At 46.8% G+C, this 61,692-nt stretch overlaps 1 protein-coding gene across 1 annotated transcript; it reads left to right on the forward strand.

Moving 5' to 3' along the window:
* Window positions 1-18,639: 18,639 nt before the first annotated feature.
* LOC127566451 (NACHT, LRR and PYD domains-containing protein 3-like) lies at window positions 18,640-59,935 on the forward strand. Its single transcript, XM_052008883.1, has 20 exons — window positions 18,640-18,774; window positions 22,659-23,198; window positions 26,274-26,428; window positions 28,850-28,941; window positions 31,084-31,250; window positions 32,281-32,452; window positions 32,551-32,616; window positions 36,861-36,950; window positions 38,047-38,334; window positions 42,222-42,314; window positions 44,761-44,927; window positions 50,766-50,937; window positions 51,035-51,100; window positions 55,016-56,753; window positions 57,363-57,449; window positions 57,605-57,775; window positions 57,931-58,101; window positions 58,257-58,427; window positions 58,583-58,750; window positions 58,917-59,935. Exons 4-20 carry the CDS (start codon window positions 28,932-28,934, stop codon window positions 59,002-59,004), a joined length of 3,885 nt encoding a protein of 1,294 aa, XP_051864843.1. The 5' UTR covers window positions 18,640-18,774; window positions 22,659-23,198; window positions 26,274-26,428; window positions 28,850-28,931; the 3' UTR covers window positions 59,005-59,935.
* Window positions 59,936-61,692: the final 1,757 nt, after the last annotated feature.

Consider the following 61,692-nt stretch of genomic DNA (forward strand, 5'->3'; position numbering starts at 1 on the left):
ACCTTTTCCAACGCTTCCACATCCTTCCTATAATGAGGCGACCAGAACAGGACACTGTATTCTCAGTGTGACCTAACAAGAGATTTAGAGAGCTGCATCATGACCTCTCTGCTCTAAAACTCGATCCCTCGACTTATGAAAGCTAACACCCCATAAGTTTACCGACTAACCTGTCCACCTGTGAAACAACTTACAGGGATCTGTGGATATGGACCCCCAGATCCCGATGCTCCACCACACTAACCAGAATCCTGCCATTAACTTTGTACTCTGCCTTGGAGTTTGTCCTTCCAAAGTGTACCACCTCACACTTCTCCGGATTGACCTCCATGTGCCACTTCTCAGCCCAACTCTGCATCTTATTAAATGTCCCTCTGCAATCTTCGACAGTCCTCTACATTATGCACAACACCACCAACCTTTGTGTCGTCTGCAAATTCTACCCCAACATCAATGTCATTAATAAAAATCACGAAAAACAGAGGTCCCAGAACCTATCCTTGTGGGACAGAGCTGGTCTCAGCCCTCCAATCTGAATGCACTCCCTCCACCGCAACCCTCTGCTTTCTACAGGCAAGACAATTCTCTATCCACACGGCCAAGCTTCCCTGGATCCCATGCCCTCTGACCTTCTGAAGAAGCCTACCATGTGGAACATTATCAAATGCCTTACTAAAATCCATGCAGATCACATTTGCTGCACTACCCTCATCAATCTGTCTGGTCACCTCCTCAAAGAACTCTATCAGGTTTGTGATACATGATATGCCCTTCACAAAGCCATGCTGGCTATCCCTGCTCAAGCCATGGTTCTCTGAATGCCAATAGATCTTATCTCTAAGAATCCTTTCCAACAGATTACCCACCACAGACGTAAGGCTCACTGGTCTATAATTCCCTGGACTACCCCTACTACATTTTTTTGAATAAGGGGACAAAATTTACCAACCTAAAATCCTCCAGTACGATTCCTGTGGATATCGAGGACTCAAAGGATCCTAGCCAAAGGCTCGTGGAGCAGCCTGGGGAATATTCCGTCAGGCCCGGGGACTTATCTGTCCTAATATTTTCTAACAGCTCCAACACATCTTCTTTCTAGATATCCACATGCTCCAGAAAATTAACCTTACCAAAACTGTCCTCAGCGTCATAAAGGCCCCTATTTTTGGTGAATACTGAAGAAAATATTCATTTGAAGACCTTACCCACTTCCATAGCTTCCAGGCACATCTTCCCACGTTTGTCTCTAATCGGTCCAAGCTCTACTCTCGTCATCTTTCTGCTCTTCGCATGTGAAAAATCCTTGGGGTTTTTCCTTAACCCCACTCGCCAAAGCCTTTTCATGTCCCCTTATTGTTCTTCTCAGCCCCTTATTGCTACCCTGTATTCCTCAAGAGCACTGTCTGATCCTTGCTGCCAACACTTTATGTATGCTGCCTTCTTCCTCCTCAGTAGATGTTCCCCCTCTTTTGTCACCGATGGTTCCTTCATCCTACCATTCTTTCTTTGCCTCACTGGGATAAAATTATCCCTAACATCCTGCAAGAGACCCCTGAACAACGACCGCATCTCCATAGTACATTTCCCTTCAAAAATGTCATCCGAATTTCAAGTCGCAAATTCCTGCCTATAGCCTCATTATTTACCTTTCCCCAATTAAATATCTTCCCCCTCTCTTTGCTCCTATCCTTGTCCATGACAATGTTGAAGGTTAGAGGGAAATGGCCACTGTCCCCAAATGCTCATCCACTAAGAGATGTTTCCGAACCCGGTACATTACCTAATACTAGTTCTGATGCGGCATTGCCTCCATTCGGCCTGCCAACATACTGTGACAGGAATCCGTCCTGGACCCGCTTTACAAAGTCTTTCCCGTCTGAACTTTTGGTACTAAGCAGGTGGCAATCAATATTTGGGAAGATGACAGCATCTTTTTTTTGCATCTTTCCAAAATCTGCCTCCCAATCTGCTCCTCAGTATCTTTTCTGATACTAGGACGCCTGTAGAATACTCCCCGTAGAGTAACTGCTCCTTTGTTGTTCCTAACGTCCACCCATACTGACTCTAGAGAGGACACTGCTACATTATCCACCCTTTCTGCAGCTGTAACAGTGTCCCTGACCAATAACGCCATCCCTTCTCCTCTTCTCCACCCCTCATCCCTTTTAATACACTTAAATCCTGGAATATTTAGTATCCATTCCTTCCCTGGTGACAGTCAAGTCTCTGCAAGAGCCACCATATCATAGTTACATGTATTATCCAAGCTCTAAGTTCATCACTCTGATACCTGCTACTTCTTGCTTTTCACTAAATGCACTTTAGCCCATCCACTTGACTACTTTTATACCCTATACTCTGTTTCTCATTCCTCAAAGCCTCTCTATATGTTAGATCTGACTTTACTTCATGTACTCCTTCCACTGGCCTATCCCTCCAGTTTCCATCCCCCTTCTAAACTAGTTTAAACCCTCCCGAACCGCACTAGCAGACCTGCCTGCAAGGATATTGGTCTCCCTCGAGTTCAGGTGTAAGCCATCCACTCTGTACATGGCGCACCTTCCCCAGAAGCGATCCCAATGATTCAAAATCTAAAACCTTGCCACCTGTGCCAACTCCTCAGCCACACATTCATCTGCCATCTCCTCCTTACCTTCACATCATGCAGCACTGGCAGCAATCCTGAGATCGCTACCCTTGAGGTCGTGTTCCTCTGCCTAGCTCCCTAAGCTCACTTTTCAGTACGTCATCCCTCTTCCTACCTTTGGCTTTGGTACCAACATATACCAAGACTTCTGGCAGCTTTCCCACCTGCTCAAGAAAGATGTGGAACCGATCAGCGACATCCTGGACTCTGGCATCTGGGAAGCAACATACCACACGTGGTTCTCGCTCACGTCCACAGAATCGCCTTCTGACCCCCTAACTATAGAGTCCCCTATCACTACTACCGTACTCTCCCTTTCCCTACCCTTCTGAGCCACAGGGCCTGACTTTGTGTCAGAGGCACTGCCACTGTTTCTTCCCCCAGGTAGGCTGTCTCCTCCAGCAGTACTCAAGCAGGAGCACATTGTCAAGGGGTACAGCCACAGGGGTACTCTCTAGTATCTGACTATTCCCCTTCCTCCACCTGTTTGTGACCCACTTGCCTGTCTCCCTTGGGCCCGGTGTGACCACCTGCCTATAGCACTTTTCTATCACCTCCTCGTTCTCTTTGACCAGACGAAAGTCATCGAGCTGCTTCTCCAGTTCCCTAACGCGGTCGTTCAGGAGCTGCAGCTCGACACACCGGGTTCAGATGTGGCTGTCCGGGAGGCTGGGAGACTCCAGGACCTCTCACATCTGACACCGAGCACAGAAAACCGCACTCATACTATTTCCTTACCTCTACTAACACGTACCCCGCCTCAACCCGTTGCGCCAAAGCCCAATCACCCTGCTCTCACTCTAATGCCCAATCCAAACGCTGCCCACCAGATATGGCGGTCTTCTTTACATTGTGAGTCACGCGCCTGCGCAGTCTTGCCCCACTATTCTCGATTAGTGAAAATAAACACTTAGCCGCTCCAAAGTCCTCCGCCGATTTCTCGTTGAAACGAAAGGTACAGTGTGAGAGTGTGGTGTTCATTCTGTACCGTTAAGTGTCTGGCACAGTGCAAGAGTGTGGGGTTCATTCCGTACATGTCAGTCTCTGGTATAGTGTGAGAGTGTGGGGTTCATTCTGTACCTGTCAGTCTCTGGGACAGTATGTGCGTCTGAAGTTTATTCTATTTTCTTGTTTGTTATTCCTCAAATACGTCACTGACTAGCTTTATATGATTATCTACGCTTATTGTTCGAACAACATTTAAGACTATATTTAGTCACCGGCTGATATTTCAATTACACTATCTTCAGTGCAAGTTTGATTGTTGTTAGTTATAATGGAGCAGTACTCCGAGATACAGAGAGTCAGGCATCTCAGAATCACGTCATTTGGACCATCCTGCCTATGCAGACCAGCGATTATACACCTTCACTAATCTCATTGAAAAAAAAAACTTGGTCAATCTCCTCATATACCTTGGGCATTCTCCTTCTCGGTTGGATAATCGTTAAATGTTGTGTCCGCTTCAACCAGCTACTGAGGTGGTGCGTTCCAGATTCCAACTACTTTCTAGATGAAGAAAATAATCTTCCACAGATCCTCCAATCCTCCTACCCCCTGTCGTTGCTCCTGATTTTCATACACCTGAAAAGAGAATGATTTTCCTGCTAGCAATCCTATCACTGCTCCAATGTAGATCAGAACATAACTCTTTGATTGAACGGGGAGCTAATGATAAATAATGCAGCACAGCTTAGCGCTGTACGTGAGTGTTGGACTGGCCGGCAATATAATTCTGAGTACATTGTTTTTGATAACACTGCACCTCCTCCTCACTGACCAGCAACACAGACGCACCTCAGGGCTGGTTGTCCAATCCCTGCTCGACTCCCTCTGCAGATTCGACTGCGAGTCGTTGGAGCAGCGTGTCTCTCGCAGGTAGGGGTTGATTATTTAAAACAGAGTGTCGATGGGTTAATTAGAGGGAGTAAGTACTTGAGATCATCGACAGGGACAAATGTAAGGAGGGGTAACTGAAGAGGAGCGGCCAATGTGTGAGTGGCTCAGGGTAGAAGTGGAGCCCTGAGGCTTTGGCTCGAGAGGCTTCGGTGAGCAGAGTCTGAGGACAAGCTTGCACCGGGTAAGTTCCTTTAATTTATTTATCGTAGGAATGGGTAATGAAAGCAGCAGTTAGGGCAGTTGTGTGCTCCGTATGCAGTATGTGGGAAGTCAGGGACAGCACACTTGCATCCAGTTGCCCCTCCTGACAAACCGTGTTAGCGAACTGGAGCAGGAGCTGTATTAAATTCGGATAATTCGTGAGGCAGAGACAGACGTAGACAGGAGGTTCAGGGAGATACTCGCCCCTAAAAGTCATGAGGCAGGTAGCTGGGTGACTGTCAGGAAAGGGAAGGGGTACAGACAGAAAAAGCAGAACACCCCCGTGGCTGTTCCCATCAACAATATGTATACCGTTTTGGATACTACTGGTTGGAACAAGTTGCAGTGGTCACATCTCTGGCACCGAGGCGGGACCCTCGTCTCAGAAAGGAAGGAGGAAAAAGAGGAGAGCAGTAGTGATAAGGGATTCGATAGTTAGGGGGACATATAGGAGGTTCCGTGGGACAGATCGCAAATCCCGGATGGTCTGTTGCCTCTCTGGTGCCAGGGTCTGTGATATCTCGGATCGAGTCCTCAATATTCGCAGGAGGGAGGCTGAGCAGCCAGATGTTGTGGTCCATGTAGGGACCAATGACGTGGATAGGAAGGAGGAGGAGGTCCTGAAAAGTAAGTTTAGAGAATTAGGTGCAACATTGAAGGACAGGACCTCCAAGGTTGCAATCACAGGATTGCTACCCGTGCCACGAGCTAGTGAGGCTGGAAATAGGAGGATTATGCAGCTAAATATGTGGCTAAGGAGATGGAGCAGGAGGGAGGGCGTCATGTTTCTGGGCAATTGGTCTTTGTCGTAGGCAAGGTGGGTCCCGTTCAGAAGGGACCGTTTGCACCTGAACTGGATGGGGACTGACAAACTTGAGGGTAGGTTCGCTAATGCTGCTCCGGGGGGTTTAACTACATTTTCAAAGGGAGGGAAGCCAGAGTGTTAGAGCAGATAGTGAGGTGGAGGAGAGAAAAGGTCCTGCGAGGACAGCAGGTATTGACAGAAATCAAAGGTTTGTACGTGATAGAAATATTTTCAGGTGCATCTATTTCAATGCAAGAAGTATTGCAGTTTAGGGTGTGGATTGGCACGTGAGATTACGACATTATTGCTATTAGTGAGACTTGGTTGCAGGAGAGGCAGGCCTGGCAGCTTAATGTTCCGGGCTTCCGTTGTTTCAGAGGTGAAAGAGGGGGAGGGATGAAAGGAGGAGGAGTGGCATTACTAGTCAAGGAAAATAACACAGCTGTGCGTAGACAGGACAGCCTGGAGGGCTCATTTACAGAGGCTATATGGGTGGAGCTGAGGAACAGGAAAGCTGTGGCCACACTAATACGTTTGTGTTATAGACCGCCCAAGAGTCAGAGAATTGGAGGAACAAATCTGTAGTGAGATAGCAGACCGATGTAAGAAAAGGGAAGTTGTAATAGTTAGGGTTTTTTAAATTTCCACATATTGACTGGGACTCCCACACGGTGAAAGAGGTGGATAGCTTGGAATTTGCCAAATGTGTTCAGGAAAGTTTTCTAAATTAATATATAGAGTTACCAAGGAGAGAGAATGCAATACTTGATCTCCTATTAGGGAACCAGGATGGTCAGGTACCGAAGTATGTTTAGGTGAGCATTTTGGGTTCAGTGACCATAATGTTTCCAGTTAATTATGGATAAGGATATGCCTGGTCCTCGAGTTGACGTTCTACATTGGAGAAGGACCAACTTTATGGAAATGAGAGAGGAATCGAGGATTGGGATGTTTTCTGGCAAGGATGTGTTCAGTAAGTGGAAGACAGTCAAAGGCGAAATTTTGAGAGTGCAGAGTCTGCATGTTCCTGCCAGGATTAAAGGCAAAGTTAGCAAGCATAGGGAAACTTAGTTTAAGAGATATTGGTGTTCTGGTTAAGAAAGAGTTGTATAACAAGTGCATGCAACTAGGAATAAATGAGGTACTTGAAAAGTATAGAAAATGTAAGAAAATCTTAAAGGAAATAGGGAAGGCAAAAAGAAGACATGAGGTTACTTTGACAGACACTAGGTATCTATGGAAAGGTTGTAAACTGGATTCGAAATTGTCTGTGTGGGAGAAGACAGAGTGGTAGTAGATGATTGTTTCTCGGAATGGAGGCCGGTGATTAGTGGTGTGCCTCAGTGGTCTGATATGGGACAATTGTTGTTTGTTGTCTATATCAATGATCCAGATGATAATGTGGTAAATTGGATCAGCAAGTATACTGATGATACTAAGATTGGAGGCGTAGTGGACAGCGAGGAAGGATTTCTCGAGGGGTTTGTACAATTATATGAAGAGTAAAAGGATAGTAAGGGACAAAATTGGTCCCCTAGAATATCAGAGTGGACGTCTGCGTGGAACCTCAGGAGATGGTGGAGATCTCAAGCTGTTTTTTTTGTATCATTGTTTAGTCAGGAAACGGGCGTAGTGGATATGGAAGGAAGGGAAACAAGCAGTAGGGTCATGGAACATTTAGAGATTAAAGAGGAGTAGGTGCTTGTTGCTTTAAAACGAATAAAGGTAGATAAATCCCCCGGGCCTAACAAGATTTCCTCGGACCTTGAGAGACTAGTGTAGAAATTGCAGGGGCCTTGACAGATACATTTAAAATGTCCTTAGCCACAGGTGCGGTGCCGGAGGACTGTAGGGTAGCTCATGTTGTTCCGTTGTTTAAAAAAGGCTCTAAAATTAAACCAGTAGTACCTAAATTAATGGAAGGCGTTCTGAGAGATCTGATATACAAGTATTTGGACAGCCAACGGCTGATTAAGGATAGTCAAGCATGGCTTTGTGCGTGGTAGATCGTGTTTAACGAATCTTGTAGAGTTTTGACGTTACCACGAAAGTATATTAAGGAAGGGCTGTGGATGTTGTATACATGGACATCAGTAAGGCCTTTGACAAAGTCCCACATGGCAAGTTAGTTCAGAAGGTTCAGACACTAGGTATCTATGGAAAGGTTGTAAACTGGATTCGAAATTGTCTGTGTGGGAGAAGACAGAGTGGTAGTAGATGATTGTTTCTCGGAATGGAGGCCGGTGATTAGTGGTGTGCCTCAGTGGTCTGATATGGGACCATTGTTGTTTGTTGTCTATATCAATGATCCAGATGATAATGTGGTAAATTGGATCAGCAAGTATACTGATGATTCTAAGATTGGAGGCGTAGTGGACAGCGAGGAAGGATTTCAAAGCTTGAAGGATCTGAACCAACTGGAAAAATGGGCCAAAAAATGACAGATGGAATTTAATGCAAACAAGTGTGAGGTGTTGCATTTTGGAAGGCAAAATCAAGGTAGGACATCACAGTAAATGATAGGGCACTGAGGAGTGCGGACGAACTAAGGGATCTCGGAGTTCAGATAAATAATTCCCTGAAAGCGACGTCACAGATGGACAGGGTAAAATAAAGGCTTTTGGCATCCTGGTATTCATAAATTAAAGTATTGAGTACAGGAAGGCAAGTCTCCCTTCGTCTTCCGTAACTGATGATCGCCCGACATGTCCCACTGTCGTCCCGATTTTAATTTCTGTTACGGACTCAGTAAAAGTCCCTTTAAGATAGAGTGTGTGTGTGTATGTGTGTGTGGGGCCTGCTTACGTCAATAGAAGATAAAGGACGTAATGACGTTGTTGAAGAAGTCAGAAGAAGAAGGGAGAGAGACACCAGCCTGCTTGTTTTCTCTATCGATGGATGAGAAACAATAACTGTGTTTGCCATAGAAATCCATGTATGGAAGTTGGAAGTAATCCGGTGGAGTTCACTTTGTTGCTGACCTGTAGAAGGAAACAGGTATTTGTATGTGGACGACAACGGTTCGGATGCTTTTCGGGGTGAGGAAGTCACTACCGAGTAAACACTGAAGTGTCGTTTGGGTTCCATCGTGGAACATTTGTATTTCGTATGTACTCTCTCTATGTTTTTCTACATCTACATCTTATCTTCAGACAACGGTGGTTGTTGAAGAAGCCCTTGCTCATGTTTCACCTTATGGCTTGCGGAACTAAACTTTAAAAACCATTCAGGAACTGGGAGTTTTGGACTTTGTCACACACACACACGACGAGTTTAGTTTTGGGGTTAACGTTCGAGGTTTAACATTTTTGAATTCTAACATACTAACATTTTTACTTTTATTTTACGTATTATCATAAGTAGTGATTAATAAAATAGTTTTTAACACTGAATCATGCTCAGTGTGTTTCTTTTGTTGCTGGTTCGTGACATTTCCCACTCCTGTCCGCTGCAAAGTTACACAGTACCACCGGGTTGATTCAGTAAAAAGCGTTTATTAGCATTATACCGCTAGGGAAAATTCTCGTCAGCAGTCGTTGAGAGTAGCGACCCGAGGTCTCCTAGTAAAAAGAAGCAGACAGTAATTTATACAGACATTTTCATGCACACTTAATCAATGTGGCATCGCGAGCTTCGGTCAAGCCACAGAGATCCAAAGACAGACATCGCACTTATTGTTCAGTATAATTGATTTACAATCTAGAGATTCAAAGACAGTTATCACCCTCATTGTTTAGGACAAGCTTCCCACTCGCTGTTTTATGCACCCAGTACCCTTATTGTCTGGTATAATTGGCTTGCAACCAAGTTCCGGACACAGTAATTACCACCTCGTCCTGAGTCAGGGGTTTGTTTGCTCTTGCTTGCGAGGTATTTTTCCATCAGTTATATGTACAGTCACAGTTTCTTAACCCTTTACTTCCTCATTCCCTCCTGTTATTATATTCATGGTAATCTTGAGAGGTGCCAAGACGGGTCCGAGAGTTAATTAATAAGGACCTTGCAACAAGTATTTAAACAAGCCAGCACTACGCAGTATACTATAATAATAACGATTAACCCTACTGCTCCATGCAGCAGTTATGATGCCCATGACCCTCCTAGTAACCACTCCAACCAACCCTCCCCACCTGCAAGTACCTGCCTAAAGCTATCTACCTGCTTCTGTATCTCCTGAATGGCATGGGAAATGTTGTGGGACTCTTCTCTCACATTGGTGACACATTTGTCCCTTACTATGGCGCATACTCCTCCTTTCTGATCCAACTGGTAGTCCAGAGCATACCGGGTCTGCTGGGCATAAAGTCGAACCTCCGCCAGTTCCGGGTTCACTTCCTCCAGGCCATTTATGGTAATGTTGCCCTGCACGGCCAGTCCACAACTAAGGTAGTTCTGTTTTTTTTTTCTGCGGCAATAGTTCCTGCCGAACCCCCCAGAGAGAAAGTACTCAGAAATCTGTTTTGCCTAATGACGATAAGGGAGATCTCAACGTAATAGGATCCCTCAATTCCTGACAGAACTCCTCACTAACTGACTGCGCCACAAGACTTCGTCGGTCATGAGCCGCCTTGGGGCGGGGGCCGTGACGGGGCCGATCAGGCTGGAAGCATGTGGGTGGCGGTAGTGTAAGTACCATTAAAGAGGAACGCATACCCTTCGTTGGCCCGGTAAAAAGGTTACATTACCCGATTGCTGTGGACTGGGCATCTGAGAATACCAAGAGATTCCAACCACATTTCCCCCGTGATTTTTTAGGTAAATTTCCCTAGTCAGCCATTCCAAAGAGACATTAAACAATTTTACATGGGTTCATTCCCTTCCCCACAAACCCATCGCTCTCCTGCAAGTAATTTAAGACAATTCGTGGTGGCACACTCACACCTAAACCATACCCCCGTCCCCAAATCCACATGTACAAGTGGTGGTGGCACATGATATCTTGTGCAGTACGATCGCTATCCCACAACCCCATCCTTTACTGTTGAAGCAGCGGGAGAAGGACTGGTAGCTAGTTATTGTTCTTTGCAAGCATTTACCCTGCACCACCCTCCCGTAAGTTCCCATCTGCCCAATACATTATGTTTGTAAGTATTCACATTTTAAGAGAGACCTGGGTCTCCAACTTGGTGTGGCTACAAACAGACCTTGCACTGATTCTGCCAAGGGGTAGCAAACGGTGCTATTCCCATGTAGTTGCATATGTAGTTGTAAAATAAATTACCCTCGAATGCCCACGCAAGAGCACGGTAATGGTAAGGAGTCCAAATCTGAGAAATATCATTTTCCTTCTGGTGGCCATCGTTTACAGTCACTCAGACGAATCCAGCGTTCCTGACCCTGTGCTTACACAGCTGTAGGCGTTAGGAGTATTATCTGGAAGGGGCCTTTCCACCGAGCTCCCAGTTTAGGGCGCTCCCAACCTCCTATCAGTACCGAATCTCCGATTTCCAGGTCAGGTACCTTTGCATTCTGTCCTTCCAGTGGTTTAAAGGCACTCTCCACCTGTGAATGAAGCAACTTTAGAGATGACGTAAGTTGTCTGAAGCTGAAATACCTTTGTAATTTATTCCCCATGTTAAGGTCAACCTGGATGGGGGGCTGGGTGTCAGCGGCCCATGCGGTTCTTCCCGGACGTCCATAGACAATTTCGGCAGCCGACACCCCGGTGGCCGAGTGGGGGGGGTAATTCACATGTGGTATAATGCTAAAGGAAGAAACTTCATCAAATTTAGACCAGTCTCTGATACTAATCTAGTTGGTTTATTCTTCAGGGAGCCGTTAGCTCGTTCTACTACTAGTTCCGCTGATTGAGGGTGGTAGGTGCAGTGGAACTGCTGTTCGATATGCAGTGCCTCGCACAATTCCTTATTTATTTTCCCTATGAAGTGGGGATTTGATGTCTGAACTTATCTGTCGGGGTACCCTAAACCTTGGTATAACCTCTGTAAGCAATAACTTCACCACCGTTAAGGCTTTATTATTGGTGGTTGGAAAAGCTTCAATCCATCTACTAAATACATCAAAGATAACGAGACAGTATTAACCTGATTTTGAAGTCCCACTTCCGTCTGCTGTAAATCACACAGTGCCAAAGGTTAATTCAAACGGGTTTATTTAGCAATATATCGCTAGGAAGAAACCTTCTGACTCTCAGGCAGACTCCACGGCGGGGTTCTCCGAGGTACAAAGGGGGCAGACAGTATTTTATACAAAGATTTTCACGCACACTTTAATGAGTGAGGCGCCTTAGTTCTTGGTTGAGCAGGAAACGGACAAGGGCTACTGCAGATGGACAAAGAGCAGCCTCACACCCCAGGTTCAGCTAATCGTTTTGGAGTCGGGTGAGACAAAGGCAGGTGTCACTTTATTGTTTGAGACAGCCTTCCCATTTCCCGTTAAGATTGACCATCATCTCCATCGTCAAACATAATGGGAATCCAATTAAGTCTCAGACACAGCAATTACCACATAGCACCCAGCCCAAGAAAGCAGTGGTGTGGCTGTTCTGGCCTGAAGGACACTTTTTAAATCAGTATTTCGAGCAGCCATAATTCTCATCCGTCTTAAGATATGAATACAGTTATAGTTTATTAATCCGACACATCTTCATGGCACAGAATTCCACAAATTTATCATTGTTTACATGAGAAGTTTTTCCTTGTTTCTGGCCCAAATGTCCAGCTCATTATTCTGAGACCGACCTCTGAGTCTAGCCTCTGCGGCCAAAATCATAGCCTACTTGCATTCTGCCTTTTATTCCTGTAAGAATATTGTTTGTTTCTACAAGATATCTCATTCAAACCTTTGAGATGGCAGGTGCAGTCTTCTCAAACTCCTGATAATGCAAACCCACTGTCCCTGGAAGTTGCCTGATGCATCTTTGCTGCCTTTCCCCCACTTATTTTTAAGTAAGGAGACCAATGTCACACGCAATCCTCCAGGTGTGTTCTCTCAGCTTCTATAAAATTGCAGCAGGCCATCTTAACTCCGGTACTCAAATCATCTTGAAATAAATGCCAATATAGCACTTGGCTTCCTTGTGTACAAGTGCTCATGGGTTGCTCTTTATATCACATTATCAAGTCATACTATTTTAAAATCATGCACTGTTTTTCTGTTCTGTAACAATGTGGCTCTCTTCATATTTTTCTACATGATGTTCCATTTGCCTTACTTTGCCCCTTGCCCATCTCACTCAAAGCCTCTTTACACTCTCCTCCCTAAGCTCAGTCCCAGTTAGTTTTGTACAATCGGCAGGCATGGAAATATGACATCAGCTTAATCATTAATGTAGAATCTGAATGGCTGGGACCCTAACACCGATCCCTGCAGTACCCGTCAGTCACACAGTCAAAGGAGAGTATATTGTCACATGCACAACTGCATGAATGCACAAGTGCAATGAAAATCTAACTTGCAGCAGCAGCATCACAGGCGCAGCATTCACAAGAAAAAACACCAACATAAATTATCCACAAAATGCTGGAGGAGCTCAGCAGGTCTCTGGAGGGCAGCATCTATAGAGGGAAATAATCAGTCCACGTTTCTGGTCAAGATCCTGCATCAGCCCAGCATTTTGTGTGTTTGGCTCCAGCTTCCAGCATCTGCAGAATCCCTTGTGTCAACATGAATTATACACAATTTTTACAAGAAAGAACACAAATTAAAACAAAAACCTACATTTTAGTGCAAATTCATCATCGTGTTGCTAAACTGTAGTGATGAGGTTATGCCGGTTGGTTCAAGAGCCTGCCAGCCTGAAGTATCCTTTCGTTTTCAACTTTTGCGTTCTGTCCAGTGACCAATTTTGAGTCTATGTAAGGAGAGAGTTAATTTTTCCAGAAGTCATGTTTGATTCTTCTTAGTGTGTGCAACAGTGTATGAGGCAAAATGGTGTCAGCTCGGAATGTGGTGAATGTTTTGAGAACCTACCAGAGTCCTGATACCCAACCTTGGGATGTAAATAATGGTGATTGGTGAAAAGTATGTTGTTCTGCAAAACCTGATGTCTCGGTCTTTAAGTTTTGTGCCCAGAGATAAGAAGGTACCACCTGGTACCATGGAAAAGTACTCAGGTAAGGGGTTTTGGAGGGGATAAGAAAAGAAGCTGCTCCTTTTACTAAGCAGAATGTACTTTCGGCGGGGATGTGATCAGTGCTGAGATACTGACAACAGGCAGAGAGAGAGCACTGAAGAACAGGCTGTCAGATACTTCAGGTTCCCTCCTGCATTCTAACAGATAGATTCATTGACTGAATGGTTATAAGTATTCTTTCCTTCTGTATTTTAGTGAAATGGTCATTAAGTGGACTTTGTATAATCCCAAAAAAGTAGTTTTTTAAAATGTCCTTTAATGCGTGCACAGTGCCTCCTTTGTTTACGAACACCTCTTTCTGCTGAATCAGGAAATAACAAGAAAGGAATTTTAAAATGTTTTGTAACAAAATTGGCATAGTCCGTCGGATTCAGCAAAACGCTTTGTAAGCAGGACGTACCCGCTGGTGGGACAGAGTTTATGTACCGGGGTGGACGGACAATACCCATGGTTTTGAAGTAGTGGCCAACACATTGTCCGTGTGTTGCCTTCCCACGTGTTAGAGAGCACAGATGGAAAGCAGCAGTGGCTACATCCTGGGTACGGTAGTCACTCTGTTAAATAAGGCAGGGTTTCCCAAACAAAAGTGGAGTAATAGTACGGCCTTATGGATCTCGCTGTGAGCATGGAAAAAAAAAAACTGGTGTCAAGCCGCAGAGCAACGAGTGGCCACCCTTACCGAGAGGTATTAATCCTGGAACTGCAAAATGTCACTTTAACTGATTGGACTGTCGGTCCACGAACGGGCCGAAACCCAGAAAACCTCCCCAGCCCGTAAGCTCATTCAAGCATGCCAGGAAAGTTGGGAATGACTGAGGGATCAGGATCCGGATCCAGCCAGAGTAACCGCCAAGGGTTAGGTTCCCGCTAGCCGGGATGGCAATATATGGTATCATCCCGACGCTCCGTGTGTCGATGTTTCCAAGCGTCTCCCTCCGAAGTCTGTGCGGGGCACCACGGCTGAGAAGCTGACCGTACAGGCTTGTCCGATGACGATCAACAGTACTGAGACTGTGACCAGAGGGTGAACGCATGACGCAGGAAGAGAGACTTACCAGGGAGGTGGACAACTCAGGAAAAGGGACAATGTGGGGCAAATTTAAACAATAGACTCTTGTTTAAGTTTATGCCACATTGAGTCCCTTGCCTTATGGTTAAGTCAGTTATGGGATGTGGGCGCTAATGCGGTGTTTCTAACTGCAGAGGAGGCAAATAATTTCCCCCCTTTCTCTGTAGAAGGCAGTATTAATCACCAGATGCGATGATAACGATGACCCGACGGATCTGTTCGCACGGATTCAACGTGTGGTACTGAGGGTGTATCCATCTGCGGTAGATTGGGAGCTGCACAGCAGACCTTGGCATACCATAGATGAGGGAATTATCGTACTTCGGTCTATGGCTACGCAAACTGGGATTTATCGGAGACTAAGGTGAGATGGCCCAGGGACACATTGATGGATGAATTCAATATGCACCTGCTAACAAGAAGGGGGTCTTGCTGCCTGTCTTAGTACCACAAGTGGGACGGCCCTTGAGGGAGGCATGTGACAGGCATGTGACAGGGACTGAGACATTGATGATAGAAAAGTGAAAGTCAGAGCTCTGCGGTCAGAATGAAGTCTGGGAGACAATGAGGATGATGCAGTCAGTAACCCCGGGTAACTCGGAAAGAAATGTTTCTGGCCCTGTTGAAGGCAGGACTGGGAAAGTCAAAGATTGATGGTATTCCTCCGGGAAGCTTATTGAAGCATCACTGTGCCAGTGAGGGAGTTGAGTCTTGTGCCCCTCCCGTGGAAGAGCAATTCATGACGCGGGCTGAGGTAAAGAGAATGGTTGACAACAAGGTCGCAGGGACTCATTCAGTGTGGCCCAGCACTCCTCAACATCTCGCATCGGGGTGTGGCCATCAGAACGAAGGGGGCTCCAGACCTAATGTAGCCATCACTTAATCGTGGAGAGATGGAAATGAGCAAAGGGTTAACACTCTCTGAGGCATGGACGCTGAAGAAGTAGAAACCCTGACTAGCATCAGAGACCCCTGGTGCGGAGAGAGGGGTCGGGGGTGTTTATAATAAAAGGTACGAGATACGGCGGTTCCATCAGCTATTGGGCAGGGATCCCGATGGAAACCCGAGTACCGATCGCTGCTTTATCGGGAAACATAACTGAGCTGAATGTGCTGCAGGGACAAAGAGCGCAGCCCAGATTGGGAAAATCCGCATTTGCCATTCTGAAATCAACAATTTTAGTGGGATGTGCGAAGTGGGAGCCGCTCACGATACCGCCACCCAGCAGTCTGGTGTGCGTGAAGCAGTATCGGACACCGGGAGGACACCCAGAGATCTCGGACACCACAGCCGAGTTATTAAAACAAGCCGTGACCAGGCATGCAGCCTGAGAGTACAACAGTCCTGTGTGTCCAGTGAGTAAACCAGACGGCAGCTGAGGATGACGGTGGATTCTCGCCGGGTGAATAAACTTGCCCCTCCATGAAAAGCTGCAGTCCCGGACATGGTGACTTCAGTGGAAAGAATGTCACAGGGAGACAAGAAGTCACAGGCGACAATTGTGGCCAACGCATTCTTCTCCGTTCCCCTGTCGCCAGTGTCACTTTCACACGGAAAGGCAGGCGGTGACCCTTCACCAGGTTGCCCCAGGGGTATGTGCGCAGCCCGACCTTGTGTCAAGGACCGACAGCGCGGCACCATGATGCATGTGTACCTTCTCCTGATATACAGGTAGCCCACGATATCGACGACATCTCACTGAAAGGATCAGCCGACGAGGTGGGTAGCCGAAGCCCTGGATGTACTAGTGAGCCACATATTAAGGACAGAGTATGGGCAGTTAATCCACAGAAGGTAAAGGGACCGAGTGAGACGGTCCAGGTCCTGGGTATCCGGTGGGTCTCAGGGCATCAAGTGATCCCGGAGAAAGTACAAAACAATCGTTGAACTAGCTACCCCCACCAATAAGCAATGGACACCAAGGTTTGTGGGGCCCATTGGGCGACTGGAGGAGAAACAAACAACACCAAACTGTCCTGCTCCGACCTCTATACACAGCAACTCGAGAAAAGGCAGCTTTTGATTGGGGCCAGAGCAGCAACAAGGCGTCTGAGGCTTCCAAGGGGAGCAGTGGCTCATTGACAGAGGCTGCCGTTTGAGTTACAGCTATTCGTACATCAGTACACCGCTGTATGGAGTCTGTGTCAGCAACAGAATGGAGTGACCCCTCCCCTGGGGTTCTGGTCCCGTTCCCTGACGAGGCAGCTGAATGATACACACCCTTTGAAAGACGACTGCTAGTCTGCTCTTGTTCAGAAGCCTCCACAGATTGGAGCCGGGTCACTTTCAGACGCGACCTCCTCATTCTGCCATGGGTGCCTCCGGGGGGCTCCGCTAACAGGGTGGGGAGGGCCCAGCCAGCCTCTGCTGTGAAGTTGAAGTGCCACATTGCAGAGCGAGAAAGGAAGGGTCCGGAGCGTCAGCACGTTGGACAAGTGCACGGAGACCCTCGACCCTCGCATCCCGGTGCCTCCCTCTCCTGTAACGCGGGACGTGCCGCACGAACAGCCGCCCGAAGCAGACAGACACCGCGCCTGGTTTACGGACGGCTTCAGCCGCCGTAGAGCCGCTGTTCAGGGGTGGGGAGCTGCTGCTCTCAACTCAGTCACAGGGACAGTTCTCCAGCAGAGTACTGGTATTGGTTTATTATTGTCACTTGTACCGAGGTTCAGTGAAAAACTTGGCTTTCATCCCGTCCGTGCAGTTCAATTCATTACACAGTGCAGTTACATTGGGTTAGTACAGAGTACATTCATGTAGTACAGGAAAAAATAATAACAACACAGAGTGAACTGTCACAGCTACAGAGAAAGTGCAGTGCAATAAGGTGCAAGGTCACAACAAGGTAGGTCGTGAGGTCAGAGTCCTTATCATCGTATCAGGGAACCGTTAAATAGTCTTATCACAGTGGGGTAGAAGCTGTCCTTGAGCCTGGTGGTACATGCCCTCAGGCTCCTGTATCTGCTACCCGATGGGAGAGGAGAGAAGACGGTTTAACGGACGAGCGCACGCCCACCAACCGCCACCTGACCCTCCAACTGTCAACAGAGGAGGGTCGAGCAATTCTGTTTCCATTGGTGCGAGTGGACATCAATCACTGGTTATAACCAATAGCGGAGGTGGATCCGCCGAGGAGTCGTAACCCCCGCAGACCACCCCCCCCCCTCCGCTCCCTCCCCAAACTCCCGGTCAAACCCGGAAAAATCCTCAGAGAAAATGTGCCGCTTTTTTATTTTATCCCATTGCCCTCCGGGGAAAGTTGGGGCCGTTTGTGAACCGGCTTTCCCACGACGAGTGAAGCGGCTTCCTGTGGCCGTAGCCAGTGAGTAGACTGATTTATCGGACACAGGCAGGAGGATGTGCCCATCGGCTCCATACCGGCCCCCGATGGAGGGATTCCCGCAACCCTGGTCTTGAGAGAGTGAGGGGGACCGGTTGTCTCCGAGGGAGGGAGCCTTTCATTTCGTGTTTAGAAGACCGACAATGGCCAACTCCTGCTGTTTCTGACTGTAATCTTTTTAGTGTTGTTGTTCAGTGAGGCCAGGCGAATGCGAACAGAAATTAGGGTTCATCAATATCGAAGCGATTGGAATTAAATCAGTTTGTTTCCACCTCGGATATGAACTGTATGTCGGGCTGGGATGGGGATCGAGCCCGTCTCTCTGGGACTCGGGGTAGCGGGCTGGTGAAGGGGCAGATACGGACGTCGGAATAAAATGTAGCTGCTGTAGCCGTGAACCGAGCCAGAGGAGGCGGCCGGTGGGTCGGGCAGCAGGTGTAGGGCGAGGAGCAGAGTCACCGGGTCACGTGACAATGGCTCCCGTTTCACCTCAGGTTTCCAGCATCTGCGGGTTTGTTTACGAGGCTCCGCCCCCTGAACTGGTGACGCGGTGAGCACAGTGCGCATTCTCACAGTCACCGGATGAGCGGTGGTTTGAAGTGGGTCTGCGGCGGATCGTCTCCCGGACCGGGACTGGGAAAGCGCCCTCGCCTCCTGGTGTGGGGAGCCGGGAGAAGGCTCAGCTGCCTGCGGGGCGACGACCGCAAGTTCCCATGGGTGAGTATTTTCCGCCGGTGCCGGCTTGCTGCCGGCCCCGGGTGGGCGAGGTCTTATGTTGGGCAGTGACTCCGGTTCTATTCCCTGAACAGGAGGCTTTGACCCGCCTCCTGCTCCGAACCTGGCGGGATCTGTCCGGGTGGTGGGGCCTTCACACGGAGCCGCCTAAGATCAGCCGCCGCTGGGTCCCTGGTGTTCTGCTCCTGGGAGCGGGGTGAGGCTGGTGACGCCGGGGCTGCACTCATCAATTCAGTTGTATCTGGAGATTTTACTTCCATCACCCATCCGGTAATGGGATATGATCTTCGCCTGGATCGATGTCTGGGGTCTACCATAGTTTTACATGATTGCAGGACGCAGGAATCGCCATTCGGCCCATTGTGTCCGTGCAGAATGAGGAAGTTTAACCCAGTAATCGTACTTCGGGACACAGATTTACGTGTATGAGTATCTTCCTCTTTCGCCCGTTCAAGCAAGGCGTGAGATTCAGATCTGTTACATCCTCTCGTTATGCATGCCAGGGCCGCCAATTCAGTTTTTTAAAAATCTCCTCTCCATTCCTACCAACTGCCGAAGTACAACCTGTGATTCCTGGTATTGGACCCTATTACTTGGGTAAATTCGCTCTTTCGTCTGTATGGGTACCTTAAAAATATGTACACTTCAATTAACTGTACCTTCAGGAGTTCCAAAGCAAGCAACCCAGGCTGTGTAATCTTTACACATAAATATTTTTATCATTTGTTCTGGCTTTGTTGTTTTGGGAGCTTTTTATATAGTAGCTATGTACTGGTATTTCATCATGTGTATATTGCTGGAAGAATGTCAGTGATTCTCCCTGTGCTGGTTCTGTAAGCTGCCAATCATGTTGTTTAAGGAAGTAGATCACAACTCTGGTCCAAACCTGCTGAAGGAACACCAGTATGTCTGCATGGTGTGCGACCTGGAGAGAAATGTACAGGTGGTGACGTTCCATGTACCTGCTTCCATTGGCAGCCCTGTAAAGTTGCATCAAAACGTTTCTACTTTCATACGCCACATCCTTGTAATACTGTCCAATGTTAAATGAACCTTCCTAACTACATGCATGCCAGCTTTGTCTTTCAGTCACAGTGATCCTGGGCGGCATTACACTGCAACCTTATACTCTCACAGCGGGTCCAGCACTGATCTCAGATAGTTACTGTCAGGTAATCCAAACATGACTTGTTTATCCCATTGACTGATGGGCTGCCAGTCACGAGGGCTGCCTTGTCCTCGGCAGGTGTTGCACTTGGGGGCTGTTGGAGCTGCACTCAGGTGTGTTGTTGTATATCAGGTTCCTGGCTTGTGTCCTGGTGGAAACTGGGAAAGGTTTGGTGCGTTTGGGGTGCGTTCTCCATTGCAGGATGCCCAGCCCACGATCTGTTCTTGTAATCACAACAATATGTCTGGTTCAGTTCCTCTTCAATGCTGACCACTGGATGTTGATGGTGGGCAGGTTTGTGATGGCAGTGCCATTGAATGGCAAGTGTTGGTGTTTTGTCTCTTGTTGGAGATGGTCATTATCTGAAACGTGTGAATGTTGCTCACTGATACCTGTGCCTAAATGTTACCTTGGTCTGGGCTCATTGTTGAGGACTCCCATCGTTTCTCCCTCGTACCTCTCCAACACTGTGCTGCTTCTATTGAGAGAAACTGCAGATGCTGGAATCCTCATCATCAAGGAAAAATCGCTTACAAAATTCATCAGGTCAGGGAGCATCCGTGGAGGCAAAATGTGTAAGTTGACGAGTTAAGTTGTGGCCCTGCATCAGGACTGAGGGGGAAGAAGAAGATTTACCAGCACAGAGAAGTAGGAGGGTGTGGGATGGAGGCTGGTAGGTGATGGGTGGAACCCAATGGAGAGAGGATGATGGGTAGATGGAACCAGTCAGAGAAGGTAATGAAAAGGGAAACATCGAAATCTCCAGTTTCAGGTAACGTACGCCCGGTGTTCTCTTCCCGCTCTCACTCACCTGTTTACCTCGTTTTCTTCTACTTTTGTTCACATTTCCCAACCCCATCGCCCACCTGGTACCACCTTCCCATTCGCTGCCCATCCAGTTCCACCAATCATCTTCCAGCCTCTGCCTCACCACCCCAGTGCTATATATTGCCGATATCTCTTCTTCCCTTTGTGCTGATATGTTTTGACGTGAAATATTGAATTACGCCTTCTGCCTCCACAGATGTTTTTTGACTCACTGAGTTCTTTGGGGAATTTTTTTTTGTTACAGGACGAATGTGCTTGAGTTAAGTAGGCCAATTTAGTTCTTTGTTTTAAAAATATTTTGATAGCAATTTTAATGTTAGATGGATAAAGAAGGAAACTTCATGGGTTTCACCTCTGAACTCATTGTGTGATTGTTAAATATCCCCCAATGAACATTTGGAGCAGACAAGTCATTTCCAGCATGTCTTGATCTTCGATCTGCTTCTGTAGGTACCGCACTGCTGCATGTTCTTTGAAGCTGGAACGACCAGAGGATTTATTGAATGTACTGAGGCGTCGGGTAAATGCAACTACTGGAAGTTTAGTTCCACCGTCACAAAATGCCTGGATGTTCAGGGTTAATATTTGTCACAATGGAATTCGGAGCATGTTATATTGAGGTTGTTATTTCCGTTTTCAGTTATTTTTGGTGGGCCACTTCCTCCATTACCAGGGCAACAGCCCGCCAGAGCTGCAAAGAATGTTGCACATTTTTATCGCTCTGTCTCACTGCTTCTCAGCGGAGAGACAGTGGCCGCAGAAGCAGATGCAACAGAATTATGGTGGGAAGAAATGATGCTTTGAGCATTTGCTGTATGGAATGGACGATGCCTGTGTTGGTATGAAGTGAGAACTAATGAACGGGTGGGTGGAGGAATTTGGCATTTACGCAAATCCATTGATTATTTCAGAATGTCCCAAACATTTTGCAATCAATTAATATTTGTGCATGGAAGTTTAAAAGAAAAGTTGTTGCAGGACAGTTAAAATAAAGCAAAAATGCTGGAAATGCTCAGCAGGTCAGACATAATCTTGGACAGTCCCAGTTCTGATCCTGGTCCCCTGTCCACTTCTCTTTCGACAGATACAGCCCAATCTACAGAGTTTCCAGTGTTTACTTTGTTTTTAATTTAATATTAAATGCATGTTCCTGTTACACTGCAGTAAATATGTCAGCCAATGGTGCTTGGCAAGATCCCACTCAACAATAACATAATAATTAAATATACTCACTTCAGCTCTGCTGGAGACGAGTTGAAATGTATCTGCGCCCTCCAGTGACCCAGAGCTGAGTTTTCAGCCTGAGCCCCGGTCCAGTTTAAGGACCATTAGGTTACACTTCTGCCGGGGCGTGGTTTGGTGGCATTAGTTTTCAAACCAGGAATGGCGGGGACACTACAGCAGCTTGCCAGTAGCAAAGATTCTTGGCAATATTCGTGCTGGTGTATGATCCTGGGATGGAGACTTCGGGAATACGGAACTGTCACTGTTCGGGCTTCGGCGCGGGTCGGTGGTTCTACACTGGGACTGGATGTTCCTCCTTCTGCAATAAAACAGACGTCTAGGAGGTTGGACATTTGTTGTGGGGAAGTCACTGACTATACTGCACGGTGTGAGACATGGGGAGGATTGTGATTCTATCGGGGTGGGTGAGTGGCAGGGCAGACTGTGTGTCCCGCGGAAGATAGGTTCCAGGGTATCAGACAGTTTGAACCCGGGGAGGATGGGTCCTGGGGATCAGGCTGCCCGAGTTTATGCGTTGTTGAGCGAACATTTGTGTTATGGGCTCGGATGTTTGGGTCTGGCATTCCTTTAGAAGATGTCAGTGCTGTTCTGGGGAGATAATTAATTGCCATTGTATCCCTCACAGGGAGAGCCCGTGAATAAATGAGCGGTTCCGCATTTGCCACATGAGGAATGGACCTGTGGTTCAGTATTCGAACCGTGTTTGCAAATTCCCCCTCACTGTCACCTGTGAGCCTGAGGAAATCAAAGGAAATGTAAAGACGCTGGAGATCTGCAATGAAAACAGGAATTGTTTGAAGCTATTCTGACAAAGGGATCTGAAACATTAACTTTGTTCCTCGCTCCACAACTGATATTTACCTGCTGAGTGTTTCCAGCATTTCTCGCTTTTTGTTTAATATTGTCTACACCTTGGAATGGTTTAAGTCTCCTGGGAAGTGGATCTGTGCACACGCGTTCATTTTGTGTTGATTTCCAGTCAAGAAACCATAGCTTGTTCCATTAAATTACCCTGCCAACAAAATTTCATGTTGTTATTGGAAATGCGCTCATCAGTTGTTGCTTACAAGGTTCACAAGAATGATGAAGACTTTATACATGAGGAGCTTTTGGTGGCTCTGGTCCTGTACTCGATGGAGTTAAGAAAGATTGTGTACAAGATAAGGTAAGATAATTGGAGAAGGGATTTTCTTCGTAGAGTCTGGGAACTGAGGGTACAACCTCAGAATAAAACTGAATGAGGAATTTCTTCAGCCAAGGGGTGGTTGATCTGTGGAATTTGTTGTCAGAGAGGGGTAGATGCTGCCATTGTTGTACTTATGGCAGAGATTGATAGGTTCTTAACTGCTGAGGTGCTTAATGGTTACAAGGAGAATGCAGGAGAATGGACTTAGAAAAAATCAGCCATGATTGACTGGCAGAGCAGACTTATGGGCAGAATGGCCTAAATGTGATCCAATGAATTATTCTGAGCTTACTTATGACTCCTTCATATTCCATGTCGAGTGTTGTCAAGTGAGAGGGACAATTGTATATTTGTTCACTGAGATCATTATATTTGTATTCAACATTTAAATTTCAATGTGTTTTGTTTTAAGAGCACTGACAAGAAATGTTTTGTTCTCATAGAACATAGAAAACCTACAGCACAATTCAGGCCCTTCAGCCCTCAAAGCTCTGCCGAACATGTCCCTACCTTAGAAATTACTAGGCGTACCTATCCAAAAGTCTCTTAAAAGGCCCTATCGTATCCGCCTCCACCACCGTTGCTGGCAGCCCATTCCACTCACTCACCGCTGTCTGAGTTAAAAACTTACCCCTGACATCTCCTCTATACCTGCTCCCCAGCACCTTAAACCTATGTCCTCTGTGGCCACCATTTCAGCCCTGGGGAAAAGCCTCTGACTATCTACCCGATCAATGTCTCTCATCATCTTACATACCTGTATCAGGCAACCCCCCCCCCCCCATCCTCCGTCGCTTCAAGGAGAAAAGGCCGAGTTCCCTCAACCTGTTTTCATAAGGCATGCTCCGCATTCCAGGCAACATCCTTATAAATTTCCTCTGCACGCTTTCTATGGCTTCCACATCCTTCCTGTAGTGAGGTGCCCAGAACTGAGCACAGTACTCCAAATGGGGTCTTACCAGGGTCCTATATCGCTGCAGCATTACTTCTCGCTCCTAAATTCAACTCCACGATTGACAAAGGACAATACACCATATACCTTCTTACCACAGAATCAAAATGTGCAGCTGCTTTCAGCCTCCTATGGACTCGGACCTCAAGGTCCCTCTGATCCTCCACACTGTCAATAGTCCTACAATTAATACTATACTCTGCCTTCATATTTGACCTACCAAAATGAACCACTTCACACTTATCTGGGTTGAATTCCATCTGCCTCTTCTAAGGCCAGCATTGCATCCTACTATGTCCCGCTGTATCTACTACTCACAACACCTCCAAACTTCGTGTCATTCGCAAACTTACTAACCTATCCCTCCACTTTCTCATCCAGGTCGTTTATAAAAATCACAAACGGTAAGGGTCCCAGAACAGATTCCTGAGGTACACCACTGGTCACCGACCTCCATGCAGAATATGACCCTTCAACAACCACTCTTTGTCTTCTGTGAGCCAGCCAATTCTGGATCCACAATGCAATGTCCCCTTGGATCCCATGCCTCCTTACTTTCTCAACAAGCCTTGCATGGCTTACCTTATCAAATGCCTTCCTGAAATCCATATACACTACAACTACTGCTCTCCCTTCATCGATGTGTTTAGTCACATCCTCAAAAAAATTCAATCAGTCTCGTAAGGCAGGACCTGCCCTTGACAAAGCCATGCTGACTATTCCTGATCATATTATACCTCTCCAAATGTTCATAAATCCTGCCTATCAGGATCTTCTCCATCAGCTTACCAACCACTGATGTGAGAATCACTAGTCTATAATTCCCTGGGCTATCTCTACTCCCCTTCTTGAATAAGAGAACAACATCCAAAACCCTCCAATCCTCCGGAAACTCTCCCGTCCCCACTGATCATGCAGATATCATCGCCAGATGCTCCACAATCTCCTCCATCGCCTTCCACAGCAGCCTGGGGTACATCGCATCCGGTCCAGGCGACTTATCCAACTTGATGTTCTCTAAAAGTTCCAGCACCTCCTCTTTCTTACTCTTTACATGCTCAAGCTTTTCAGTCTGCTGCAAGTCCTCACTACAATCACCCATATCTTATTCCTTATTGAATACTGATGTAAAGTATTCATTAAGTACCTCTGCTATTTCTTCCTGATCCATAAACACTTCTCCACTGTTGCACTTGGTAGGTCCTATTCTTTTGTATCTTATCCTCTTGCTCTTCACATACTTGTAGAATGCCTTGGGGTTTTCCTTAATCCTGCCTGCCAAGTCCTTCTCATGTCCCCTTATGGCCCTCCTAATTCCTTTCTTGAGCTCCTTCTTGTTAGCCTTATACTCTTCCACATCTCTAACATTACCTAGCTCTCTGAACCATTTGTAAGTCTTTCTTTTCTTCTTGACGCGATTTATTGCCGCCTTTGTGCACCACGGTTCCTGTACCCTATCACGCATCCCTATCTCATTGGAACGTACCTGTGCAGAACTCTACCCAAATATCCCCCGAACATCTGCCACATTTCTTCCGTACTTTTCCCTGAGAACATTTGTTCCCAATTTAAGCTTCCTATTTCCTGCCTGAGAGCCTCATAATTCCCCTTACTGCAATTAAACTCTTTTCTAATTTGGCTGTGCCTATCTCTCTCCAATGCTGATTTAAAGGAGATAGAATTATGATCACTACCTCCAAAATGCTCTCCTACTGAGAGATATGACACCTGACCAGGTTCATTTCACAATACCAAATGAAGTACAGTCTCTGCTCTTGTAGGCTTATCGACACGTTGTGTCAAGAAACCTTCCTGAACACACCTAACAAACTCCACCCCATCTAAACCCCTTGCTCTAAGGAGATGCCAATCGATATTTGGGAAATTAAAATCTCCCATCACAACAACTCTGTTATTATCACACCTTTCTAGGATCTGCTTCCCTATCTGCTCCTCGATATCCCTGTTACTATTGGGCGGCCTATAAAAAAAACACCCAGTAAAGTTATTGACCCCTTCCTGTTCCTAACTTCCACCCACAGAGACTCTGTAGTCTCCCTTGTATTGCTAACCTGTTTCGTTATCTGTCCAATTAAAATTAGTCCTACAGTGAGAGACTGAAAAAAAGCTCACAACTGGAAGTGAACAGCAGATGAAGACTCGGGAAGAGCAACAAGTAAGCCAGCCCCAGAACTGAGGGAAGCAACTGGAGCCAACCCTTCTGATCCAGAGTTTCCATCAATTGGGAGAAAACATGGTGAGTCTCAATTACTCAAACACTGGTCCTTTGGATGTTACAGATCTGTGCAAATGAAGGCAGGGAATGGTTGGAGTGAGATTGAACGTTCCAGAAGTGCCAAATTACACCTTTTTTCAGTCGCTCCGGGTGTGGTAGTCGCCTAACTCTTGAAGACGCTCACATTCCCTCCAAAAGTGTTTCCTCACTTCCATGCCTTGCATCGTTTGGAGTAGTTCTTGGTCAATTGTTCTAAAATTTTCACGTGCGTCTGTGTTGTGTTGTGTTGTAACCACCTCAAAGTGCATTGAAAATTCTCACCATTTTGACAAGCCCCAAGTGCAGTCATACTGTAGTAATTGCAAAAATAAGGTATTGTCATGAAGGGCAACAACTTATCACTGATTCACTGGATACTGCAAGCTGCAAGTGTATGTTATGGCAATGTTAGATGTTTGATGTGGCAGTTTGTAATATATTCCATAGGAAGTACCTCCTGGTGCAGTATCATACATCCTTTCAACAAGGGTCCACTGACGTGACACTGAACTGTATTCTGTGAGAGACGGTTGGAAATAACCAGCCCTTGAAAGTGGAAGAAGGCAGAGTCTGTCACTTTACTTTCCCTTGTATGTCACGGACGGGTTCTGCTTTACCGCTGACCATGATGTTTTTTGGGCCTTTCAGTGAGGGGACGAGGGATAACTGAGGGGTAGAAACCCTGCCTGTGGTACAAACACTGGTGTAAGTGATTCGATGTAAGCCCATCTGTGCAGAGGTGGAGAAGGAGGATCCCAGTGTGTTAATGGAGGAAGGCTTGGTGACAAAACTGTGGCTGGATTCACATTGATCCACTTCCTTTTGAAGAGTTCTCAATGTTACTGGGCATTTCAAGTTAATGTTTTCCTGCCCAATCTTATACCCCCAAGTTGAGGAATGCTGAGCAGTAGAACATAGGGGATATATCAAGTTACTAGATCCCAGGTAAAATTGTTGGTTGGCTCAGAAACAGACAGTCTATGCACAGTCTGTCTCTGGGTAATGAACAGAATGCCATACGAAGAGTATCCACAATCTCCAGAGTGCACTGTCTGCTGATTTATCTCTCCCCTCAGACTATCTGTGGTTACTGTACAGAATTCTACAGGGAGAGTGCCCCAGTCCCAATAATACAGTATCTACTGACCTGTCTCTCCATTGACTATAGTGATTAATGGAGAGAAAACCACAGGGAAAGTACCTCCAACTGCAGTGTGGTGGACGAAAAAGCAGAGAGTGTCCTTGGCACGGCATACTTGTCAAGTGTATCAGTGTTGTATGTTGTGAAACATTGAGCAAACATCGCGCTCAGTGTGCGCTGAACCAGTAGACACGACGTTGAGCTGGGGCCAGCAGCCTGTTCGTAAAATGGAAAAGAGAGCATCGGCACCCAGCAATACTGCAGAGACTAACTATGCCTCATGGGGTGAGTTCAGAGACAGGTAGCAGAAGACTTACTGTGGGAGAAAAATCTGGCAAGCTAAAACTCCTGGTAAAATCGATTTGTAGTCTAGTGCCATGTTCTCCATATCGTTAACATTGATAGTATCTCCAGGAAGCACTGCCACAAGGAGGTAACATTAGTCATCAAAGGTACCCGACCATTCGGACTGTGCCATCTTCTCGCAGTTATTATCAGGAAGAAGCCTGAAGTTCCACACCTCCAGTTTCAAGAACAGCTACTTCTCTTCATCCATTCTGTTCTTGACTCAATCGGCACAACCCTAATCGCCATATGCACTAAAATGCTGTTTGTTTTCTGTTCTAATGTCCTTTCTTGTAAAAGTTGCGGATTATTTATGTTTAATTTTTGCTTTTCATCTGAATTCTGCTTACACAATGCCATATGCCTGTGCTGCTGCTGCAAGTAAGTTTTTCATTGCACCTGCTCATACATGTACTTGTGCATATTACAATGAACTCACCTCTGACTACTGCAGGGACTGCAATGTCTTTAATTGACTAATTTCATGAGTGTGGACGTGCTGGATATTCCCGTTTACGTTGGGGAACCATTTTAATCGCACAACACTGAATTCAGTGCTGAAAACTTGTTATTGATATGGTTGGACGTAGAAGGAAAGTAAAACCATGTTTATCCAACTCCTGAACAAAGAGGCCCTGCACTTACCAAAGCTGCCCCAGAACAGACCGTCCTGTAAAGTCCTCCCCGGAAACATATGTGGATCTGTGACCCAACCCGAGAAAAACACACGAGTGAACAGAATCTTCTGAATATCACAGGGTTCGATGGATCAGAATTAACTTGAAGAGTGAACAGTTGTCCTCGCGATATTCTCGGCTCTAATAGGTTGTACCATTGGACAAGGAGGAATTGATATCATGTCCTTTTCGGTTTATTATGCTCTGGTAATCTTCCCATGAATACTGTCTTTTCTACAGAGTGCCAGAACCGGCGATCGTTTTTAGCAACGAAGATTAAAGGTGTGAATAGCGGGACGACCCAACAATTTCAGGATTCAACATGGCCACAGGTATGTTCATTCATTTCTTTATATGTGATAAAATCCTGATTTAAGTTCAACAATTCTTCAAGAAACTACAATTCAGGTCGGAAGGTGCAGCAGAAAATAAACTGTAGCCATATCGGAGTAAAGGGCGGCCCAGAGGGTGTTCGCTGGACAGAGTACTGAAACCTCCAAATAACTCCCTTGGTTGAGGCAACGACAGTCAGCGGTTGGTCGTGCCTAGCTATGGTGAAATAGGTGGTCGTTCCGACGGGAAATCGCGCGAAAGGAACACCCTTTAATTGGAGATTACACAGCGCCGGAAACCCCGGCCTCTTGTGCAGAGAAAATGCCCTCTCAGTTGTCAGAAACACAGGAGACTGGAGCAAGTGTGCCAGCCTCTGGGAAGGGCAGAAAATAACACTGATCCTGACTGGTAACACCGAGAGATATTATATTCGGTGGGCTTTTCATTGTTGAGACCCACGACCAGAAATCGGTGCTTTACGAAGACAACCGTCTCATTGAGGTGCACCGCATAGCTTCAGGAGAAGGGACAGGTAGCAAAACAAGTTGCGGTTGCACATTCCTGGAGACGGCTCGGAGAGATCCGGTTCACCCTGTCAGAAAAAAACTAACTTACACCACACAGACTTCGAGGCAAAGTGGTTTTATTCGTGATATCACGTAGAGTACAACAGGCCGAAATCGGATTACCCGGGAACTCCAAGGAGCTCTCAAAATCGCTCTCATTTATACAGAGAGATAAAGAAGATTTGGTGCAAAGCAGATGTAAATAGATAAACCTTATGGTTAAAAAGGATTAAACAACGCTTATCGTACAGCTGTCTGCATAATGGTGACGGACAACAGTTTCCAGACTTGGCACTATTGCTCAAGTCTGGCCTTGTGAAGTCAGTCCTTGAGGCTTATTTTAGTCATGCAACTGCTAGTATCAGTTCCTTGCTCTTTCGTTCTCATCTGTCTAACTAACGCTTTAAACGTCAAATTCTTCCACAACCAGGTCGGGAAGTGATCTCACTGAAACATGGAGGAGTTGTATGGGGTTGGTAGGAGGGGTACTGAGATACTTTCCTCCTTGTGGGGCAATAAGAACACAGGGAGCATAGTTTTCGAATAAGGCCACATATTTATGACTGGAATGTGGTAATGCTTTCTTCTCTCGGACTGTGAAATGTTGGAGATCTCTGGGAGTTTCCAAGGACGCGTCATTGCAGAGATTCAAGACTGAAACAGAAATGAGTTTGGAGCCAGAGAGGTCTGCAGCAAAATAGTGCGCAACCGCACCTCTAACCTCTTGGCCAGACATGTCCCAGCACGGCCGCGACAGGTGTCAACCCTCGTTCACTGAGGACCACAGAAGTGCATGTCGTCAGCAACAGCCAGAAAACCGAAAGGAGGTGGGATGACACAATGGTGGAGCTGGAACAACGGATCTGAAGGACTGCACAGTGGCTCAGCGAGTAGAGCCGCTTTCAGTACCGAATTAAGATCCAGAAAGCGTAGAGATTGCCCGTTCTCCCTGCAACCGCGTGGATTTCTCTGGGTGCTCCTGTCCCAAATACGCGAGGGACTGAAGATTACTAGGTCTCTGACACTGCCCTTCCTGTGTTGATGAGTGGTAGAGTTGGTGGCAATTTGAGGAGAACAAAAATATATCACTATCAGAGTTTTATTAATGGGCGTTTGATGGTCGGAGCAGAATCGGTGGATCAACAGACCTATTTCCGTGATGTCTGACTCTCTGACGCAATGACCATGCTCGCTAAAGTGTAGAAACATTGAGCAACAGAGGTAAGTGCTCGCATATCCACGGATCAGAGCGAACTCTGCATTCATATCACATCTAATTAGGAAAAGAGCTCGACAATTAAACTGGCAGCGGGAAGGGGAGACCATCAGAACACCCCTAGACTCAACGATAGTCTCAAGTGGATGTCAAATAAAAGTGGAATGATTGCCCGTCCCGAACCAGTGACTTCCGCGACCAACGAGGAGAGGAGGAAGAGAAATACAATACATGTCACAGGTGGGTATTTCTGAAAGCTGAATGGTAACGTGAAGCTCTCGTTGCTCGAGATCAGACAGAGTAACAGTCTGGATAGGAAGTTAATAATATATTTGAGTTCTTTCCCATTTACTTCACAGACTCAAAGGCTGCAATCACGGAGCTTTTGTCAAAGTGGGACGATTATCAACTGTCTCAGTTGTCCAGGATACACCGGGCGAGACTGGAACAGGCGATTGAAGAAGAGGTGGAAGGAGTCAGCTTCCTGCTCACTTACAAGGGACATATCAGTGTACAAGATCACCAGGTGAGTGGGAGAGGAATGGGTGGCTGGAATGACTTACACCCAGCAACATTACATCACAGGCATGCAAGTACATCAGTTACTGGAAACTTTAAATATTATGGGAAGAAAATGGCACAAATAAAGAAGAAACAGATAAACTCAATGTTCTGTGGTTCTGGAAACAATGAAGCAAGTCCACAGTCCACCCGTTTCTATTCAACGGCTGGGGAGCGGTTCGACTGTAACTCTCGATTTACTGCAATGAAATGCTCACTGTTTTGGTGGAGCAAATGGAAAACAGAGACCTGAGCCAATGGCAGCAGGAGGAGGAAAAGATGAGTTGACTGACTTAGGGTTGTAGGTATTAAGAGACGTTGGCTACTTGGTGCACCCAATCGAGAACGGAATGGTTGCTGACATTGCTGCCACTGTTCAACATTCCAGCTTGACCAATCAACAAGTTACTCCAGGTTTATCAAACATCAAACCACTACCGACTTGTAAGTGTCCAAAGCCTCTGTTTCCATCATCTTTTAAGAAAGAGACTTACAAGTTTCTGTGGAAAGAAAGACGTCAGCTCTATCTTAAATGGGGCAGCCATTTTAAAATGTGAACTGATATCAAGTTTTTCCACAAGAGGAAACACCTCCACTTCAGAACCCAAGGGATACAGGCCTAGACGATCCAATCTTTCATAATGGAGTCATGCAGTCGGAGAGCAATACAGCACTAATACAGGCCCTTCGGCCCAATAAGTCCATGCCGTCCAGGTGACCACCCAGTAAGTCCCAATTTTCTGTGTTCGGCCCATATCCCTTTTATCCGCCCCTCCATGTACCTATCATGAAAACTGGATAGAAATGTGCAAACTGAGATTTAAGAACAATGTTTGTAATAAATTAAAAGCATTTCCGGAAAATAAAACAGGAAATAAAATTGTTAAATTTACGATGCCCAAACATAGGACACCCTCATCACTGAACAGACCCACACGTTAACTGTGTGAATCTTTTACTCTGCTTCTGAATGTACCCATTGTTATTCTTTACAGGAAGTCGTCAAACTCAGGGAGAGGGGATACCGGGTGGATGGTTCCAAACTCCTCGTCAGCCTTGTGATAAATCAGGACACTCACGTCCACAGGCTGATATGGAAATCCTTCTTGAAACTGCACCGTATTTTACCTAAATTGGAGGCACTTCTCAAAGAGATGCAAGAGCTCGGTACGGTAAAATCGCAGAGTACAATATTAAATCCAAAATCTTCACCTTTCATCAGAATATCTCGCAAACCTGATTTCTTTTTGTTTTGATGTCAAAAGCTTCAAATCCGACCGAAGGTTTGAAGTTCGTGGAATGTTTATCTGACCAAGCTGCTCAGCTCAAAGGTAAGGCAAGAAATATCATTGTGTATTTACCCTTTGGGAGTCGTAATACTTCCTATAGCCGGTGGATAAGCAAAACAGAAAAGGGGTCACCTTGGCAGCTAAAGGAGCTGGGGTGGATATTAACGATGGTAGATGCATGTTTAATCTCTGGGGAAGGCTGTTCTTTATTCTTACGTAAAACTCATCTACATTCCTCCATAAAACTGTGAAGAAGTTCAAGATATCACCTCTTCCAACCTATTTCATTGTTAAATATTATGAGTGATCTTCCACCTCGACTACTTTCCGATTCTTTCCCAAATCCCTTGCCGTTATGAGTCTCCAAGAAATCCATATCCTGCGATCTTGAAAGCATTCTATAACTGTTCATCAACAACACAAAACACAGTCTCTCGGCGATTACATTGTTCTGTTACCAGGGCCGTAAATCGTTGATGCCTATTTCTGCCTCTCCAGCCAGATCAGATAGTCACAGTCCCGGCTGAAGCCTTGTTCGAATGTTCTATGTTTCATTCTGTAATAACCAGAACGTATAAGGTCATTCTATGCATCTCTCTTCCCGTATCAATCCTCACATCCCAGGGATCAATAGGACGACGGGCCACCGGAGCAAGCATACCCTTGCTCCGACAACCAAACTGCGCCTTATCAGGTGACTAAATCCCTTCTTAGATAAGGAATGAGACAGAATGTGCCCAAAATGCCAAGTTCCGTCTTTGGCAGGCCCCGTTTCAGTCGCTCCAGGTATGGTAGCAGCCCAGCTCTTTAAAACGTTTCCGAAAGTGTTTCCTCATTTCAATGCCTTGCTTCGTTTGAAGTAGTTCTTGGTCAGTTATTCTGAAATTTGCTCGTGTGGCTATGTTACGTTGTAACCATCTCAACGTGCATTGAAAATTCTCCCCATTTTGAGTAGCCCCAAGTGCAGTCACACTGCAATAATTGCAAAAATGGGGAATTGCCATAAAGTGCAACAAATTATTATTGATTCTCTGGCTGCTGCAAGCTGAAAGTGTATATTATGGCAATGTTGGTCATTAGCTGTGGCAGCTGGTGCAGCATCATGCATCTTTTCAACAAGGGCCCACTGACGTGGCACTGAACTGTACTTGTGAGTTGGAAATAAGCAGCACTTGGAAGTGGAAGCAGGCAGAGTATTTTGGTCACTTTACTTTCCCAGGTTGTCTGTCACAGACGGGTTCTAATCTGATCGCTGACCATGTTGTCTTTGGCCCTTTCAGTGAGGGATAAATGAGGGGTAGAAGCCCTTTCTGAGGTACAGAAACTGGTGTAAGTGATTCGGTGTATGCCCATCTAATGTGTCGAGGTGGAGAAGAATCCCAGTGTTTTAATGGAGGAAGTCACGGTAGCGTAGCGGTTAACGCGACGCTATTACAGCGCCAGCGATCGGGGTTTTATTCCCCGTCGCTGTCCGTAAGGAGTTTGTACGTTCTTCCGTGTCTGCATGGGTTTCCTCCGGGTGGTCCGGTTTCCTCCCACATTCCAAAGACGTACGGGTAGGTTAATTTGAGTTTAAAAATTGGGCGGCGCGGACTCGTTGGGCCGGAAGGGCCTGTTACCACGCTGTAAAATAAATAAACAAATAAAATGAAATAAAAAGGCCTGGGAGAAAACTGTGACTGGATTCGCATTGCGAGCTCTTCAGAGAAAACAATGTGAGTGATCATCTCAAGTTAATGTTTTCCTGCCCAATCTTATATCCCCAAGATGAGGAATGCTGAGAAGTAGAGCATATGGGATGGATACAAGTTAATGAATCCCAGTTAAAATTGTCGGCTGACTGAGAACCAGACTGTCTGTGCACGGTTTGTCTCTGGGTAATGAACAGAATGCCATACGAAAAGTATCCACAATCTCCAGTGTGCACTGTCTGCTGATCTATCTATTCCCACAGACTATCTGTGGTTACTGTACAGAATCCCACAGGGAGAGTACTCCAGTCCCAAGAGTGCAGTGTCTGCTGACCTGTCTCTCCACAGACTACAGTGGTTAATGGAAAGAATATCACAGGGAAAATGCCTCCAGTTGCAGTGTGGTGGGCGGAAGAGCAGACAGTGTCCATGGCATGGCATACTTGTCAAGTGTATCAGTGCTGCAGGTTGTGAAACATCGTGCTCAGTGTGGGCTGGACGAGAACACAAGGCGTTGAGCTGGGGTCAGCAGCCTGTTCGTAAAATGGAAAAGAGAGCATTGGCACTCAGCACTACTCCAGAGACTAACTATGACTTATGGGAAGAGCTCAGAGGCTGGTAGCAGAAGGCTTGCTTTGGGGGGAAAGCCTGGCCAGCTAAAACTCCTGGCAACATTTGATGAGTAGTCTAGTGCCGTGTGCTCCATATCGGTACCATTGGTCGGACATACAGGAGGCACTGGCTCAAGAAGGCAACATTTGTTATTAAAGATGCCCACCATCCGGGAAACGCCATCTTATCACAGCTCCCATCTGCAGGCGGTACATAAGCCCTGAAGTCCCACAGCACCATGTCCAAGAGCAGCCATTATGTTTTTGAACCAACCGGCACGACCCAGCTCATCACTACAGTCCAGAAACACTATGACCACTTTGATCACTTTGCACTAAAATGGTGTTTGTTTTTTGTTCAAATAATGTTTTACCTTTCTTGTAAAAAAAATACATCTAATTTGTTTAATTTTTGTTTTTCTTCTGAATGCTGCTTATACAATTTTATATGCCTGTGATGTTGTTACAAGTAAGTTTTTCATTACACCTGTGCACACATGTACTTGTTTAAATCACAAACCCGTCTTTGCCTTTGACAATTCCAGTGTGTGGAGGTCTTTAGTTGACAAAATTACTGAGTGTAGACCTTGCTGGAAATACCCGTTTCCATTCTGCAACCGTTTCAATCACACAATACTGAATTCAATGATGAAAACTCTGTTACTTTCCTTCTTCGTCCCAGCTTATTAGTAAAACCGTGTTTATCCAAGTCGAAAACAACGAGAAGCTGCACTGACCAAAGCCGCCCCAGAGCAGACCGTCCTGTAAAGTCCTCCCCAGAAACATTTCATGATTTCTGACCCAACGCGCGACAAACGCCGCACGTCACGCTCGGGCTACCCACGCACGCACCTGATGTCACGCGCGGCTCCCCACGTACGCTCTGCCCGGCGTACATTAGCTGTGAAGACCTCACCCCCCTGCTCCCTCCCAAAACTCCCGGTCAAACCCGAACAAACGTCAGAAAATTACCCGCTTTTTGATTGATTTCCATTTCCCTCCAGGGGAAGTTGGGGCCGTTTGTGAACCGTTTTCCCCACCGACAAGTGAAGTGGCTTTCTGCGGCCGGAGCCGGTGCGTTGACTGATTTATCGGTGAGAGGCAGGAGAACACCGCTCGGCCCGTCGGCTCCATGCTGGTCTCCTGGGGGCGGAACCCCGCAGCCCCGTCCCTATCCTTATTTCCCTCCAGAGCCGGCACCTTCTCCTCACAGGCCGGGCCTGCTCCCCGGTGAAGCCCTTTTCCCTCTCCCCCAACTCAGCCACATTTGCAGCCGCCCGTTCAGCTCACAGCGCCCGTCCTTGGAGTGTGGGAGGGATCCTGGGTCACTGCGGGTGTCTGTATGTCCGTCCCCTATCCCCCTTTTGTGTCTGTCTGTGCGCCCCCTCCCCTTCTCCCGTCGGGTTGCTTATTCTCGGTCTTAAAGTCACGATTATTTGGACACAATATCCAGATTGGTTTCTCTGTGGACTTTGGCAAATTGTTTGAAATATGTTCCCATCAGTGACTGACACACTTCCCAGGGGACTGATCGTCTAGTTGTTTCCTCCATCAGATTTGCACAGGATTATGAAAGCCTCTGTTGTGCATCCCTCAAACCTTCTCTGTTCCATAATGAATGATCCTGTAGTTGGGTATCAGACTGGGAGTGTGTAATCTGGGGAGGATGGTCCATGGGGTGAGTGGGGGTCATACAGTGTGACACAGGGAAGATGGGCCCCTGGAGATCGTACAGTGTGTGACCCAAGGAAGGTGGACCCCGGGAGCCGGACAGTCTGGGAACCGGGGGGATGGACTGTGTGTGATGCGGACAACGTGGGTCACAGTGCTGTCAGCGCTCAGGCTGTGTGTGACCCTGGATGGAAGTGGGTAGCGAGTGAGGCGCGGTGTATCTGGTCCGTTGGATCCGACGATGTGTTTGTTGGTTCACAAGGCAATGTTTCCCCATTCGTCTCAACTCTCCTGTTGACATTGTTTATTCCAGAGCACCGGAATTTGGGACCAACTGTCACCATCATTGTTGAAGGTGCCAGCGGAGGAGATGCAGTGACCTCCACATCAAGGAAACACGGAGGTGTGTGCAGTCTTCTCGAAAATATAAATATAGTGCTGACAGAGAGTCTGGATCTGGTGCAAATACCTGAGGTTCGGGAAGGAAGTGGGAACAAGGAAGGAGCTGAGCAGACAGAGAACAGAGAGTTGACATCTCCAGGGAGCAGCATAGATACATTGGAAGAACTTGTCCAATAAATCACTGCTATTGGCGGTTTTGCTATGCATAAAGACAGACACTGAGGAAAGCAGTCACCTGAGGAATGGAGTAAACTGGGAAGTAGGTCAGAGACAGAAATGGGAGAGTGACAGTGATGGGGTTCCCTTTGTCACAGGAATACACAATCTTCCCAAGAGAGCAGTCTAGGAAAGCACGTAGAAGGGAAAACAGTCATGGTTGTTGGGTCTGAGGGGCTGAATGTGTCGTATTCTTCAATCTGAATAAAATTAATTCTAAGGATACTTGAATTGTCAGAGGTAGGAGAGGTGTGAGCTCATGGCAGAGTGCAGAGTTTCACTCGGATAGTGATAGGACAGTGTGCAACTCGGGGAGGGTGGGCCCCGGGGAATCGGATGGTGTGTGACCAGGGGACTATGGACGCTGGGGGATTGGACAGTGTGTAATCTGGGGATAGTGTGTTCCGGGGGATGGGAGAGTGTGTGACATGGAAATTGTGGGCCATGGGGGATTGTGCACTGTGTGTCCAGGGGAAGATAGGGCCCCAGGGATGGGGAATATGTGACCCTGCTCGGGGAGGCCATGGGGGATCGGATAGTCTGTGATCCGGGGAGGGTTTTGCTTGTGGAGGATAGTCCCAGTAATATTTGCCTCCGCAGTAGTGCCATAAAGATCCCCTGGTCATTAGTGTATTAATCTATAGTGTAATTTATAATCAATGTTAATGTTTCTGCCCTGTTCTGTCAGACAGTGGATGTGTCCAGTCACCTCCTTCTCGATATATACACCCGGCAAGTGACCCAGTTCACATTTGCCAGCATAGTCCTGTTCCAAAATCTGCTCACCCAGAACCTCGGCTCACATTGCAGCCACCCATTCTGATTCTGTTTTGCTCAATTCAAAATCACTCTGCTGTAACCTGTAATTCGCGATTTTTCAGGGAGGAAATTAACTCGTAGACAGAAAGTTTTCAAGAGAATTTTGCCAGTCGGATCATCAAGGCAAGATGATCAGGACACAGTGACTACGAAAGCAAAGCAAGGCCGGATTGAGGGCAGTGTCCCAATGGAATGTGCTCCGACCTTGGAGGAAAGGGAAGGAAGTCAGCCCAGCGGGAGTGGGATCAGAGACACGATTCAGGGCCATGGAACCGGCCCAAGTGAGGCGATTGCCTGTGACGTAGGAGGCTCGTTAATCAAGGAATCATCAAATCTCAAGCATGGAGCAGGTGAGTGAAATGTGAGGGGAGGGGGGCAGCAGAATGATGCAAACGTTTGAGGTTGGGAGGAAGGAAAGTGAGGGGCCTTATTGGGAGATGGGCAACAGAGAATAGAGGAAATAGAGTGGGAGGAAACGAACGAGTGTAGCACACGAGGTGGAGAGGGAATGGGCGGTGGGAGCATGTGGGATCAGTGGGAACATGGGAACGTAGAACCTTCCCTGAGTTTTTCCGGGATGTGTATGAGAGGAAGGGTAACTGTCCAGATGTGGAGACTATTTCCTCGAGGTGTGTTTGAGAAATTGTTGCTGTACAGATAGTTGTGTTCGCCTCTATCCACGACGCTTGTCATCCTTGGTGCAAGACCTCGTTGGTTTAAGAGGTGCTGTCAGAATAGACGATGTAAATATCTGTAGTTCATCTTGTAACTGGAAGATTGTGTCACCACCATGTGCCATTGGTGTGGGCAATGAATGTTAAAAATAAACATCCGAAGAAGGAACAGTGAATCGCCACTCCCCCAACCACGCCCCGATCTGCTTGTCATTCAGTCAGATCTGGTTTATTCTGCCACATTTCCATTCTGCCGCAAACCTCTTGACTCCTTCTGAGTTCCATTGTATGGCATTATCTCATACGCACTCATTTGTCACTCAATTTACCTATCGCCACTCCAACACAGTGAGAGTATCTCAGCACAAAGAATTAGTCCCTTTTTATACCCTGAAATTCCCTTACCCTAGTACTTTCCCATGGGACGGTACCAGGTGGCTCCTGCAGCTGCACATCATTTTCCTTTCCCAGGCCAGCATGTTTTTCATCATTATCTACTTTTCAAGGCTGTGGACTGAAGCCCTTTGACTTTCTCACAACATTCCCATATTCCAAGCTAACACCATTTTGTCTTTCAAGCACCATTTTGTATTACACATTTTTGCACACACCAAGAAGGAATCCTATACGATTCCAGCATACTTAACTCTTTCCTTACAGCTTTATCGAGGGTGCAGAGGAGCCTAACCAGGATGTTGCCTGGATTAGAGTGTCAGCTATACGGAGAAGAAACTTAGACTGTTTTCACTGGAGCGTTGAAAGCTGAGTTGAGACCTGATAGAAGACATCTAACGTTACAAGGGGCACAGACAGGGTTGATAATTGGTCTTTTACTGAGGGTGGAAACGTCAAATACTAAAGGGCAGAGAGGAGAGGTGATCGGATGGAAGTTTAAAGGAAATGTGCAAGGCACATTTTGATGCACAACGTTGTCAGTTTGTGGAACGCGCTGTCAGTGGAAGAGCTGAAAGCAGATACAACTGCAACGTTTAAGAATCATTTAGACAAACTCATGGACAGTCGGAGAATAGAGGTATATGGACCATGAGCAGGCAGAGTTCAGACTGAGATCATGTTTGGCGCAGACATCTTGTGCAGAACCGTTATGTGATTCATCATCAAATTTGCCTGGACCACACTTGGTCCCTTCATCCAAGTCATCAATGTAGATTGTAAATCGTTGACATCCAGCACTGATCCCTGTGACACCAGACTATTTACCGTTTCCTCATCCAAAATTGACCCGGTTACTCCAGTGATTGATGGGCTGCCAGTCAAGCAGTTTGCCTCGTCATGAATGGTGTGGGAACTGCATCCAATCTTGCCGTGTGCCTATTAGATCGGGGGTAAATATGAACTGTTAGGCAAGTAGATATTCACTGAAGGATTCCCATTATGTGACCTTGTTGTAACAGTATTGAAGTGGCTGGTTCAGTTCAGTTTTTGGTTAATGGTGACCGCCAGGATGTGGGTGCTGGTTCCCAATTCACAAGGCAAAATCTTCCTTGCCATGGTTGGCACCTCCTTAGTGTGAAGTGGAGAGATGGGACAGAGTTTGTTCGGTGTGTACATGAAGGATTCATGACATTGTATGTGTATAGGCCGACCGGAGGAGAGGCCGTGCTGGACCTGGTACTAGGCAATGAGTTTGATCAGGATTTAGATATCTCAGTGAGAGAGCATTTTTGAGATATTTACCATAACTCCTTGACCTTTACCATAGTCTGAGAGAGGGATAGGAGCAGACGATATGGGGAAGTATTTAACTGGGGGCGGGAGAATTATGATGCTGTTTGGTGGGAACTTGGGAGTACAAGTTGGTAAAAGATATCCTTCCGTATTCACCAGAGAGAGAGAGACAGACAGAGAGAGAGAGAGACCTTTACATTTGTGAAGATGGCGTACGACAGACTGATATGCTGGGGCATGTCGATGTGAGGAAAGAGGATGTGCTGCAACTACTGAAAACATTAGGATAGCTAAGTTATCGGGGCCGGACCGGATATATCCAAGGTTATTACGGGAAGCCAGGGAAGATATTGCTGCGCCTTTAGCGACTATCTTTGCGTCCTCACTAGCCACAGGAGCAGTGCCGGATGATTGGAGGGTGGCAAATGTTGTTCCTTTGTTCAAGAAAGGAAGTAGGGATAACCCTGGGAATCACAGACCAGTGAGTCTTACTTCAGTGGTGGGCAAATTACTGGAGAAGATTCTGAGAGACAGGATTTATGAGCATTGGGAAGCAGAGGCTGATTGGGGACAGTCAGCATGGCTTTGTGAGGGGCATCTCGTGTATCACGAGCCTGATTGAATTCTTCGAGGATGTGACAAAGCACGTTGATGACGGTAGAGCAGTAGATGTGGTGTACATGGATTTCAGTAAGACGTTTAATAAGGTTCCTCATGGAAAGCTTATTCAGAAAGTCTGGGGTCATGGGATCAAGGTAAACTTGGCTGTGTGGATTCAGAAATGGCTCGCCCATAGAAGACGGTAGATGGAGTGTATTCTGCCTGGAGTTCCGTGACAAGTGGTGTTCGGCAGGGACCCCTGATCTGTGTGATTTTTATAAATGACTTGGATAAGGATGTGGAAGGGTTGGTTAGTAAGTTTCATGATGATTCAATGGTTGGTGCTGTTGTGGATAGTTTAGAATGCTCCTGTGGATTACAACAGGATATTGATAGAATGCAGAGCTGGGCTGAGAAGTGGCAGATGGAGTTCAACCCGGAGAAGTGTGATGTGATACATTTCGGGAGATCGAATTCCAAGGCAGAATACAAGGTTAATGGCAGGACTCTGTGGAGCAGTGTGGAGGAAGAGAGGGATCATGGGGTCCACGTCCATAGATCACTCTAGGTTGTCGCGCAGGCTGATGGGGTAGTTAGGTAGGCCTAAGGAGCGTTGGCCTTCATTATGTGGGGTCTTAAGTTCAAGAGCCGCGAGGTGATGTTGCAACTCCGGAGAACTCTGGTCAGAACACACTTTATTGTGTTCAGTTCTGGTCGCTTCATTATAGAAAGGATGCGGAAGCTCCTGAGAGGGTGCAGAGGAGATTTAGCAGGATTTCCTGGATAGGGGAACATGTCTTGAGAACAGTTTGAGCGAGCTAGGGCAGCTAGGGCTTTTCTCTTTGGAGAGAAGGAGGATGCGAGGTGATTTGATAGAGCTGATAAAAGGCATAGATCGAGTGGGCAGCTAGAGACTTTTTCCCAGTGCGACAATGGCTAACAGAAGGGGACATGATTTTAAGGTGATTGGAGGAAGGTATAAGGTGGATGTCAGGGGTAAGTTTTCTACACAGACAGTGGTGGGTGCGTGGAACGCACTACCGGCAGAGGTTGTGGAGGCAGATAAATTAGGGACATTTAAGAGACTCTTAGATAGACACATGAAAGATAGAAAAATAGTGGGCGATGTGGGAGGGAAGGGTTAGATAGATCTTACAGCAGGATAAAATGTCGGCACAACATTGTGGGCTGAAGGGCCAATGGTGAAGTGTCCTGTGTTCTATGTCATATCTAAATTATATCTGACTGTCCTGTTAATATATTGTTTATTACAGAACACCAGATGTTGGGATCACCTGTCACCACCATGGCTGAAGATGCAAACAGGGGGTTGGATACAGTGACCTCAAAATCAAAGAAGGACACGGGTGTGTTCCATAATTCATTCAAATATAAATGTTGTCTTGGCATCAGTTCCGGATCTAGTGCTTCGGCCTGCAGTTCACAGCGGTAGAGGGAATAAGGAAGGGGCTAAGAAAGTGAGGGGAGAGTTAACCTCCACAGGGGCAGCATAGGCATTAGTTGAGAGGATAGAGGAACTGACAATAGAGGGGATGTGTCACCCGAATGGAAGATTCAGATGTACATTAATGTGAGGAGAGAGGCTTCCTGAGAAGCAGTGACCGGGGAGCCGGAAGTCACCCAGAGTGATGCGATGGTGATGGGCAGGGCAAACACAGTAAAGGAGAGAAAGAATGATGGGGTTTCCGTTGTCAGGAGAATAAGCAGAGTCTTCTCCAGGGAGCAGGTCCCAAAAGGAGATGTTGCCACCCTGGAGGTAGAGGAAAGAGAGGACTTCAAACAGGGGAGCCATCTCTAGGAAGGGAAGTAGGCAGGAAAGCAGCCGTGGTTGGAAGCAACAACTGTCGAGACGGGCCGAATGTCCTCCGACAATTCTTCTAGGAGACCAGTGATCCTGTATCTGCAGGACAGAGCCAAAGTCTCCATCAGACCTGCAATCCAGGTGGTTAGATGGCTTTGAAGGGATAGATGAAATGATGGTGAGGAACATGTTTAATAGCAGGTTCTGGCAGGGCAACGGCAAAGGCAAACGTACGCAGATAAAACATCACTGGTGTTACGAAAATCACAGAAATTCCAGCTGAATAATGCCAATAATGTTTGTGTCTGTACATATTAGGACTGAAGCCTTTTAATTTGTTCAACCGAAGTGGGCGTTGCATGTTCAGCCAGCGCCTCATTGCCCATCTCTAATTGACCTTGAGAAGGTGGTGGGGAGCGGCTTTCTTGAACGTCTACAGTCCCTGTGGTGCGGGTTTACCCACCATGCTGTTGGGGGGAGATTTATGGGATTTTGACCTGCCAGTGGTGAAGGAATGGTGATATATTTTCAAGGCAGGATAGTGTGTGGCTTGGAGGGCAACTTTCTGGTGGTGGTGTTCCCATTGTTTTGTTGCCCCGGTCATTCTAGCTGGAGAGACTGGGTGGGTTGGAAGGTGCTTTTGAAGGAGTCTTTAGTTGCTGTCGTGCATCCTGCAGATGCTGCAAGTCGCAACTCCCGTCCTCCGGTTGTGGAGTGAGTGAATGGTTATGTGTGGCGTCCTGTTAACGTGTCGAGCTTCTTCATTGTTGTTAAACCTGCACATCCAGGAAAGTGGAGAATATTCCATCACACTCCTGGCTTCAGCCTTGGAGATGGTGGACAGGCTTTGGGGACTGAGAAGGTGACTTACTCGCCGCAGCATTCCTGGCCTCAGACCTGCTCCTGTGGACACCTGGTGGATATAGCTGCTCCAGTTCAGTTTCTGATCAAAGTTAATCTTCATCGTGGGGATCCTGTGATGTTAATGCTATTAAATATCAGTGGGTGATGGCTCAATATTCGCCTGTTGGTTATCGTTATTGCCCGCACTTGTGTGCCACGAATGTTACTTGCCACCCATTAGCCAAGGCCTGAATAATGTTCATGTCTTCCTGAATTTGGATGTGTATTCGCATCATTATCTGAGCAGTCACGAATGGTGCTGAATGTTGTGCAATCATCAGCGAATATCCTTCATTGGTCAAAGAGGGGAACTGGAAGCACAAAGAGAGGGAGGGGTATGGAGATTGCTAAACTGTGGAAATGGCGGCATTTGTTGGGCTGTGAATATCCAGAGACCTGGACCAAGATGTGTTGAAATCCAACCAAATGTGTCTGGAACAATAAAGTGATAAAATAGATGTGTCATGAAAGACCAGTGTCCGTTTAGCTGAATGTGTAACTGCTGGAATATATGTGGGACCAAACTGGTCCACACATTCCATTCATGGATGGAAACCTGGCAAGTGTTACCCCTGACCTATGTGTGACTCCAGACCGAATGCAGTCGATTCCCAACTGCTCTCTGCAATGGAGGGGTGCTCTACCTCTGTAATTTGATACGCAATAACGGGCGAACTTGGGAGTGATCATGTCCTGTGCATGAGCGTATTAAGGGAACATGTTGAAGAAATAATCCAGGAGTACGTACCTCAAGACAAATAGGACTGGCACCGTTCGTGCTGGACGTTGCTGCGCATGGACCTTGCAGGTGGTGGTGGGTGGGGTTGGCAGAGCTGGTTGTCGTGTTGGAGATCCACATCTTTCACTCAGTTTTTAATGATGGTGAAAGTGGAAATGTTGCTGAGCTGAAGGAGAAATCATCATTGTGGAGAGCGGATGGTGAGGATCATCTGTGGGCTGGGTGGTGAGGGTTGAGCAGAGGGAGGGTTTTATTCCTGTGGAATTTATTTTTTTCATTTGTGTTCTGGGCAGTCATTTATATTCCATTTGATTTTGGGCTGGAGTTTAGCTTCTCCTTTTACTCACAGATCCAAAGACTGCGATGTCTGAGCTCCTGACACAGTGCGGGGATTACCAACTGTTCCGGTTGTCAAACTTCTACCGGGAGAGACTAAAACCTGCGATTGAAGAAGGGGTTGAAGGGCTCAGCTTGATGTTGAGAGATGGGCAACATTTCAGTGGACAGGAACATGAGGTGAGTGGGAGGAACACTGCGTCCTGTTTATCCCAATGTCACGGAACTGTGGCAGCAGAGGGAAGAGAGACCAAGGTCAGACTCGCACCCCTTCTCACATTCCTGGGGCTCTTCACTGCAGTACAAATGTATCTCTGATCAATTTATGTCCCATAGTTCCGGCATCAGGTCTACATTCAGTGAGGCAGGGAGCTGGGAACTGCAGATTCAGACATCTGTTCCTTCCAAGCACGCTGTGCTTAACACAGTGGTATGGGAGTAGTGAACTAGAACTGAGCCTCTGATTAAATCCCATTAGGGCATTTCATTTGATTAAACTACAAAGAACCCACAGCTGTCAGATTGTCAGGTAGATCAGTACAAAACTCACTGCCCACAAGACATTATATTCAGTAGCAGCAGCAGAGTTGTAACCAACCATAATCCAGGGGCTCATGGACCAATATCTTCCTCACTTCACCATTACCGACAATACCATGAACACTGGGGGAGAAGGGGGTGGCTTCTGGAGTGTGGGAAGGGAGGTCAGGAGCAGAACCAGCAGCACAATAAAGGAGTTGTCCTGCTGATAAAGTTGTACCACACGTCTGTGTTGACACTGGGCAGTGGAAGCCGCATTAAATATAGAAGAGTACAGCACAGGATCAGGCCACTCGGCCCATGGTGTTGTGCCGTAGTAATTCAGCTAATGATGCCTAATTGAACCAATCCCTTCTGAATGGACATTTTCCGCATCCCTCAATTCTATGTACATTGATGTGACGATCAAATCCTCCTAAACCCCTCCACCATATCTGCCTCCACAGTACACCCCTGACAAAGCATTCCGGGCACCCACCACTCTCCGTGTTTCCAAACAAAACAATTGCTCCGCACATCTCCTTTTAATTTTCCCTCTCTCACCTTAATTGCATGCCCCCTAGGGTATGTATTAGACGTTTAGACCCTGGGAAAATGATACCTGCTGTCAATCTATGCCTCCCATAATTTTAGAAACTTCTGTCAAGTCTCTCCTCAGCCTCCGCTGCTCCAAAGTAAACAATTTCAGTTTGTCCCATCTCCCCTTATAGTAGTGCCCTCTAATCCAGGAAGCACCTTGATGAAACTCTTCTCTACCCTCTCCAGCGCCTCCATATCCTCCAGATAAGGGGGCAACCAGAATTGAATGCAATGATCCAGATGCGGCTTCAGCAGAGTTTTATAAAGCTGCAATATAACTCCTGATTCATTAAAATGCCTCGACTAATAAAGGAAAACATGTCATACGTCCATTGTACTATCCTATCAACTTGTATGGCCACTTTAAGAGAGCTAGGGACTTGGAACTCAGGATCCCTTTGTACGTCAATACTGCGAAGGGTCCTGATATTACCTGTGTGTTTTCTTCTTACATTTGACCCTCGAAAGTTCGACAACTCACAATTGGCCGGATTAAACACTATCTACCATTTCTCTGCCCAGATCTGCAGCTAATCTATATCTTGCTGTATATTTTGGCAATCTTCTGCATTATTCACAGCCCAGCAGATCTTTGTGTCATCTGCAAACATATCATCCTACACATCCACTTTTTCAGATATCACAAACAGCAGAAGACCCATTGCCGATCCCCGCAAAACACCACCAGCCACGGACCTCCAGCCAGAATAAGACACATCGACCACTACCCTCTGACTCTATGGGCTCGCCAGCTCTGAATGCAAATGGCCAAGTCACCATGGATCGCATGATTCTTAATCTTCCGGATGTCTTGCATGAGGGACCTTGTCGGATGCCTTACTGAAATCTATGTGGGAAATATCCACTGCTCTCACTTCATCAATCACCTCCTCGAAAACACAACCAACTTACTGAGACTTGACCAGCCCCGCACAGCGCCATGCTAACTCTGCCTGATTAGGTCATGTTTATTTCAAATTCTCATAAATCCTATCCCAAAAGATCCTCTCAAATATTTCTCCATCACCGATGTGACACTCACTAGTCTATATCTTTCCGTCTTGAAATAGGGCATCGCCCAAGCAGTATCCAAAGGCGTACACTTGTTGCTGAGGAGAATGACCACAGGGGAATCCTGCACTGTCTGCCTGCTCCCTCTCCCTTCCTGGTGGTCACCCAACCATCTGCTGCCTGCGCCTTCAGTTGTGACAACCTCGGTAACATTCTCATCGATGATCGTCCAACTCCAGTTCCTTAACACGGCCAGTCAGGAGCTGCAGTGGACTGCACTTCCCACCGGAGAAGTTTTCAGTCTGTTGGCAGTTTCCCTGATCTCCACATCCTGCAACAGGAGCATTGCACAGCACTCACTGCCATCCTAGATGCACTGATCCGAAGAAAATCCTGACCGGCTTTCAGTCACGAAAGCCAGTCATGGAAAATTAACCACACACTGGCGTTTACTCAGTGCACATTCTGATTCAATCAGTGTTGTCCTAGAGGGTTTATGAAGGATGATAGAGTGGAGACAGATAAGGTGGGGAAAAAGTGGGGAGCAGATGGAGCCAAGATTGGGGGGTGAGGGTGAAGATACAGAGGCTGGAGGATATTAAGTGGGGACACAAGGGCCTGCAAGTGTTGGTATCTGATAAGTGAGGAAGATGATAATGGAAACCAGACAAGGGGTAGATGATGGCCAGTTGGAGCGAGATGTGACTCTTGAAGGTAGAAGTCAGTCAGCAGCTGACAAAGGCACCACCCCTATCGGCAGAGTTCATGCTGATGTGGATTTGGTGCGAAGTGAGTGGAGTACTCTGTCCTTGGTGTGATGTTGGAGTAGGCGGGAGAAGTGTAGAAGTCAAGGCTGCTGATGCCATGACAGCAAATAGAAATGACCACCCTCTCTCTGTAACTCTCTGGTTCACTCATCACTCCCCAACCCCTGGAACCGGAGGAGGTGTCACCCCAGTTCCTACTCCACCTGCCTTACCACCATCCAGGGACTGAAACAGCCCCTCTAGATGAGGAAAAGATTCAAATGCACCCTGCTGCAACGTCGTCTCCTGCATTCAGCAGCCTTCTCCATATGAATGAGAGCAAGTATTGACAATGCCACTGGTTGCAGAGCACCTGCGATCTGTCCACAATAGCCGTCTGAGCTCCCGGATTCAGGCTATTTCAAATACCGTTTCCATTCCCATACCCAACGCCCTGTCCCCAGCCTCCTCCACTACCAGGGCGAGGCCCAGAACAAACTAGAAGAACAACACCTTATATTCTGCGTGGGTAGTTTACAACCCAGTAGTGGGAGCATTGAACTTTACAATCTCAGTTAACCCGCACTTCCCATGTTCTCCTCCCTCCTTCCGATCCACCTTTGGTCCTTCTTACGTTTTATCCGTAGCCCCTTCCTGCTTCCATCACCTACTTTTGTGTTTCCCACAGGCACACCCACCTGGTTCCATCCATCTGTTACAAACTGGATCCCCTCCCCCATCAACTGCCCATCATCTCTCTCTTACTTTGTTCCATTTATCCACTTCCTTACATCAGACTGCAACACGTTCAGGCTCATTTCCCTTCGTGTCATCCGCCCCAGCCTCTTATAACTTCATCTCCCTCCTCAAGATGACTCGATCTGACTCTTTTTTCCCACCTATCACCCACCTCCCTTTGTTTTCCAACTCAACCTCTGCCCCGAAATTTTATTCCATAACCTCTCCCTTTCCTTACCATCCCTGCTTCCCGGAGGAGAGATAAACAGCACAGAAAAAGGTCCTTCAGCCCACTGAGTCCACGCCAACCATCAAACATCGTCCTTGATGGTATCTGCAGATTTACTCATTTTCTCTCTCGTCCATTCCACATCCCTGTCTTTCTCTGGAATTGTTTTTATCTGGATTGCACATGATGTTGATGGAAATATTCTGAAGAAATCCCGTTGCTGGATATGTAACGCAGGTCGCTGAGGTTTGGATGTGCCAAAGAAAACAGCCGACATGAGTGAAGTGATTAGATATTTCATTTTTGTAAATGGTTGGTGACTTCGATTAAATGAACAGAATTGAGTGAGATTACCTGTTGGTAACTCTACTTTTTCAACAGTCCCCATCAGTTAAAATACATCTCTGACATGTTATTTTATATATATTTCTTTGAGGCCTTTTCCTAATAAACTAACAAAGATACTTGTTATTTCATGATTTTGAAACTGTGGTGTTTCTTTTCGAGTTACTGTTTTGACTGGGTTGAATTTTACCAACCTTGAGAAATTGGCAGCAGGATTATTTGGGTTATACTGCCTTTAGGTAGAGATGCCAGCTTTCTTTTGATCGGCTGCTTTCTCTCTTTGGGTGGGTGGGAGGGGGATTGGATTCTTTCTTTGGAAGCTGTTTTGGGCCTTTAGCCAAGTCTCTTGCTTAGTTACTCCATCAAAAGTTCAGCTCTTTATTCATCATTTGCATGGATCGAGTGATTAATTTAATAAGTTTTAATGTTAAAGGACTAAATCATCCTGTAAAACGAAACAAGATTTTTGCTTACATTAAAAAGCTCAAAGCCTCAGTTATTTTTTACAAGAAATTTACGCGCGCAGTTGTGATACTTTACGCTTTTTCAACTGATGGAGAGGGTTAAAATACCATTCTTCTTTCCGGGCTAAATCTAGAGGGGTTTCAATCTTTATTGATAATACTGTTTCATTTGTTCAACATAAGGTAATGATGGATACTAATGGTCGTTTTGCTATAGTATCAGGGAAGCTAGATAATAGACTAGCGGTATTTGCCAATATTTCTGCTCAGGATACGGAAGATCCAGGAGTTTTTGAACGAGTTTTTGCACTTTTTCCCGATTTGAATCTTTACGCTCTGGTTCTAGGAGGAGATTTTAATTGTTGGTTAGATTCAAGGTTAGACAGGTCATCTACTAAACCAGCAGCTCTTAATAAATCAGCTTTATTTCTTCAATATTTTTTAAAATGAAAAATGGCTTTACTGATGTCTGGCGTTTTTTACATCCAGAAGACAAGGAATATTCATTTGTTTCTCATGATCATCACACATATTCCAGGATTGATTATTTTTTTTATTGGTGGTCAATTCATTTCATCAATCCAATCCTGTGAATATAAAGAGATTGCTCTTTCAGATCATGCTCCTGTCTTTTAATCTTTAAACCTCCCCGTACTCCCTCAACTAAACAATTCCAGGCGTTTTAATTTAATTTTGTTATCTAATAAAGATATTCTAAAATTTTTGGAGAAACAAATTATTTTATTTTTTTCAAGAGAATAACCCCGGAGAGATTTCTAGTCTTATTATATGGGATGCTTTTAAAGCCTATATTAGGGGACAAGTTACTTTCTTATGCAGCAAGGGTTAAGAAAAACGCTAATACAGAGAGGATTGATTTAGCCAATCAATTGAAACTTTCAGACCACAAATATACCTTGGATCCAGATCCCACTTTACATAAAAGGCGAGATGAAATTAAAACCAATCACGAGCTCCTTTTAACATAACTGATTGAGAATCAACTCTTAAAAGATAATACTAAATTTCCAACACCTGCTGTGTTTTGCTTTTGTACAAGTGACTTGTGTTATTAGTCAGTAATCTGATGTAATATTGGAGAATGAAGGACAGAGGAAACTAATCACTTCAAACCTGAGTCAGCGATCTCTCACCCTGCTACAATAATAGTCTGATTTGTAATTTCTACAGTTAGTATTTCACTGCCAAAGACTGAGTCCGGATATTTACACAATGGATGAAGAGACTGTCAGTGACTGCTGCTGTGCTCAAAACTACTGGGACGTCCCCTCACTGGGCAGATATTTTCTTCCGTGTTCTGTGTCCATCAGCCCACTCGTAAATACTTACATATTGTTCTTTACAGAAAGTCACTGAGCTCGTGGAGAAGAGAAACCGGATAGAGAGTTCCAAACTCTTCTTCAGTCTGGTTATGGAGAAGGGATCCCGGGCCCGGAGAGTGATGTGGGAATCCTTTGTGAAAATGCGGAATGAGTTACCAAAGTTGGACAAAATACTGAATGAAATCCAGGAGCTCGGTACGGTCAAACAACACTGAACTGAAAATCACATTGAAGCACTTGACTTAATTTATTATTCAGGTCTGGTTTCATGAACCCTTGTTAATTTAAACAGGTCGTGATCCATATGAATACATGGACATCGGCCGAGATTTATGTGATTTATCCGCACAGCTGAAGGGTGAGTGATGGAACACAATTCAAACCAATTACTTTACATAACCGATGTTGAACTGCAGCTGTTTGAGAGGTGGCAGAATCTGAGTTCAAATGTCAACGTCTGGGAAATAGAATGGATGTCACAGAATTCACTGTCAGTGAATGATTGATCTGTGTGTTCAAGTTACAAATCATACCAGTTCTGCCACACTATTTAAATATCTCAATTCAGTGTTTCAGCTCATCCAGCTGTGGGTTACATTGAGCCCACCACACCTGGCAGTGCCCTGATACACTGAAACCCTGTACAGTCCTGGCAGGATCCTGATTAGTGATCATGTAGTTGAAAATGGTACATTGGAAGAGCTGAGACAGAAACTTTAAATTCCAATTCCCGTTGCTGAACGGATACTCCAAAAAACAACCGTGATGCCACTGGAGAATGTTTTCCGGGATGGACCGTAAGTGATGGGCTGTGAAACCTCAGACACACCTGGTATGTTCCTGAAGTTGTTCTGTTGGTTCATTTGTTCAGCATCACTCTCACGTCCAGGATTTAATGTCACTCATTAAGTAACGGTATAAATGCCTATCAGTTGGTGTGCTCTTTGCAGGACTGACTGGGCACTAAATCCTACCACAAGTACATGCTCATCGCACAGATCTCTGGTTTCACAAAGATCACACCTGAATCAAATACTATGTTTTTCTGCACACTAAAAAGCTTGCCCCATCAGGATGTTCACGGAAAGAGATGTAGAATGTGGGATTATTGTAAGTTCACAGCACGCAATGAGTTGTCTGCAGTTGTGAGATCCCATCCAAGAAACTGAAAATATATTCATTTAACAACGTGGTCATCAGTGGAGGTAAGGTGAGACTGGATGTGGCACTAGCCTCCCCTTCACAGATACAGAGAACAGTTACGCAGTTACAAAGAATATTCCTGTTATTCAGGACTCATTTTAGACCCAAAATAGTCCACTAATTACAGTAATTTTAGTGGTGGACAGAATGTTATTTCAAATTGTAATTGAGGAATATGACACGTTGGAGATTCGCAAAATGAGTAAATCTGCTATAATGTTTGAAATTTCAGAAACGGAGTGTAGCTCGGGAGTGGTTAGCGCCTGGAATATACTTTGTGGTTTAATTAAACCCGTCCCTGTGGGAAGTGAGGCAAACAGGCACCCACCTCCACCTTCCACTCCCAGTGTCCACAGAAACACGGGCACTTGCCCTTTGACCCTACCTGCAATATCCCTTCCAACCTCCAAAAGCTGCTGATCGAACCTCGGCAAGGGAACAAAGTACTTCTTTCCCCCTTTGCTAATGGGCTGAAAAAATAATTATTCTCTTCATTTCTCTTAATTATTTCTGGAATTGTGAGCATGGTTCTTAAACTAATGCTGGGAATTCCATTTGTAACATCTTAATGCATCCCAATGGATGACCAGACGCTTAAACAAATGAATATAATAAACTCCCGAACACTCCCCTCAGCGTAAATCCCAATAAGTTACAAATATTTTCTGATTCTCCTCTGTGGCCTCAGTTTGCATGAACAGATGTCTGTGATTCAGTGACTATAAAGTTGCATGAAATATTCCACATTATTTCTCGTGGTCCTGATCGGGGCATTTACGTCGTGTGTTTTCATGTTCTATCCCTCTTCGCGTGTACAGTAAAGGAAGTTCTGCTATAATGCGATCGTTACATTCCCAAGAAACCTCGCATTTTAGCATGCCGCATTATTGAAGAAGAAACTATAGTTGCCTTCAAAGCACCTATCTCAACAGGTTTCCCGACCGCGATAACCATTGTGGCCTGTGCAATGCAAATAGTGTTCACTAATCCAGCAATCATGTTGTCCCCAATTCACATTATCAAAATATCCATTCCAGCAGAAGTGCCCGTATTGTGGATAACCAGGCTATCTTCCGAAACAGCATTAGAGCCTGAGATAAGGTGGGGAGGTTCAGAGAGGGAAGGTTGAAAGACAAAGCAGCCAGTGGTCTGGAGCCAGTGGTCTGGAAATCTGGGAGGATCAGTGTGGGTGAATTGGAGGAACACAGGGACCATGAGGAATGGAGCAGGTTGCAGGGAGATGGTGTGGATGTGTTGTGGTTCATTGATAGAACTTATCTTTTCTTAAAATAAAGGCATTTCTGGAGTAATGGTCAAAGTAGAGAGAGGTGTGGGGTTGTTGGGTGAACGGGGTTGCTACAAATTGGGGAAGGCCATTGAAAATATTAGATACTTATTTATTATTCACATGTGCATCTAAACACAGAGTCTAATACGCCTTTTTGTGTTATTGAGAATGTTCTGGGGGCAGCCCGCAAGTGTTGCCACACTTCCGGGCCCAACTTAACCTGCCCACAGCTCCTAAACTGCACGTCCTTGGAATGTGGGAGGAAACTGGAGAACTCGGGGGAAACCCACGCAGACTCGGGGAGAACGTACAAACTCCTTTCAGACAGTGGCGAGAATTGAACCCGGTTCGCTGGCGCTGAGGTAGATTGATGCTAACCGCTATAAGCGAAGTTCAAACTAATGAAGGTTGGGGGAAGGAGACCAGCTCGAAGTCTGGGAGGAATTAAAGGAACGGACAGTTTTAGCCTTGGGCACAGAGCAATAGGGAAGCGATTGTGTAGGGCAGAAGTGGACGGGGCTTGTGTGGTTGGGGGGTGGATGATATGGCATCAGGAACCCAACACAGGCTCACGTGGAACATTCAATGGAAACGATAAATTAACTATGTTTCTGACACAGTGTACTGAGAACTCGTATTACCAAGCCTGGGACTGGTGAAACAGTGATTCAGTTGCACTTCTGATTCAGTGCATTGCCTCAGCTACTGAAGATGTGGCCTCCTCTAAACTGGAATAAGTCACAGCCCGGATGACCACTTTGCAATTTGACTCCCCTCTCCGTTGCCCGTTCAGTTGACAAGAGAGGCTGAGTTTTCAATTGTCTTCCACTTTAATTCCCCATCCCACACCCATTCTGACCTCTCTGACTTGGGCCTCCAACACTGTTCCAACAAAGCCCAGAGTAAGCTCCAGGAAACACACGTCAACTTCATTATGGCACCTGACAACTTTGTGAGTTCAACGTTGAATACCGTATTTCCTGATAACCAGCTTCTCCAGTCCGTATCAGATTTTCTCTCTAAAACATCGTCAATCTGTACTGACAACTCGATCATTCCTCTGCCTGGCCTGTTGGTTTGTTTCACATTTCCAAAATACCATTCTTCTCACTTTCGTCTTCTATTATCCGCGATCTCCACCGCGCCACCAGACAGATCAGCAGCAATCACCAAGACTTCTCCAACCGTTCCTGTCCTGAACCACCACTATATGCATCATTGACACTGTCTTGGTCTTCACCCCATTTCAGCCACCCCCTTCCCTCTCCCGTCTCTGCAACATACTTCAAAAGTTATCGACCTGAAACTTCTACCCTGTTTCTCTGTCCAGAGATGCTGCCCGAACTGAACATTTCGAGCACAATCTGTTTTTATTTTGATGCAAGTGCAGTGAATCCGCAATCTGTCCCTTTGCCAGAATACCCAATGTCCCATCTTCACACACCAGATCAAAACAACGGTTCTCAAAGATTAGACAATAGCATAATGACAGCTGCAGTTATTACAAAAAGTGTCTATGGGGGTCAGTTGGTATACCACAAAGTAATGGGGGAACGTTCAGCTTCACAGTTCAGTTAATATCAAAATGGGAGGTCTGATATCTTCTTGACCAATACAGACCGCTGAGTCTCTTGTCTGGGAGCCGAGGTTTCGGCAATAACATCCCTGAATGCATTGAATTGTGTCTTGTAATCTTAATATCTGTGTATGGTTGGGAGTTTGTAAGTTCTCTTTGCTTTGCACATGTGACCGTGAGACCACTTTCTCTATGTTCACTTGAAGATGTTCAGCAGAAGCACAAGGAGACTCTGCGGGCACAAACTGAAACGATGAGAGTGAACAGGATCCTGACGAGGGAGAAGGTGAAGGTTTTCCAGCTGGTTGATCGATACATTGAGCTCACGGTCATTTCTGCTGTTCGAGATCGGAGACTTGTGGAACATGAGCTGCTAGCTAGAGGCCGAGACCATGAGCAGTGGACTGAGAAACAACTCCAGGGAGAGCTAAAAAAATTCCGGACTGATGAATTGTTCCAGTGCAGCTTTTTCCAGAGTAAATCCAAATCTGGGAGATCGGCAGCAGTGGCCGGAGCGGCGGGTATCGGTAAAACAACAATGGTGCAAAAGATTGTTCATGACTGGGCCACGGGGAAATTATACCAACACTACCAATTTATCTTCAGCTTCAAATTCAGGCATTTAAACTCCATAAACTGCAGAATAAATCTGAGGGAACTGATTCTGGATCTGTATCCTTACTTTGGGAATATTCTGGAAGAGGTCTTGAAGAATCCTGAGGGATTACTGTTTATATTCGATGGTTTGGATGAATTCAAGCACAGAATCGATTTTGCTGACAGTCGGGGAGACACAGAACCTCGGCACGTGTGCCCAGATCCCGAGTGGCGGTGTGAAGTGTCTGAAGTTGTGTACAGTTTAATCCAGCACAAGCTGCTCCCAGGATGTTCAGTGTTGGTGACCACCCGCCCCACTGCCTTACATTTATTGAAAAAGGCGGAGATCAGTGACTGGGCTGAAATCCTGGGATTTGTTCGTGCGGAACGTAAGGAATATTTCCACAGGTTTTTTGAAGATCAGACGGTGGCAGCAGCTGTTTTAAAACACGTGGAGGAGAACGAGATCCTGTACACCATGAGCTACAACCCCTCCTACTGCTGGATCCTCGGTCTGCTACTGGGCCCCTTTTTCACACAAAGACACAGGGACCCGCAGCAAGCTCCCAAGACAATCACCCAACTATATTCCTGCTATATTTACAACATTCTGAAAAACCACGGCCGTGAGATTGAAAGCCCCCGTGATGTGTTACTGAGGGTTGGTCAGATGGCCTTCACAGGAGTTTCCGAAAAGCAGATTGTGTTTACAGATGGTGATTTGATCAAGTACAATCTGCAGCCTTCCCAGTTCCTGTCCGGGTTCCTGATGGAACTATTGGAGAGAGAGGATTCTGGCCGGAGCGTGGTGTACACATTCCCACACCTCACCATCCAAGAGTTTGTAGCCGCACTCGCACAATTCCTGACTCCAGATCCGGGGGATATCCTGAAACTCCTTACTGAATTCCACAGCATGAAGGATGGACGATTCGAGATATTTCTCCGTTTTGTTGCCGGTCTCTCCTCCCCAGGGACAGTTCAGGGGCTGGAGGAGTTTCTGGGTCCATTTCCCCATGAAACAACCTACCGAGTGATTGACTGGGTGAAGGAGGAGGTGCAACGTCAGAGTGGAAACACAGGGAGTAAATCTGGTAAAAGGAGCCTCCTGAACACACTGCACTACCTGTTTGAGTCTCAGAACCGTGGACTGCCTCAGGCCGCACTGGGATCTGTGGAAACACTTTCATTCAGTGAATTACGACTGACCCCGATTGACTGCGCCGTTCTGTCTCATGTCATTGGGCTCTGTGATACAATAAATCACCTTGATCTGTGGAGCTGCCACATTCAGTGTGAAGGGATCCAGCGGTTGGGACCCGGGCTGCACAAGTGCCAGGATTTGGGGTAAATATTAATTTGTTTCTATTTCTGAATTGTAAAACTTTCCTGATCTGTATGGCTTCCGTGTGACTTCCTCCCCCAAATCACCCATCCGGTGCACCTCTTTCTTTCATCTGTTCCCTCGGCGTGACTCTCCCCCCACTCCCGGCGCGGTCACTGTCCACTCTTCCCCCAAAATAGGAGTGGCCACTGTCCTTCTTCCCCTCTCTGCTCACCCACCCCACCCACGGCCTAGCCACTCTCATCCGCTACCCACGGCCCGGCATTTGTCCCTCTACCTCAGTCTAACTCTCCCTCTCCCTTCCTCAGCTGTAGTTTTGTTCTCCCCTCCTAACGCGCTGCGTGTTGGTGACTTCCCCCTCCCCCGCCCAATCTCCCTCTCTAGCTCTCACCCACACAATGAGACTGAAGGGGGAAAGTTCACACAGCACTTTATTCGAGAAATTACTGACATTCCGTGAGTGTCCGGGAGCTGGGCACTGAGGGGTGTAATTATGAATTAATGTCCTGAAGTGTCTCATGTAATATCTGAGTTATATCCTGTGATGTCAGACTCCGACTGGACCCCGGTTGTGAATCAGTTTGTTCATCACTCTGTCTGTCCGTGTTTAGACTGGGGATCAACGACTTGGGAGATTCAGGAGTGAAACTGGTGTCTGCGGCTCTGCGGGACCCGGAGTGTAAAATACAGAGACTGGGGTAAGTCTCAGACTGTGAGATATTGAGTTTTGAGTCACTGGGTGTCTCACACTGAACATTAATGTGGTCAGTAATTGTGTTACCAAGAAACCCTGGGGAGTTGCACCGTCTCCTGTCTCTCTGTGTCCCGCACCTTCACTCTCTCTCATCTCCAGGCTGGGGTGGAACCGTCTCACAGATTCTGGTGCCGAGGATCTCGCCTCCGCTCTCAGTACAAACCGCTCACTGACGGTGCTGGACCTGGATAGTAATGAACTGGGAGATTCGGGAATGAAACTGGTGTCTGCTGCTCTGAGGGACCCGGAGTGTAAAATACAGGAACTGCGGTAAATCCCAGACTGCGAGAGATTGTGTTTAGAGTCACTGCGTGTTTGACACTGAGCATGAATGTGGTCAGTAATTGTGTTACCGATAAACCCTGGGGGTTTGCACAGTCTCTTATCTCTCTGTGTCCCTCACCCACACTCTCTCTCATCTCCAGGCTGGGAAGGAACCGTCTCACATATTCTGGTTGCGAGGATCTCGCCTCCGCTCTCAGTACAAACCGCTCACTGACGGAGCTGGAGCTGAGTGAGAATAATCTGGGAGATTTGGGAGTGAATCTGGTGTCTGCGGCTCTGAGGAACCCAGAGTGTAAAATACAGAAACTGTGGTAAGTCCCAAAGTGTGAGAGATTGTGTTTCCATTTACTGGGAGTCCGACACTGAACATTAATGTGGTCATTAATTGTGTTACTGATAAACCCTGGGGATTTGCACTGTCTCCTGTCTCTCTGTGACCCTCACCCACACTCTCTCTCATCTCCAGGCTGGGGCGGACCCGTCTCACAGATTCTGGTGCCAAGCATCTCGCCGCCGCTCTCAGTACAAACCGCTCACTGACGGAGCTGGAGCTGAGTGGTAATAAACTGGAAGATTCTGGAGTGAAACTGGTGTCTGCTGCTCTGAGGGACCCGGAGTGTAAAATACAAGAACTGCAGTAAGTCCCAGACTGTGAGAGATTATCTTTCCAGTCACTGAGTGTCTGACACTGAACATTAATGTGGTCAGTAATTGTGTTACTGATAAACCCTGGGGGTTTGCACCGTCTCCTGTCTCTCGGTGTCCCTAACCCTCACTCTCTCTTATCTGCAGGCTGTGGGGTGTTGGTCTCACAGATTTTGGTGCCAAGGATCTCGCCTCCGCTCTCAGGAGAAACCGCTCACTCACGTGGCTGGTCCTGGGATCAAACTCCCTCACAGACCGATCTGTCCCCGCTCTCCGCCGCCTCATCCTGACCCTCCCGAGACTGGAGCGGATCTGGTGAGTGTTTGTGTTCATGTTTAATGCGATAAAATATCAGTGGATCCGCGGGCTGTTCTGTTGACATATGTCTGTGAGTGTTGTTGAAACATTGACCCCAGTCCCCAGTTACTGGCACTGATGTGGAATGTGTTTATTCCTTCTTTATTTTTCACTCTTTTTTCAGGCTGGATGGCAATCGGTTCAGTTCAGATGGACAGAATCAGCTAAAGTCGCTGCAGGGTACCAGACCCGGACTTAGGGTGTCCCTGTGAACGTCCCAATGTACAGACATCCCCGCCCGCGGGATGGTAATATATTTGTTCGGTTTCCCGCCCTACCCTTTAAACGCGCGCGCGCTCCCGGTTTAAATCCCAACGGCCGCAACGGTTCCCCGCGACTCCTCCCGCCGTGACGTCAGAGGGAGTCCCGCTGACACGTGACCAGACCGCTCCCACAAATATATGGGGATGAATGCCCCCCTGTAGGGACCTGGGGAATTACACAGAGATGAAGGTCCCAGGACAGACTGGGACGCGAGTGATCGCATTCAGTGTCCAGGTTGGGTTGGGGCTGAGTCCGGGACAGGGCTGACAGAATTCAGTGTCCGGGGTGGGGCTTAGTCTGTGGCACCATTAATTGCATTCAGTGTTCGGGGTGGCGCTCGGTCTGGGACCCCAGTGATGGCAAAAAGTGCCCTGCTGGGGTCTCAGTGTAGGATACCAGTGATGGCATTCAGTGTCCCGGGTGGGGCTCAATCTGGCACACCAGTCATGGCATTGACTGAGACCGGCGGCCATTAGCCGGATTAGGAACCTGTCTGGCCGTGTTGCTGAGGGGGTAGGGGTGTAATTTTCCTCCATTTAACAGCCTGTGTATATAGTGGCAATAATTTTTAAAATACCACAATAGATGACCCTACACCTGCTGCGTTCTCGGACACGGCCTTGAAGTGTGATTTGTAATCATTTTGCTGTTAATTTTATTGAAGATAGAGAGCATCATGAAACTCCTTCTGGTGCGGAATGATGTTGATAAAAGGGGCTGATTATTCAACATGCCGCTCATTGGCGCTTGTCTGTTAATTATGCGTTCATGGCACTGAACTGTAAGCAGCTCATTTTACACACACGTCAGAAAGTTACTCGGTGTTTACTTTATAATCGGCAAAGTGAACTCAATAAACCGTGGTCAGTTCAGTTCTGAGTTCCTGTCTTGGTGGCTGACTTGTGTCTGGCTTGTTAAAAATGAGCGACCAGACACCACTGCTGCACAGAGCGACTGCTTTTGCGAAACAGACCCAGTGCTTCAACACCGTGAACCCAGAGCGTCCCACACAGACATAACACCAGCAGTGCACTGTAACATCAGCCCACAGCGTTCCTCACCGACAGAACACCAGCGGTACACTGTAACATCAGTCCACAGCATCCCTCACCGACAGGATAGTTGCATTATCTAATGAGTTTGGGGGAGAAGGGGGCAGACGGAGAAAGAGGGAGCGAAATTGGGAGAGAAGAATTGGTGCGACGGGGTGTAGAAAGAGATGGGAGAAAGTTTGGGGAGTAATTAGAGAGGGCGTGGGGAAGCGGCGATAGGGGGTTTGGGAAAGTGGTCGTGGGGAATCTTGCAGAGAGGGGTGGTGAAGAGGAGGGATGGGACAAGATGGGGAAAGTCTTTGGACAGGTGTGGAGAAACGGGTAGTGTGTTTGGGGAAGGAGAGGGAGAGGGGTTAGGGACAGAAGGGAACGGGTGGGGAAGAGGAGAGGGTGCGTAAGGTGAATGGAGGGGTGGTGGGAGATGGGGTGGCTAAATACGGGGAGTGTAGGCCGAGTGTTTGGGGAAAGGGGAAGGGCTGTGGAAAATGTTATTGGGAAGAGGGGGGATTGGGAAAGGGAGCAGAGGGGGTGGGGAGTGGAGGTGAGGAAGAGGGGGAGTAGATGTGTGGAGAGGTTGAGAGGGAGAGAATGATTGAGGAAGATGAGAGATGTGTGAGAGTGTCAGACAGCGAACATGTGGGAGACAGCGAAGGGGAGAACGCGAGAACGGAAAGAAGGGAGAGAGGGAAGGAGAGAAAGAAGAGATGAGGGAGAGAGGGAAATAAGAGGTGAGGGGCAGTGGAGAAAGATGGGGAGCGAAATGAGGAGATAATGGAGAGAGTGGGAGAGAGAAGGTTGAGAGATCTGTGAGAGACAGGGGAAGCGGAGGGAAAGGGGGAGGAAGTGAGGGGAGGGTAGGGAAGCGGGAAAGAGGGAGTTAGAATGTGAGAAACCGAGGGGGTGAGCGATGGACAGATGGAGGGAAAGGCTAGTGAAAAGGAGACAATGAGGGGTGAGAGGTGAGGACTGAGGGCAGATGGGGAGGCAGCAGGGGTGAGTCGGGTGTGTAAAGAGGTGAGAGAGACCGAAAGCACAAGGGAGAGAGAGAGTGAAGGAGCTGAAAGGGGAGAGGGAACAGAGAGAGCCAGGAGAGGGGAGAACTGAACAGAGACGGATGGAGAGGTGGAGAAGTAGGTGTCGGGGCCGAAGGGAGTCCAGAGACGGAGACGGGTGGAGGTCACAACGACGGTGAGGGGGGGGGGGAATGGAGGGCTGGAGGGGCTACAGACACGGGGAGCGGTGTTGGGGCCGGAAGAGGTTACAGACACGCCAGGGGAGCAGGGGCCGAATAGGAACACGGAGACCTTTAAGGACGGAGGGTGTCACGGAGACACGAAGGGTTGTAGGGATTGGAGGGGATCAAGGAAACGACGAGGGGTGCAGGGGCCGATGTTGGCCACAGAGAGAGGGAGATATGTACGTGCGGGAGGGGTCACAGATATCGGGACTGTTATAGGGGTTGTAGAGCGTTACGGCAATAGGGTGGTTTATGGGGGTTGAGGGGCGGTGTTACAGATATAGTGAGGGTGTTTGAGGCGGAAAGTTTACAGAATTGGGTAGGAGTGCAGAGGCTGGAGGGGATTA

The sequence above is a fragment of the Pristis pectinata genome, chromosome 41 (genome assembly GCF_009764475.1).
Source record: "Pristis pectinata isolate sPriPec2 chromosome 41, sPriPec2.1.pri, whole genome shotgun sequence".
Taxonomy (NCBI): Eukaryota; Metazoa; Chordata; class Chondrichthyes; order Rhinopristiformes; family Pristidae; genus Pristis; species Pristis pectinata.

Excerpts from the sequence above, each read along its gene's own strand:
- LOC127566451 (XM_052008883.1), top strand. Across the intron at positions 32,453-32,550 it reads CAAAGAGATGCAAGAGCTCG|CTTCAAATCCGACCGAAGGT; the intron begins GTACGGTAAAAT and ends TGATGTCAAAAG. Across the intron at positions 50,938-51,034 it reads GAATGAAATCCAGGAGCTCG|GTCGTGATCCATATGAATAC; the intron begins GTACGGTCAAAC and ends TAATTTAAACAG.